This window comes from Poecilia formosa, unplaced genomic scaffold (genome assembly GCF_000485575.1).
Source record: "Poecilia formosa unplaced genomic scaffold, Poecilia_formosa-5.1.2 Scaffold703, whole genome shotgun sequence".
NCBI classification, from domain to species: Eukaryota; Metazoa; Chordata; class Actinopteri; order Cyprinodontiformes; family Poeciliidae; genus Poecilia; species Poecilia formosa.
The window spans coordinates 51,214-121,632 of NW_006800642.1; the positions used below are offsets into that span (position 1 = coordinate 51,214).

The 70,419-nt window shown below is 37.1% G+C and overlaps 3 protein-coding genes and 1 long non-coding RNA gene across 4 annotated transcripts in view; 2 read left to right on the plus strand and 2 right to left on the minus strand.

The window, feature by feature from the left end:
• The window catches only part of jph2 (junctophilin 2), a 23,205-nt gene extending 7,870 nt beyond the window's left edge, over window positions 1-15,335 (plus strand). Inside the window, exons 3-6 of the mRNA XM_007542510.2 lie at window positions 8,761-8,879; window positions 11,277-12,304; window positions 13,363-13,463; window positions 14,089-15,335. Of these exons, the coding sequence (XP_007542572.1) occupies window positions 8,761-8,879; window positions 11,277-12,304; window positions 13,363-13,443 (1,228 nt within the window). The 3' untranslated portion in view covers window positions 13,444-13,463; window positions 14,089-15,335. The remainder of the gene's footprint in view (window positions 1-8,760; window positions 8,880-11,276; window positions 12,305-13,362; window positions 13,464-14,088) is intronic.
• A 5,312-nt stretch (window positions 15,336-20,647) lies between these two features.
• Window positions 20,648-59,612, plus strand: LOC103130974 (CDK5 and ABL1 enzyme substrate 2-like). The gene is made up of 10 exons (XM_007542511.2): window positions 20,648-21,295; window positions 36,526-36,621; window positions 43,354-43,431; window positions 45,323-45,431; window positions 45,504-45,672; window positions 49,104-49,201; window positions 52,994-53,100; window positions 53,184-53,303; window positions 54,700-54,784; window positions 57,980-59,612. The coding sequence occupies exons 1-10, from the start codon at window positions 20,724-20,726 to the stop codon at window positions 58,118-58,120; spliced, it is 1,575 nt and encodes a 524-aa protein (XP_007542573.1). The 5' UTR covers window positions 20,648-20,723; the 3' UTR covers window positions 58,121-59,612.
• On the minus strand, window positions 47,575-57,538 carry LOC107834640 (uncharacterized). The gene is made up of 3 exons (XR_001660450.1): window positions 56,617-57,538; window positions 51,207-51,213; window positions 47,575-47,586 (listed from the first exon to the last, which is right to left on the minus strand). It is a non-coding gene; the product is annotated as an uncharacterized LOC107834640 (long non-coding RNA).
• A 4,696-nt stretch (window positions 59,613-64,308) lies between the features above and the next one.
• The window catches only part of LOC103130976 (uncharacterized), a 26,718-nt gene continuing 20,607 nt past the window's right edge, over window positions 64,309-70,419 (minus strand). The window contains exons 10-13 of the mRNA XM_016666309.1: window positions 67,866-67,967; window positions 66,216-66,253; window positions 65,974-66,129; window positions 64,309-64,491 (exon numbers count right to left, since the gene is read on the minus strand). Coding sequence (XP_016521795.1) covers window positions 64,309-64,491; window positions 65,974-66,129; window positions 66,216-66,253; window positions 67,866-67,967 — 479 coding nt within the window. The remainder of the gene's footprint in view (window positions 64,492-65,973; window positions 66,130-66,215; window positions 66,254-67,865; window positions 67,968-70,419) is intronic.

Consider the following 70,419-nt stretch of genomic DNA (forward strand, 5'->3'; position numbering starts at 1 on the left):
AAGCTCTTGTGGTTGAAGAAATGCCAGAGTGTTTTCTCTTGATCAGTTTACAGTTCACATAGGTCAGATCAGGGCATCGACTCCTTATCGAGCGCGCATCAGCACTGCGCCTCTAATTAAAAATTGATAAGTACATAAATACATAAGGTAGTAAACTTTTCATTATTTACATCCAGGCGTTGCTTTTGGTTTCATTATTTTATACCTGATGTTGTTTTAATGGAACAGAATAAACTTTAAATATCGACTGCAATGGTCGTTACATTTAGTTGCACCTCTTCCCAAATATGAATCCCAGGTCACAAATCAGGGTGATGTTTTGTTCAACATGCAGTTTGTCTTTGACCGTACAAGGTGCTGGTATTTCTGTCCACGGTCATCTTCAGAACCCAAAGTAAGCTCAGTGTTTACAGCAGGCGGACACTTCGCTGATGCTCTGCAGACTTTCTGCAGACACAAATCTAAATATCACACTGCACAGATAACCACTAAAGTTATCTGTGCAGTGTGAGTTATTGTTTTTGTCCGTGCATTAGGCGCACCTACAGCATGCACATGAGGATTTATGCAGACCTAAGTTCGGAATATCTCGGTGGGCTTCGGAAACAACCAGCAATATTCAAACTGCTGGAAAACAATGAACAGATTTAATCAAATGCATGCATTACTAATAGATTCACTGATTTGGCTTTCTACCTTTGGTCATATCTTAAAGGAACTGAATAATCTCCAGGTTGCACTGGTTAGGAATAAAAAAGGTTTGTTCCTTTTCATTCAATACTTGTAGATATTAACCTCCTAACCTTAAAGGAAGATTATTTCATGGAAAACACAAAATATAACCAAGTATTTTTGTCTAGTTTATTGTGCAAATATCTCGGTACACTTTAATTAAGACAAAACTAACTTACAAGTAACTTTTCAGCAACATATAGAAATTTACTTTAGAAAAAAATATCTTTCTTTAAGTACAAAACATGTTGTAGTATTTTTTATACTTTTAATTCAGCTTAAAGTTGGGTTTTTTATGTACTTTTAATCTGAAAATGGAAAGCTCATTCTGTATTTGGAACATTCAGTGTTGCTATGGTTACGGTTGCCAGGGGGATGATGGGTTGGTAAGAAAATGACAGTTTTCACGACAAGATTAAATGGCCTCCATATATTCAATGTTTTAAGACGTGACAACAACATAACACTGATTTAGTGAATAGTTTGAATATTAAATAAAACCCGATTTTGACTCGACTTTAGAAGTTAACATTGACCAGGCTAATTACTATTAGCAATACAAGCATCAGGTTCATTAAAAGACTATGTGAAAATTTTAAAGAGATAAGAAATAATCAATAAAGAAAGAGTTGCTGAGGAGAGTTTTAGATGTAAGGCAGCCATATTGGATTTTGGTGAGAAAGCTCCCAGTTTCCTATTTCGAATTCCAACTTTAGGGAAACTCTGTTATTGCTTCAATGTGAAACTGAGGAATTTTAACTAATAAGTAAAAATTTAATACATAACTAAATTGTATCCTTGATAGGATTTTTTGTTTATTTGAATTTCTTGCATTTACTTTTAGAACAACACAACAAACTTTAACTTAAAACTAACTCTTTACTGTGGCGGTGTAAACGTTTTGGGAAGCAGCGGTATATCAGAGTACTTCTGTTACCACAGTTACTAAGTGGTGAGCAGCACTGAGCATTAAGCTTTATTATATAAGCAGTGGAGAGATGACACATCTGTTCCTGGCAGCGGTTTTCTCATGCTATGATCCTTTGGCAGAGAAGTGGAGGGTTTAAAAATACAAGCAGCAGCGCGGCTCATGGGATGCCACACCGGGCCTCTTCAGATCCAGTTGGTTAAAGTGTTTGCTGGTATTCAGACACTCTTTGGACATTGTTCTCTCTCTTTTTTTTGTTGTTGTGTGGGGCTGGCAGCTGGGCCTGTGTGGCAGGACAGGGTGTAAATGACGCACACCGAGGCCGCGCGGTCACAGACGGGCCTCTGACTAAATATGGACAGGCACACTCTTGCTGTATCACAATCACAAGGGAATGCAACAGCTGATTATCTCCCTTCCCCCTCTGCTGTCTGACCCCATCTTCCCTGCCTGCACACACACACACACGTTTGTTTTTTCTTTGTAGAAGCGCAGAGACTCTTCTTTTTGTTCTCTTGGAGTTCCTCTCTATTGATTGGGACCTGCTGTCGACGGTCTGATCTGTGTGTCCGCCTCTGGGAGCCTCGGCTGCTCTGCTAGGCGGCGACAGTTAAAGACCCGGCTCGCCTTGCGTCAGCAGTGGTGTCAAATGTTTTCTGCAGATAAAAATATGGCACAGCTCATAAGCAAGTGCTTCAGTATAAAGGGGGTGGCGTATAGATGTACCGCACCTTGCTTTAGTAGTCGGGCTTGGATTACACGCTCTTCTGCTGATACAAGCTGTTTGCGCAGTCGTCTTTTGTAAATAATGTTCAACATGGAAATTATAGCTATTGTTGAGGAGGAAAAAGTAACTAGACAGTATTAAATAAAGATGAAAGCTAATTTTAGTAAATGGATTTAACTTCACACACACTGCAAAAACACCAAATCTCACCAAGTATTTTGGTCTAGTTTCAATTGCAAATAACTTGAAATAATACAAAAGTAACTTAGAAGTAACTTTTTCGTCAATATTAGGGATTATTGACTTAAAACAAACTTATATATGTTGCTGAAAAGTTACTTATGAGTTAGTTTTGTCTCATTTCAAGTGTACTAAGATAGAAACTTGGTAAGACTATATGTTTTTGCAGTGCAGCTGAACGGTAGCATCCAGAAAGCTCTTGCAGCACATTCCAGATTGAGAAAATATCTGTCGCCACCAGCTGGTTTTAGGACAGGATGGCTGCTGCTGAAAGGAAGAACAGAAAAAAAGACAAAGCAAAAATAACTTTTGTTCTTTCCTGACAGAAAATCTTTATTTTCACACACTGTACACTGCAAAAAATCAAAGATTTACCAAGCATTTAGGTCTAGTTTCATTGCAAATATCTTGCAATAAGACAAAACTAACTTATAAGTAACGTTTCCATCAATATTAGGGACTATTGACTCAAAAACAGCTTCTACATCTTACTGCAAAGTTACTTGCAAGTAAGTGTTGTCTCATTTCAAGTGTACTAAGATATTTGCATTAGACTCTAGACCAAAATACTTGGTAAGAATTTGTGTTTTTGCAGTGCAGCTGAACGGTAGCATCCAGAAAAATCTAACAGCACATGCCAGAGATTGAGAAAACATCTGACGCCATCAGCTGGGTTTAGGACAGGATAACTGCTGTGGAAAGTAAAAAGAGAAAAAAAGACAAAGCAAAGTTAACTTTTGTTGTTTCCTGACCGAAAATCTTAGTTATTTTCACTAATGTTTGGTGCAAAAACACCAAACAATACTAAGTGTTTTTGGTCTAATTTCTACTGCAAATATATTAGCACACTTGAAATAAAACTAAACTAACTTATAAGTCAGTTTTCAGCAAGTTGTAGGAGCTTATTTAAATTAATAATTCCTTAATACAGACTTGCAGATTATTTCACTTGCAAGGCATTTTTTGTGAAAAGTGAAAACACCTGGCAAAGGAACTAACATTTTTGATCAATATTCAAGAATTGTTGACCTAAAACAAGGTCTTGTATTTTGCTAAAAAAGTTACTCATATGTTTGTGCTTTTGCAATAAGACAAAATTGAAACATTAGAGCTAGAAACGAGACAAAAATACTTGCTAAGATTCGTTTTTTTGCTGTGTGCATTATGCTTCTGAGATCTCTTACCATCTCAGCATCAAAAAGCATGATATCTGCTAGATCACATCGTCAAATGTTGAAAAGAAAGCCTTCAAAGTGTCAATGTGCCTTCAGGCAAGTCACTTCAAATATAAAGTACTGTATGATTATTGTAAATAAGATCCACAGGGGCGAATTCACAAAACTATTTGCGCACGCTAAATGTGTGCGAACCAGAGTTTGTACATCTGTCAAATACTAAGCCCTCAAGCAACTGAAGATTTTAAATAGTTCAGCTGACCAAGTAACGCCCCTCTGTGCCAACTCTGTTTGCTCATATTTAAATAAGACTTTATGGAGCGTTTAAATGGTGAATGGATTGAATTTATCTCATGCTTTTCTCCTCATATTGACCTCTAAAATTCAGTCAGCTGCTCTCACAAACATGCTCACGTTTTTGGAAACTTGGAGTTAAGTTCCCTCCCATCAGGAACATTGATGTGTGTTCATGTATTTTTGCATGTACAAAAGAAGCACATGTGCATTCAAAGAACTTACTAACATGTAGTACACTGCATTACTGCAGAAATGCCTCCTTACTTTATAAAGACATTCTATAAAACTTCATGTCATGATGTGATTTTATAGCCTGTAATTTAAATGTCAGCCATTTGTTACCATCAGGAAACCCAAAACAGGGCTGTTGCTTTGTGGCCACAAAGAATCAAACTAAAAGGCTGATGTTGAGATGAAAACTTTTTTATTAACCAACTGCTGCTAGAAACGTATTCAGTCAGATTTAATCCATTGCGTTTTTCTTCATAATTTAAATGTATGAGTCTATTTTAATTACTTTAATAAAACTGTCAGCGCGCTGAATTAAGAGTCACATTAACACTTGATCCAGTTGATCTATAATTCCAGTTGGCATTCTTCGCAGACACTTCAGTATATTCTTATTAAAGTGTTTTCATAAACGGTTCATGAAAGCAATAATTGTGAATATATTTGGCAGAGCAGCTGCACAATCTGGAAAATAAATTTAAAAAAATCTATTCGGCCATGAAATTAACTGATATCAAAGTTTATATAAACTCTAAGCTGGGAAAAGTTCACAGCGATGGTTTTGTGGTGGAACCGGTTCATTTTATAGTTAGACAATATTTTGTCTGTTCTGGTCCACTGGACTCAGGTAATCTCCAATTCAATCATTGTGACACTCCTAGCACCAATTGGCTGGACCTCTGTTGAATTAGGTCAGTCAAGTTAAAGGGATGGAGTAATTATTTCTATTGTATTTGTCATTATTTTGTGGAAATCAGTTTTACTATTTTTTTTGTAATTATTTTGTCAACAAAGCCCCTTTTTTAAAATCACAATTGAGTTGAAAAAGCAATAGGAAGGGTGAAACATTCTGTTATATAGCCACTGCACAATCAACCTAACTGGATATGTAAATTATCTGCAATGTTTGGTAACTAAAGTCTTTTTGTTGCCATCAACAGGGTTTTGCTGTAATTCAGGCTCTTTATTTGATCACTGATTGATTTTGACAGAAAATGTAGTGTTCATTTACATTGGTTGGTTTTATGGAAGCATTGTCACCTTCCAGCAAGACAGTCCTGAGTCTGAATCCCAGCCTGGAGTCTTTCTGCATGGAGTCTGCATGTTCTCCAAATGCATTCATTGGTTCTCTCTGCTTAGTTTCTCTCTCTAAATTGTGAGTGTGTGTGTTCACTTGGTTGTTTGTCCTGTGTGTCTGGTGATTGGTCCAGAGTGTATCCTGCCTCTCACCTAATGACTGCTGGATACAGACGTAGGTTTAGTTGATTGGATTAGTGGTTTCCTGGCACTGTTGCAGCTTTAAACCTGCAACAACAAGGTCATGGTTACTGTGAAAGATTAATGTTAGTCTGATTTATTAATTTCAAAGCTATTTAGCTGAAAAACAATGTTTGAAGGAGTAAAGGTGAGGGTTTATGTACACTGTACCACCGATAAATAATGATGGTGTTAGCATTATGTTGGACTGTTTAGCTTCCAGTGGTGCTGGTGAATCCCACAAAATTGAATGAAGAAGATAGAAAATCCTCAAATTCTTCAACTTCACCTCAAAAAAGCACCCAGTTGGTTGACACTTGAACACAGTGGACTTTTCTGACCTTGACCCAAAACATGCATCGAAATTGGTTTCGAAATGTTTACAGCAGGTTAGCAAACTTATGGAATTAAACAACCTCAACTCTGCTGAAAATTACTGGACCATATTCAAAACAAGAACAAAACAACCTCTACCAATTCTCCAGAGAAAAATGTTTTAATCATGCTAGAATCCTGATTACTCGGCCTAAAAGTAAGCTGTTGAGTTAGATCTTGTCAGGCAAAAACAAGTAATTTATGGCCATTTATAAGTTTTGCTTTAACTAAAATCCAAATATGTCATATTACATTATAAAAATATCCTGGTTAAGAACAGCAGGAAAAGCTGTTGGCATCTAAAGTGACTGACAACACACAAAACCTAAAACATGTTCAGATTTAATTTGCACTTTGCCGGTGTAAATGTGTTTAAACAATGAGTTTTCAGACAGGTGGAGATCACCTAAGTCAATCAGGGGACTTTCTAATTATTCCACCGGGAAGCACCTTCTCCACTCGGTCTAAAACTGGACCAGGGAGCTAAATTCAGACCGGTGTTAAGTTACAGTATGCCAAGTGTCTTCAGACTAATCACATTCAGTCATTCTCCCAGTTACTATGAGACAAACAGCAGCAGCAGCTGCATTGATTATCAGAGACGTCTGTCAGTTGGTAAAGACAGAAATATCTCTCCAGATTGTTGATGGAAAACTTTGAACCTTTATGCACACAAACTGCAGCTGCATGAAAGTTTTCCTCTTTATTTCTAAGACATTTACAAATGTCGGGCAATTCAGAAATTTTAGTTCAAGATCGAATATCCTGCGTTATTGTTTGTTTTTGGATGATTCAGTTTAACACAATGTACAGTTGTAGTCAAAATTGTTAGCCTCCCCCTATGAAATGTTATTATTTTATTTATTTATTTTTTTTTAAATTTGCTAAGTGCTGTTTAACAGATCAATGATTTTTTTAAATACACTTTTTCAAACATGTATTTTGGGTGCTTAGATTAATTTGTTTTGCTCAAACCAAATTATTTCACACACACAAAAAAAAAACTACCAGGGTCAAAATTTGCTTGATAACAGCATGCAACTTTGACAGAAATGCCAGCACCTTGTCAGTTTTCGACTGTCTGACTCTGAGGATTTGAGTATCAGTGCATCTTCCGTCTTCATCTTAAAAGATCACTGATAGTACTGATGATGAGTCAGAGCTTTCCAGCAATGATTCTCTCTTTAAGGGTTCCAACTCCAACTCCTCATCTGTCTCCAACGTTCTGTGGAACAACGCATCATGAATCTTGGAGTGCCTAAATTATGACTCTCCAAGTGCCAATGCCTCAAGGATCCAAGCAACAATAGTCAATGACTCTGAGTGTCATGCATCGATCTTAAGCATCCAAATGTCCCTGCCTCATCAGTCTCTAAGGCTGTGGGCATCGACACCTCATCCGTCTCTGTGGGTCAGAACAATGAGTGTCTGAGCAGTGGCACCTTACTTATATCCAAAGGTCCAAGCGACGATGCCTCACATCAATTTTTGAATTTTACAACAAAGAGTCATTAAGTTTAAGGCATGAGTGTCAATTCCAACCCTCGAGTTCAAGTTTAACATGCAGCTTTTGCATGTGTCCGAATTACAATACATCTAAACCAAATTACAGAATTACTTCCTCGTGCATTTAGGTTCTACAGAGTCTTGCTAACATCCTTATTATTTAATTCAGATGGGTTGACGAATGCCAGGTCAACCTCTGCTGGGCCTTACTGTATGTTTCAGATCTTTCTGGTTTTCTAACTTGTAACCAGACACTGGTTAAGGGTGTGCTGTCATTTTAAGATCTGAAGTTTCAGCGTCTGAAGCAAATTGAATGCAACATGTTTGTTGATAGTTTTAACTAAACACAACATAGTTCTCTGTATTTTCTGTATTCACCATTACAACATATTCCCTAACAGAAGTTGTGCTGTGCTATTTGTGTGACTGATTGACTGAGACACACACCATCAGAAGTGAATAAACACTTTATTTTTGTAACTTTCATTAAGCTCTTTATAAACAGCGGGCATGTCAGATTTTGATGTCAAGGCTGGAGAAGGATCAATTGGAAAGCCCCTCGTTTACAGGACATTTACTGTAAGCAAAACAGGGAACCAGAGGGGGATTTCCAATTGATTATCCAAGTTGCTGTTATGAACAAGTTGCTGTTTTGCACAAACTCGAGGGTTTTGATGGCCTCCAATAACCAATGGTCTTCCTGAGCCTAAAACTAATAACAAGACATCATTGGTTTTTAATGCTTTAGTTGTTCCATTTTTAGTGATTTTCGTTTATCTAAAACATCATATTGACGTTACCAAATGTTTGTAAAAACATAAAGTTACTGAGTTCTCATTTAATCCCAGAACTATGGACAATGTTAATGTCTCTTTTGAAGCAGACTGTCATTGCAAGTTTTAAACATAGTTTTACATTTTCTTCATTGCTGCTTAATTTAAATGTCTGTATTTGGGTGTAGTTAATCAAAATTGCTTTTTTCTTATTGTCGAGAGTTAGCTAAACATTTTCTACAATAATCTGGACTTTATCTTTTATACTCCACTGCCTTTTCTCTGAGGGTAAACTGATCTAGGTCGACTGGCTGTAGCCATACGGATCCTTACATATGGATATTATTAACTTCTTGGTTCATGACCTCAAGCGACAGTGTACATTGATGTTCATTATAACAAATAGTACTGTTACACATGACAATTTGCCAACATTGCATTCTGTTGACGCAGTCTAAAAAAGGAAGGTGCGATGGACTGTTGTCAGTGATTCACGACTTGTGTTGCGTCTCTTGACTGCAGGACATCCCATGCAAAGGGCAAGTCAGACGGCGCTGAACAGGCCGCCCAGGCCTCCAATAATGAGTCCAGCATTGCCAGACTGGTTGCCAAAGAGCTGTCGCCGTCTTTCTATCAACCAGGTCAGTGGACAGCAACTCCTCAGTAACAGGGTGTAAGATTAAGATTTCATGCTTTGTCTTAATACGAGCATCAAACTGTGGTTTGCAAAAAGGCATTTTGTCATGTAACAACTAAAGAATTCAAAGTTATTTTATGCGGTACAAGCATGAAAAATGTGCTGAGCATTAATTTTGCCCAGCCCCCTTTACTCTGATGTCTCTAAATAAAGTTTAGTGTAACTTATTTGTCATCAGAATTACCTGTAATGGCCAAATATTTGCACACAAACAATGTACAGATTGTTTTTAATGTACAGATTTTCTTTGTACAGATATTTGTGAAGGACAAGGAGAAGAAAAAATGATTTTCTGAAATTTCACATCTGACCTCAAATGTGTGCATTTAGGTTAATACTTTGAACCATTTTTTGCAGCAGATACAGCTGGACGTATTTTGGGTTTCTACTAATGCTGCACACATACAAGCTGATAAGTTTTGTTTTTTTTTGCTTCCTAATTAAGTGATTTCTGAATGCAGTGGGTTCCACTTAACTTTATTAGGTTTATCATAGTAAAGTAAAATATCACAGTAAATGTTTAATCCATTCATGTCTAACAAAAAATGCCAATTAATAGATGAATACTAAGCTGTTTAGCTTTTAAATTATGACCATAGCATAACATTAGAGCAACAATTCAATGTATTGTTCTGGACTAATATTGTGCAGCTTTAATTGTGACAATAGTACAACATTAGTTCTGCACAATGTATTGAATTGCAACTGTCATTCTAAAATCAGTGAGCAATACTGCAGTCACTAAACATTGCTGGTATTCGATATTTGACAAGATATTATGTTGCAGGTGTCAGACACGCAAACTGCATCTCACTATTATTTTTACCGTCCTTATTGCTCATAACTGATGTATATATCTGGTGGTTGAGATCGTAAAGCTAACTGAAGGTGGTGAAAACATTTTATGATAATTGAAGGAAAAATTGGTGCAAACGTAATTTTTAGCAATAAAATGGTTAGTAAATACTTTCTTAGCCCTATACAAAATCAACATTTTGGTAACCAAAGATGGTGCTGTGTTGAGAGATGCATATATATTACTCTGTCTATGATTTGCAAAAATTGGCTTCATACTTTGCCCCCTGATCTCAGAGCGTATGCTGTTGAATCTCTCTGCTGAGGCTCAAGGCGAGCAGAACTGAATGTCTAAAAAAAGGATCGTCTTATTCAGTCCTAGGGATTGTATCAGTTTCAGCACAGGCTTTTCGACACACACATTGACACAAAAGTAAAGAGCCACTTTGGAGGCCCCTGCTTTTCTCTTTCAGCAGTAAGCTTAATAAGACGCAAATAGACAAAGAGAAAAAGGTATCCAGTCTTCTGATGTTACTTCCAAGTTCTGAAAATAGAAGGATGCATATTTTAATGCAAACAAACTACTACAAAGGTCAGGGGAAACCTTTTTGGCTTTAAGACTTGTTCTTTTCAGTGATTTTGAACTCAAATGTGTAAATAAAGAAAGTTGATGTCAGTAAAGTATGCAACATTGCTTTAATAACATTTTGTTAACAGTCTAAATTACTTTCAGGAACTTACATTGTTGCCCATAAAGTTTAAACAATTTTGATTTTAGACCAGTTTTACTGATTTGTTTGGAGAAGATTTAGGGCTACACATTTTACAACCTGACAGGACAAGTTAGTAGTATTTTAAGAAAGCAACGCCTCTAAGAAAACTAACACTTGATATGTCTGATTATTTGTCAGTAGTGTTACACTGCCTGGATGTTTGGAACTGCATATGGTTCAACCACCCAGGATAACCAAAAAACAAACATCAGAGGTGGCCACTGAACAGACAAGTCACACAGGAAAGCTCAGAGGAGAATGCTTTTTAGAGTTTAGGTTTGTCACATCAATTAATGCCTAAATTAATACCTACAATACTTTAACATGGTAGCATACAAAGTCAATTTTACACATTATAATACTCAAACCTAGATACCCTCAACAAACCCTCCAGCCCTAACCTGCAGAGCTCCTGGATTCAAATCCCGGACGAGCCCCCAATTGTTATGACATGGCTCTAAGGTCACAACAAAAAGGGAGGAACACCCTATGTTGGAGTTCTAAAATATAAATTTATTCAACAAAACCAAAAGTTAATGTCCGTATTATTTTTATGGAGTGTGAAAATTAGTAAACTTAGGGGTGTATGGTGTGCATGAGTATAGGATGGATGGGAAAGTGTTGTAATGTGCAAGCAAAACAATCTACAATGCAAAAGGTGGTTGCATACCTGCAATAGATATCAGCTGGTGTTGTCCTGCATTTTAAGAATATTATCAAATTTTTTTTGTGGATAAATTGAACTGAAACTTTTGACTGTTTTTAACTTCTAGGCCCTGAGTATCTGAAGAAGAGGGTTTTGCTGGAGGCTGTGGAAGACCAGGAGAACCCTGACACTGAAATGCATGAGCCCCTGCTAGCAGAAGAGGAGCCTCTGCTGGCTGATGAAGAGCCCCTGCCCACACCACCAGAGAGCCCGATTCTGAATGAACTGGCCAGCCTCATGCCTGGCTCGTCCCCGGCCCAAACCCCCTCCCCGAGTCCGGCCATAATCAACAAGGAAGATCCCAAACTCCTTGGTCCAAGAGGCTGGAATGAAGACAAATCCGCTAAAGGAGGTTCCACTAAGGGTGGCCTTAAACCCAGCAGTGCACCAGGTAGTCGTGCCACCACTCCTTCAGTGTCAGCTGCTGCACCTGCCTCGGCTGCACCTGAGGAGGGAGCGGCTTCCAGCAGTCGTCAACCGTCACGCTCCCTGAGTCGTCTGAGTAACAAGATCGAGCAGGGCTCCGACTTGGAAATCAAACCACTTCAGAAATTTGACTCTGAGGTAAAACCTGCAGATGTCCCTCTAGTCACTGACGCTCCAGAAATGAATAGCCTCATCTCTCCAGATGAAGAAGAAGAAGCTCCTCTTCCAGCTGCCAGCGTGCCTCCCAAAGCTGTGACCCCTGAACCCAAAGCCCCTGAGGTAAAAACCGAAAGAGCTCCGTCTGTCCAGGAGCGGCCACCGTCCACCTCTGAGAAGAAAAGGCCATCCAGGGAGGGAAGCAGACCAGGCAGCAGAGCAGAGACAAGACCATTACCAAAACGGCAACCGAGTCCGGCTCCGCCCCCAAAGCGACAACCGAGTCCTGCTCCATCTCCAAAACGACAACTGAGTCCATCTCCGTCTCCAAAACGACAACCGAGTCCGTCTCTGTCTCCAAAACGACAACAGAGTCCTGCTCCACCTCCAAAAACTGCTGCTAACCATGAACCTAAAACAGTTTCAAAGCCAGCGGAACCCAAAGCCATAATTGCCAAGCCAGCCGTAAGGAGCCTGTTGTCGAGAAAAATGGCAGAGTCTTCAGATCTGGAGGTGAGATGGTGGAGATACACGACTTAAAAGGGACAGGGTCTGCACATTTGTAATGTTTTGTACTTCCATTTGGGTCTCCACTGCTTCTAAAAACAGCTCAAGCGATTTAAAAAAAACATCCAGCTGTTTTTTGGCAGTAAGTTAAAGTTTTGAAACTGATCATTTTGAAAAATGATCAGTTTCAAGAACTTTCCGAATGTAATGTCACAAATCAGCAGGCATTACACCATTACCTAGCAACCCAAACAAAGTCCAGCCTGTTACCTAGCAAACCAAACTGAGTTCCAGTACATTTGGTCAGCTGGTTTTACTGCTGTATGCACTGCACAATGGCTGCTGGAGAAGAAAAGTGTTTTGCTGTTTACTTACCATCCAGAAACCACTTGCTGCATTCTTGTTGGTTGTGCAGAAGGCTCCACTTTTGCTTTTCAAAGATGTATGGTTGTATAATTTCACATCTGTTTGCAGTCATTTTCCTGTGCAAATGTAAACATTGAGTTTGGAGGGTGGTTGGGGTAATTTAAAATACATTTCGATTTCATCATATATCTGTGTGCAACTTTTTCGTGTCTTGTTTTGTGTTATTAACTTTATTAACTTAACTTAATATGCAAAAAAAAAAAAAAAAAGATGAACAAAGTGCACAGTTAGGCCTGATGATGCAGCCATTTTCATAAGGGGGAGGAATCATTTTGAACAAATGTATTTTTTCTGCAATCTGTAAGCACCTAGAAACTGCCTCCTATTCCACGCCGGATTAATTGTAGGGATTCTTTATTTTAGAATATATCTCTGAGTCATTTGACTCTGTTCAAAGCTTTATAAGATCTCAAAAAACCAAACCAGCAAGTATAAATGCAGAATTTTATGGATAACTCTTGACGTTAATTATTAAGGGATTTGTTTACCAACTGTTTCTACCATACTCTGGTAATTCCTAATCAGCCTGTCAGTAATTAGATATGATGTGAAAACTGTGGAGTAAATATGGAGTTGTTGTTCCCTTATAGTTTCTATTCAGTGAATTCACTGTGATCATTGCTCTTCTTCCATTCCAGGGCCCAAACACCGTCATGGTGTGTATGGTGATCCTGCTAAACATCGGCCTGGCCATACTCTTCGTTCACATTTTGTCATGAGACTTTTTCCACCACATCAGGTAATAAATATAACCTGTTTTCCATGGAGACATTTGGGTAAAAAATAGGATTTTGCTAATCACTGTACAAATATATTATGAAGGTCAGATTAAACTGTGAGTCTTAAAGGGAGGGTTTGTGTTTTTATTGACAAAATTATATTGTGCTGCTAAAGCTGAGTTGGAACACATTTAATAACACAATTTAATATTTACAATTTGTGCTCTTTTTTATTTATTTGTATGTTTTTATTGTAATTTCCTTGGAATACTGCCCACTATTTTCAGAATTATAATTTTCAGCCATTGTTTACATTCAGACTGACCACATCTGGCTTCTTCTGGCGCAGAATTACGACGCATGTGTCGGGTTAAGGATGGAAAAGTTGGATAATACATGACCGTTCAGACTGTAGACACTTTGAAAACTTCAGGGGGTCTTGACAACTCAATCCATCTTGCACCATATTGTATGAAAGAACTCCTGTTGGACAATTACGTAAACAAGCTTATTCACATGTGATTTGAATTTAATTTCTAATTTAATGGAAAGATTTGCACCAGTTGTATTGGGAACAGCTTTTGATCTGCTTAGTGACTAGCGGACAATTCCTCCCTTGAGTTTATTTACGTTCTTCTGCTGCAGGTGGCAGGTGGTGTTGGACTGTGATGTCGTTGCTCCTCCACCTCATGGACCAGAGATCAGAGACACCACTGACGGCTGGCAGGAGCCTCCTGAAGTCTTCTTCGTTGGTTCTGTGAAGCTCTTCTTCTGCAGAGCTTTGTGGGAAACTGAAGGACAATGAAGAGCTGAAACGTCTGAATATGACTGTTCTGTTAAAGTTGGTGGTTAGATGGTAGAGCAAGTCTCGGAGCTGGGTGGGCCTCCAGAATTCAACTTTGTCACAGTGTGTGTCACAAGGTTTGCCGTCATTTTGCAATATGGGTTGTCCTACTGCTAATCTGCCTTACACCGAGTGGTCCTCACGACACTGAATCAGTAGATCACACGCTGCCTCGACATGTGTTTGTGTTTTGTAACTGCAGATGAAGTAATGTTGAAAACTCATCCAGACTGAACTTTCACTCCATTTTGCCTTGAATTTGCTCGGACACAGCAGCGTCCTTGTGAAGAAAAACTGCGTTTTTCGACGCCTGCAGCGGGTTAAGCGCTGTTTGTTTGTCAGTCATCTAACACATATGTTCTCTTTTTACAGGGATTTACTGTATGTGTGAGTTTTTATTCTGCTGCTTTTTTGTGTAGAAAGAAGATCAAAAGAGATTAAGAAAGGAAAAATAGAAGAAATAAGGATATTTGAGAGTCCCTGCTGAGGTTTTTGTCCTGTTTGTTCCTGTGGAGCCATGCACTGCTAATTAGCTAAGGGGGATAATATCTTCATTCAGATTTATCCAAAGCAATCACTGTATATTTTAAGAAAGGTGCTGAATCTGTAGATTGTTATTCCTGCAGCAGGAGGAGTTTTAAAGGGATCGATATGTCTCTTGAGATCCTGACTCTGTGTTGCATTCAGCTTCAGAGCCAAATATTTGTATGCAGGAGGTGATTTTCTGTACTTTTGTACGTTTTTTGGGAATGCGCCTTTTCATCTTACACAGAATTCTGCTGTTACCTTTTATTTATAGCTAAAACAATTAAGCGACCCCAAATCCTAAATTAATTTACCTCACTGTAGTTAGATTAAAAAACCAGAATGATTCTTAACTCCATGTCTTACAGTGAAAAGACTTATTTTCTCTTTCTTTGTGTGGGGGGTCGGGGCCTTACAAAGAAGAAGCATCTGAAGCTGATCTGCCTTTAAGTTTGATGGTGTTGTTGATGAAGGAAAAGCCTAAAAGTATTTGCATTAAAATAAAGAAAAAAATCTCCCATGATTCTTCCTCTGGTGGTTTTTGTAAGTGAGTTTGCAGGAAAATGTAATGCTATTTGAAGAACTGAGTGTGTCACCAGAGCCCATTTTTTCCAGGACAATGTTAAGCTTTGTTTTTGCTTCAGTAAAGCAGGAAGGTCTGTTTTTACCATGTTACTCAGACATGATGAATCCAGTCTGGTAAAAACAGTTTGAAGTATTTTTAAACAGCAACTGGCTGCCACCATGCGACACCCTCTGTTCATCCCTGGGGCCACTTTGAATATCACCTTATTTTAGGCTGCAGGTCTTCTATGGAAGACCATTCCTGACACAAAAACTTATTTTTTAGAGTCATAAAATATGCCTTTGAAACTTAGAGTTATGACTTTTTAGCTCATTGTTAGAACTTTGTAATGCAACACTTTCTCCAACACCGTTTTAATTGCATTGTAATAACTTTAAAAGCTATTACTTATAAACTGAATATCCATAATTATGACTATCATTTCATTGCAATAACTTGAAACTTGTAATATTAACCTCATAATTATGAAACTGTATCTCATAATTATTATATTTGATCTCCTAAATATGGAGATCTGAATTTTAAAAATGACATTTTCTCATAGTTTTGAAACTTGTAGTTTGAATCTCAAAAATGAATTGTAACTTAAAACTTGTATTTCACAATTAGAAATTATTCTTATAATCATGAGTTTATTTTGACTTTCAAGCTCCAATCTTTTAAAATGTAATTATTAGGTTTTTTTTTATCTCAAAGCTGATTTAAGTTTTCAGATAAAACCTTATTTTAAATGTTTTTATCCTTTTAAGATAAAAATGTATTATTTCATGATGAGTGTGATGAGTTTGATTTCATAAGCATCACATAAAAACTCATTATTTTGGCTATTTATCTTAGAAATATAGATTTTAATTTCATTATAATAACTTTAAAAGTTATGACTTTGAAAGTGAAAAGCTTTTATTCCAGAACCATGACTGCAACTAATTATTATGGCAATTATTTACATTTAAAAACTGCAATTGTAGCTTCTTATAACTTTTTATATATTAAATATGAGTTATAACCTTAAAAATTATACATTATTTTTCATTCATTTGTAATTTGAAATTCAAGAATGTATTGTATCTTATAACTTTTATTTCACAATATAAATTATTCTTATGATTATGAATTTACTTTTACCTACAGACTCATAATGGGACTTTTTCCATTTCATTTTTACTTAATTATCTCAAAACTGAGTTGAATACAAAGCAGATAAGTTCAGTCTTATACGAATTACAGCAAAACTCATACTTATGACTACTTAATGCAGAATTTTTAAAAAATCACATTTTATCTTTACAATGACTGAACACTTTTTTATCTCAGATTTGTGACAAACTCGTAAGTATGACTATTATTTTATAACATAAAACTTGACATTTGTAACTATTACTATTTAATCTTGTAATTATGAAACTATATATCATAATTCGGACTTTGCATCTCACAATATAATTAAGGGTTTGAAAATTATTTGACCTCTTCTCATACTTTTGAAACTTAAATACGAATTGTATGTCATTGTGACTTTTATTTTATAATTTTTGAATAATTCAAACTCATAAATGAGACGTCTTTCATCGAATATCTATCCGTTTTCTCACGATAAACATCAAATAAATTAAATCGCTTTTTGAAACCAGGAGCGCAATTCAAATATTTACTCAACAACACTCCCCTCTAGTGGTCAAAATTAACTCATCAGCTCACAGGTCTAAAATAAAACATTTAGTTTTACATTTATAAAATCTATCTATTTTGCACCTCTAGACACATTTTATTTTGTAGCAGCGAAGCCGAAAGCTGACCTCTGGAACAGATTATTATTAAGTGTTTGTTTACTACTCTAAGATACGCTTCAAAATAATAAATGACTCTATAAGCTGCTTAAATTTAAAGTTTTGTCCGGAATCCGCCAGAGTTTGTGGTAGCAGAAAATAAACAACAATCTTGGAATTAAATGAGGAATATGATGCAGAAGACCATGTAGGTTCATGCATTTAAAAGTGTCTGCTTTCATGTATTTTTCTTGCAAATCTTATAACATAGTTTATTGTCAATTTCAAACATTTTAAAAATCATTTCAGAGCAATGACGACAAGAATCAAAAACACTCATAGCATCAGGAAAGATTTCTCAGTTTGCCACCAAAGGACACAAGGCTCATTTATTTGCTTTACTCTACTGCCCCCAGAGGCGACTATTGGTATCTTTAAAATTAGAAGTTGCGCTAAATCCTCTCCTTCCTATTGGTAATATTTACTCTCCAACATCAGAATCATCCAGCTTATCTTTAAAAACTGAATTAAAAAAAAAGAAAATACAGCAAAAGCAACTGTATCTGTAGCACTCAGATGGAAAAAATAATCCCTAAATAATCCCATTTAACACAATATTCCTCTCCTCCATCTTCCCCTGCTGCTCTTCATGGTGGTGGCTGAGGAGGCAGGATTATATTTATAATCTTTATTTATCAAAACTATTTGAATTGTTTTAATTTTCCCTTGAAGTTGCTGCTTTCTGCACTGAATTTACAAAAACCAAACAGGTTTTTTGTTAGGTAAATAAAATTCATTGACACTCTGTTAATGACAAATAAAGAACAAAAATGTATTTTATCATCTGTCAAAAGACATTACTGGTATAGCTGTTGTTGTTGTTGTTGTTGTTGTTATTGTCATTATAAATACATAACACAGCTTATTTTGAGTTTGCTTCACTGTAGTTTTGCTAATTTTTTTCCTTTCTTTTTACTTTACATACTTTACACGTCCAGAAAAAAAACTTTTACTACATTTTCTAAATATTATTAAATGTGCAATTGTATATAAAATCGGTATAAAATTGTGTGTTTTCATGGAAAACCTTAAATGATGGTTTTCCATCATTTAAGATGTAATATGCTGTCCTTTATCAGACAGCATATTACATGCTGTCTGATAAGGATGTAATATGTATTTATCACCACAAGGTGGCAGGCGAGGACAAAAGAAAAACTGTTTATATTTCTGCAGCTCAGATAAAGGCTATGAATAAAAAGCAGAGATTGATTTTGATTTGAATACACAGACAGTCTGATGCATTTTAGTCCCAATGCTGCATTGAACCATTGTCCTGCATCATGACCTACCCATGATGCACTGCTTCTCTTCTCCCCTCCTGGCTTTGCTCTGTGCCATCATCAGTGAACATCAGCAGGGACTGTCAGAGCACCCATGGGCTTCACCCGAGCTGCACCACTCGCTCTGCGTAATTACATAACAGAAGCAATTTATTTGTCATAACAAAGTAATTTCCCTTTCAATAACACAATGCAAAAAGGATGAATATTTTGTCATTAATGATTTAATGCAAAATCCTGCTTCCATAAAATCCATCTTTGTTAATAAAGGAAATAATGAAGGTGGTGTTTCAGACAGACACTTGAATTTTAAGGTTTACGTGTTTATTAATTCAGTCGTTATGATAAAAAAGCAAAAGCAGGGATAAATAAAAGTAAAATTAACACCTTGCATGTTCTCAGTTTGTTCGCATCATGTTTTAAAATCACAAAAATGTAAAGCAGATAAACCAGATTTGGTTTGTTTTGTATTTTTGTTTAACAATAATTAATTTTTCAAAAATTTGACTAGAAACATCCCTGTAATCTTCTATGTACTTTGAATTTATTTTTACAGAAATTAAAAGCCTCATGGTTCGTTTTAGAGAGGAGCGACTGTAAGCAGTTAATCACTCAAGAACCTCGTGAAAAATTTGGGGGCAATCGTAGCTTTAACATGAGGTTTGTGCAGTTCTACGGAGGGATTTGGTACAAAACCTTTTTAAATCCATCAGTTTTCTTGGCAATTCAAGCTTTAGCTCCCTCTAAAGATTTCAGGATTTAGGTCTGAAGAACGAATAAGCCGTCATGACCCTCATGCGATTTGTTCTTTAGTTAGGCTTTTGTTGCTTTGGTGACGTGTTTTTTTGGTTTTTTATGTTCATGTAAGAAGACAAACATTTGACCAAAATTTGAGGTTAGTGTTGAAGAGGTTAATGTTTTAAGAGGTTAATGTTTTAAGGTTGTGTCTTTTGGCATGTCTGCATGGTGATGTCATTCTGCGCCTTGAGCAGAAAAACAGTCCCAAATCATGATGCTTCCACCTCTGTGCCTGACACTGGGGATGGTGATCTTTGGGTCAGAATGAACATTTCTTTCATGGAGCGCCACTCCGAGGATGATTCAATTAAATGGTTTTGATTAGAAACAAACATTTCACATGTATCCACAACACTGCTGTGGCTTCAGACAGATGTGGTTGTAATTTGACAAAAATAAATAAATAAATCATGAACAACGTGAATTTAATGTAATATTAATCTGGTTTAGGTGGCTTTCTACTTTACAGTTGTTCCAGCTTAGCAGGCAGGTAAGTGGTTACTCGCCTGGTGCATTACAGATGTAGGGGATCAATGGGTGACTACACACACAATCCAAGCCAGCAGAGATTACAGTGTGTCCTGCAGGATATATTTAGCAGTCTACTAGTAAACTGTAGCTAGACATTGTGACTGTCCTGCTAGATTCACCCATGCCAGCACTGTGTCACTGCAGGGGATCAGCGCAGAGAAAATCCACTGAGGTTTCTTAACAAGAGGGCAACAGCCAATCAGAGCTGCTGTCATGCAGAACTGCAGCAACTGCTGTGAGGAAGCCACTGCAGTGCTGAAACTTCAAAGAGGAGCACTGGGAATGCACAAACACTCAAGAAAGTGTGACATTGCTGAAGTGTTTTGTAAACAGGATATTAATGTTAAATAGTTGAAACATAGCCGGTCCAAAGTACAAGTGAATTAGGCTGTTGCTGTTGACTTCTCATAAAGAATATGAATACGACTGTCTGAAATTGCAGTAATGTGTCAAAAAATTAGCCTACTTACACATAGTCTTTTACACCCTTGTATTGTGAAAAAAAAAGTTGTATTTGTTGCTGCTACTTGGTCAGGTATCCCTTGAAACAGAAGTGTTTAATCTCAGTGGGGTTTTATTCTAGTAAAATAAGGATAAACAAAAGTAAAAAAAAATAAATAAAAAAAGAGAGAGAGAATTAATTACTTAATTAAAAAGCATGACATTTTGTTTTTGTGTCAAAATAATTTTAAATTGTATTATGACGTTTGTCATCTTTGTAATGTTTACAGCGTGCTCTGGTTCTAAACGTCATTACGTATTCCCTGGTTGACCAATCAGCTCGCAGAAAGGCGTAAAACGGTCTAGCGCCGGGTAAAAGGGATTTGACAGTTGCAAGTCTTGAGCGGATCCCCGCACTTCGCTTCCTCAGTGGGGCCGGAGGAGCCATGGCGGCTGCTGCCTGCGGACAGCACGGGGCTCTGGTAGCAACCGCAGTCAGCGGCAAAAAGACGGTCACTTACCGGGAATACAACAGGAGGAACCGGGAGAACTCCCGCCGAAGACAAGCCGCTCTTTTGTTCCTGACCAACATCTCTCTCGACGGTCGGCCAGTCCGGAGTAATTCAGCGGAGGATGGAAGGAGCTACAACAAAGAACCCGAGTTTGATGGAGCAAACCCCGGCTCCGCAGCAGCGAGAGATCTCTCTGCGGATCCCCCTCACATGAACAGCCTGTCGGGGTCTGTCAGTTGTGGGGTCTTTTCTCCCGGGTCGAAGGCAGGTCTCACAGTACCGCCAATCCTGGTCCTTCCGTCCGATAACGGGTTTAACGATGTGGGGAGCACGGAGGTGCTGCTGGGATGCCGCCGAGGCTCGTTCCCCTCACCGGGGGACGGTAACCTGCTCTCCCCGTCTCCCTCCAACAACAGCCTGCTACCGTCTCCGCTGGGACCACGGAAGTCCTCCACGCTGCTGTCGGTCCAGAGCTGTAACTCTGTGTCCTCCGAACCTCGGCACAGGTGAGACAAACGGCGCTGCGGTGTTTTTTTTAAATATATATATTTAGCTGTAATTTCAGCGGCCAGTAACGGTTTAAACCAGTCCTTCATTCAGTCTAGTCAAACGGGATATATTCTGCGGGACCTTCACAGAAAGAAAAGATACTGTTGTGTTTGGGGATGTCATGTTGTAACCTGCCTTAAATCCCACTTTTCTGTTCCCCTGCATTCTATCAAAAAATGCTGGAAAATGTGCATGGAGTAGTTTTTTTTTCAGAATAAGGTTTTAAGATGATTTTGAATTGAATCAGAACAACAACAAAAATCAAGCAGCTTGATTTTTGGGTTTTGCTCCTTTCAAATTCATTCATATCCTTTCACCTTTTATTTGGACGTTACAAACTTCAATTCACTGGTTTTGATATGTAGGTCAAAGTACTTAATAGTAGTGATCTGGAAGAAAATATACACCTGAAGTGTTAAACTAGGGGTGGACGATATTGACTTAAAGGTTTATCACAATGTAAACTTTTGTGCTACTATTGTGATAACGATAAAAGTGAATTTATTTATTGGATCTTTTTTAAGACGACTGTATGGCTATTGTCTAATAGCCCCATAAACACAATTAATACTCTTGAAAAAATTTTCCATTTGTACCGTACTTCTTTAGGACAAGAGTCACATAAAGAAGTGTGATTTGCATCACAAAACTGTAAACAACTTTATTGTCAAATATATTGGTATTTATTGATGGTTTAATTGAAGAAACGGGAGAGAAAATGGTAAAACTGTCAATCCAAACAGTAAGGACAATTTTTTTTTCTAAACATCATCGGTTGGAATTTATTGCAACAACAATAAATATGTTTTTCTCATTAGCAATTGATGCTATTGTGATAAATGATAAACAATGTCATAAATTCACCTAAATTTAATACTTCCTATTACTACTTTCTTCTGTAATTACAGCTGGAATTTTTGGGGGGAGCTTTCTACATTAACGTCAGATTTGTGGGGTGTGTTCATCAACAGGGATATTGTTTGGGAACCTAGCCTTTCCTTAAGCGTCTCCACAACTTCCTCCCTGACTAGTCTACTGTGTTCCTTGGTCTTCGTGATGCTCTTGCGCCTCTAAAAATTCTCTGAGGTCCATGTAAGGATAACTGGGTATAGACAACCGAAAGATGGATGATTTTATTTTGACGTTGGCAAGGCACTGAAAACAGGGTCAGCTGTAGAAGTGCGCTAGCTTTTGGTTTGGCAGACAGGAAGCGCAACCCGGATCGGTTGAAAGCCACTAACAGATGGCATGAAGTCAAACCGTTTATTGTGGTGAAGTACCTCTCAGTCGGTGATGCTCAAGTGTTTTTAATGTGCGTCAATAGCTGCTTTTCTATTAACCATTAAATTGTGCAAACATGCCAATTTCGGAAAAATTCAAATTTTTTGATAAAAAGTTGGGTGGTTTTTCAGCCGTATCAAAATAACTGCACACTTCACTGGTTAATGTAATGATGTTTCTAACTAACATTCCTTCCAGTCATATAGAGTCAATACCGTCAGACGAAGAGGATAATTTTATTTCTGGTTGTTTCAGCTCTTTGATTCGATTTCCTCCATCAGTCCAGCTGGTTGCTTTAGAAGTGAATGAGTTGGAGAGATGCAGCCGCTCCCAAAGGGGGAATGAATGTTGTCAACTGCTCTGGCTTCCTGCTGGGTCCCAATTTAAACACACTTATCTCCCCACCTCCACGGTTTAATCTGCCTGCTTCCTGAACGAAGTCGCTGTCCATCAGATAGAAGTATCAGCCTTGCTCTGTTTTGCATCGGTCTGCACAGGGAGGCTGTGTGTGAAGTCCCGCCAGCGATTTTGCCAGCTGGCTCAACACTTTATTAGCCTGCTGACTGAACACACACTCTCTGACACGTGTGGCTGATGAACTTGCGCGCCTGCATGTGGCCGGCGGGGCTGCTGGTGTGGATGCTCCAGGCTCTGATGCTTAGATTCAGGGCTTGATCGTCTGCATCTGCTGGTTTATAGTCATGTTGTGGGTTAGCATGTGGCTAACTTTAAAGTTCAGGTTAGTGTTTTACCTATTTACATAAACGCTTCATTTTAATATATTTATGGTAGGGTTGAGAAATGATTAGGTGTACATATATGTACGTATTTGCTCTTTTATTTTTTAAGTGTGTATATGTCTAATATGAGAAACAAAGTCAAATTCCGTGTTTGTGTGCACAAACTCTGTCAATGAATCTGATTCAGTTTAAAATATTCCTTAGAAAAAAGTAGGGTATTCAAGCGTACATGTACTTTATGCTAAAAATGAGGCAGTGTATAGTCCTTGAACGGGTTTGGATAGGCCTATGGGCTATACAAAACATGTTCATTGCATTATGTGCCCAAAATCTTTCTTAGATAATGGGATGAATTTGGCCACACCCCCTGAATCAACATTTATACTGGCATGTGAAAATGTCTGCAAACAGATGTATAAATACATTTTTGAAAAGCATTAGTAGAGCCTTCTGCACAGCCAACAAGAGTGCAGGACGTAGTTCCTGAATAGTAAGTCAACAACAAAACACTTGTCTTTACCAGCAGCCATTGTACAGCGCATACCATGCTAAAACCAGCTGACCAAATGTGCTGGAGCTAACGGCTCATTTTCAGACACCATAAAACATTAACTTATTTCCAAAAAAGTGCTGGGGAAGTCACGATAAAAGTATAATTTTTGTTTCTGTCTAAATATTTATTTTTTGATTCAAAGTTATTTAATTTAATTAATTAATTTATTTATTTTCACAGTTTTTGGACAATGAAATACTTCAGTTCTCAGTTGGAGCCATTATTTGGTTACATTTTTAAAGGCAAATTCTCATTTTTTTCCTCTACCATTTTGACAAAGCTGGACTTCATTCTGGAAATAGCTTACTATTGTGTTTACCTTTTTATATGCAAATGTGCCTTCCATTTTTTCAGTGAAGAAGGCCTTGATTTCATAGAGCCTCTTTGCATTTTAAATGCACTTCTTTAATAATTTAAGTAGATATTTGTAGATAATACCATTTTGTGACAAAGTATCACACTTGTCATGGCAACATGAGTGTGTGCTATATTGCCTAAAAAGATTGCTGGAGTGCAGTATTTGTTAGGATATTATATTTCAAGAGCCATGCTGTAATGCTCTGCATGCATGTAATATATAAACAGTGACCAAACCTGATATGTATTTTAGTAACTGAGGTAAGCATTAAAGGATTTGCAGAGACATTACCATAATGGAAAAATACTAAAGATAAAAAGATAATGTGGATTTTAGCCATTTACAAACGTTAAGTTCTGTTTAAAACAGATTTTACAAATTATATCGGAGATGAGATATTTCTGCAAATGTCTTTGTAAACATCCTTCATCATGAATCCTGATTAGCTGAACTGTGCTTTAACATTCAGGTGCTGATTGGTGAAAAGTCTGTTTCACAACGATGAGATGTTGATTGAATATTTCTGTCAGTTTGTGGTTTCTCTTTTAAAACCTTCTGATGCTTTGCTGTAATTGGCCTCCAGAAGAATTTGCCCTCCGGCGTTGGTAAGATTTTTCTCCCGTCTGATTGAGACGCTTTGCAGATAAGACTCTGTTTAGGATGTCCGGTCATGTTCTCAGTAACAACTCTGTGCTAACTTTGCAGAATTATTCCAGCTCAGGGTCTGGAGCATTTAGCTGCAACGTGAAAAGTGAGTCTGTGTTCCCATGATGCATTTTGTTCTTTTACTTTAACCAGCTGAAAGATTATTCAGAAAACGGCATAAAAGCCTAACCCAACAGGACTTGTATATTTTTGCGTTGATGGAATATTTACATGAAATTTAATCCAATTTTTATTCTCTATAAACAGTTTGCATATTATCTAAAGTGACTTTAATTCAGTTATTATATAATTTTGCATCCGTATCGTGTCCTGCGGGAAAGGCCCTTTGCCTTCTGTCGCTGCATGTTTGCATATATCATGGATTACATTCAGACATAAAGCACAGAGTTTTAAAGGTTATATTGGGTTCTTTAGAACTGAAATACTTAATATCAAAGTAAGCAAATGCATCCTGTCAACCCAGTGGACAAAAATAAAAGGTCATTATTCAGAAATGTATGATTAGAAAAGAAGGACGTTTTTGCAAAGATGTCAACATTATTATGCGTTACAGTATAATAGCAACTACGCCCAACACAAGACGAACTGAATACCAGGGATCTATTCTGATTTTTATAATTTATAGAAGTTTTGATGAGTTTTATCAAATGTAAAGCTGCATCCTGAGCATAAGCATAAGCTTGTCAGTTACAAAGCAATGGAGAATGAATTTACAAGTCCAAATGGAAAAATTCTCTCTCTTTTCATAAAGTGAAACTCATATTTTAGAGATTCCTCACACTCATTTATTTTTGGTGCAATATTAGTTTATTTTTGCTTTGACGTGTGTGTCACACGAGTTTTCCTCGTTCTCTAAACAGTCAGTCTGGCTCAGTAAGAGACACAATCATAGGAAAGACCGCTGACTGGACGGATGTCCAGAAGACAGACATTGACAGGGGAAGCCAAAACAGGTCAGTCCTGAAGAATCTGGGAATAAAAAGACTACTATATCATCCATTTTCATAAAAAGTTGAGTGGAAGGATAAAGTGGGCACTAGCCTCAGCACCACCCTTGGGAGGATTCTCAAGTAAAATCCATTCTTTATTCATTCCATAATTTATCGGCTAGCTATGTGGTGGTTGGAAGCAGCCAAAAGTCTCACCTTGCTACCTATAAATCCATGTTTTACATCTGAGGATTAACCTACACCACAGAAATGTGACAGTCAAAATGTCTGCAGACATTTTGCAATAGCCCGCTAACTTTATAAGTTCCTCCACAGTTGGCGCTTTTTGAACATGAGGTTTGGCTCTAATAATGGTTAAAGAGGAGGAAGTTATAAATGATCATTCATTTAGCTCTGACACTAAGAAGAAAAAGATTACTCCCTCTCAGCTTCTTCTTGTGCCTAAAAATGCAACAGAAAAGTTTGCAAACAATGTTTAGTTATTTGAAAAACTTTATGCTCACAAACAACACCCCACAGTCACTTCAGTGGTGTAACCACTGACTATTGAGAGTTGATCTGTTGTCACCATCCTCATCCTCCAGCCTTTGGAGTTAGATTTCTACTTGTTTCTTAATCCTGAGATGAGAAGTGTTTAACAGATTGACGTTTTTGGTGAAGATTTCTTCACCTTTGTGCTTTCATCACTGTTGCCCAGTTTGGACAGAGCTCAGCCTATTTGTTTCTGTTGTGCCACACATGCTTCTCATTCCTGAGAGAAAGTAGATTTTGTTTGTCGAGGAAACAATATTTTCCTGTTTTCAGTCTGTTGTTCCAGACAGCATGTTATCAGAAACCTGAAGGCTCTTCTTGTGTCAGAAATGGTTTTAAATTTTCTGCTTTCAGATTCAAAGGATTAATTACCAGTTATTTTGCGTCTCACGCTTTCAAAATCTTTAGTTTCTCTAAAATATGATCATATTTCCCTTTAAATGAGCTGTGTTGTGGTTATTGGGGAAACGAATAAAGTATTGGACTGTTTTGAACTGTAAAGGTCTTGATCTAAATGAGTAACGACATCCAGTCAGGCCTGAACGGTTCAGTGTCCTCAGAGTCGGTGAAGTAAACCTGACTCTGCACGATGAAACAAGCTGGTTTCTCCATGAAACTGATGATTTGGTGTTTCCCCTGATGACCTCAGACAGTGAAGTCATAATTGGCTAATATGTAACATTGCGAGGAGGCGGTTAGTGTAGCAAATGTCTACCACCACAAAAGGGGAAATAAAAAGAGCAAGCACTGTGGATGGTGAGAATGACGCAGTGTAACGGCCTAAATAGAGGAATTGATTACATCATTTTTAATCAGATAATTACTAGTAATCAGATGGTTTATTTTAATAACTTTTACATCACATATATTCACCATAACCATATGTGGAAGAAGACTGGGATGCTATTTGATTAATAATAACTTGGAATCATTGTATAATGGAATGGAAGTGATAAATACGCAACTATTTATTTCTAGCATTAAGTCATCCTTACCCTTATTTTTATGTTTTAGTCAAATTAGTAACATTGAGTTTTAGTTTGCTCCACATTTTCTTCATTAAAATTAACATGTCTGACACCTGAGGATGTTTATATTATAATATCCTGATATAACCTTCTAGAGGAAGTCAGCCTCATGATGCAAGCATCCAGTTTTAGTCAGCATAACTAAATAAGAGGTGAAAGTGCCCAGACCATTTTAAACAACTTTTTGATTACTAAGGAAAAAACACTGACACAGCGACAAACAGGAGAAAAATGTTTTTTAAGCACTAAGAAAATATCGCCACAGTAATTGGGGATAGTTTGCATTCATTTTGTTTCATAACCATTTGTACTTCATGGTCAGGAATATTTGTCAGATATGAACTTATGTAAAAAAAAAGAAGATTTTCTTAAGGAATTTGGGCCACATTTGATCAGCTTTTGCTCAAAAACCAAAACTGATCCAATCAAAGCGGAAGGTATTTTATTATTAAAAAACAGAGATGAATTAAGAGTTTATAATCTTAATACCTTTTACTGTAATTGTAAGACTTGAAAAAGGTCATTTTTCACTAGAATTTGTGGCATTAGAACAAGATAAAAATCTAAAATTAAGTTATTCTATTGTCATTACAGATTCTTTAAATTTAGGTTGGTGAAACTTTTACATGGAGATTCTTAGATTTTTTATCTTTTAGATACGGTTAAGGTCCTGTAAATCTTACGAGTTGGATGTACAGCTACATCTCCCTCCCTGTCTTTTTAATCAGTCTTGGCAGAATCCAAATTGACTACTTTTATAAATTAATTACTTGTATGTTTCTAACAGAATACATTTTAAATAATTATATAATGTGTTCATTTTTAAAGTGCAAAGTGTTACACAATCCATACTCAATCAAAGGTGACTAATGGCCTGAGTTCTCATCCTGTCATTTAGATGCATTTGTTGCTGGTAGTGGTGAATTATTGGATTAAACACTGGACACGCCTTCACTGAAAACACACATGTTTACTGTGTTCATTAGATAAAGGTAGGGTAGCTAGAAACTGACTGACATCATCTGTATGCCTCAGTGTGTGTTCCTGTTTCAAAACAGCCAAGCCTCATTTCTCTGCTTTCACACACAAGCACAGGCATGCTTTCTTTCTGAAATTTTCACTCCTTTCTTATACAGCTTTCACTCACATAACATACAGCTAACACCAGTTACATTAGGGATGTTTAACCTATGCTAATGGCAATATATCATGCATCACTAAGTGAATTGCTAATATAGAGGACTTGCAGTATTGTCGAAGTTAGAGACCACCTCTGCTCACCAATTGCTAAAATCTGCCAAAGCTTGGGGCCCCTGTGAAAAGGTCACTAAGTGACTATTTGTTCAAACATCAAATATACCTAAATGTGCATTAATACACACAGTGGAAACAGCCTTAGCAGTACTGCAGAAGCTAACGTCCTTATTTCAGCCAATCAGCGGCGAGAAAAATACATTTTAGCTCCTGGATTTACAAACGCCAGGCAATAGTGTGTCAAATAGCATCATGCCTTAGGATTTCAGCTTCTTCAGCTTCCTTTCTATCTCCAACTCTATTTTGTAACCTGGCAACACGACCCCAAGTTAGTCACTCCACTGTGCTGTGAACTTCTTGACTGTCTAGTTTGAAGATGTCAACAAAATCACATCATCTGCAAATGGGATAACAGATAAGAGCCTGGGGCTATTTCAGCAGTTTCTGCATGCACTCTGATAGCTTCAACTCAAGTAACCACTTTCATGTTGGAGAGCTTGGCCCAGAAAAAAATCACAAGTGATTTTCTTTTTGCCCTTTTTGGTGTTGGAGCTTAACACCAAGTCAAACATAGTTACTGAAATGACATATAATGGAAGCATCACATTAAACAGCAGACTGTGTTGTTGGCTTGATTGTGCTTAAATATAAAATGGTCCAGGAATGTTAATTCTAGAGTGCAAATTGCTCCTCTGTAGGACGCGCAGCCAACTTCGGGGGAAAATGAGGCCATGGCTTTTGGAAATGGAAAGTTGGTCGTTTGTCCAGAATGAGAGGCTGTGAGGAGAAACGTTACTGGAGCTTTACTGTATAAAATCTGATTTCATACCCCATTTGAAACAAATACCAATATGTTAAGGGCAGAATGTTGCTCCCAGCCTTGGAAGGGCTTTAACACAATGGGTAATCTGTGCTTTTCAGGGACGGATTAAAATGTCTGTGTTGTTTTAACTGGTGTGCTGCTTTGGTTTGGTGGAGGGAGAAATGGCTGCCAGCTCATTAGACAGCAGCAGTGATCATCTTTGGACGATTTGGACAGCAGCTGCACGTGTTTGGCATCATCTTCGGGGCTCAGCTTTTATTTTGACTTTACTTTTTCAGCTCTACTCCAGACTGGCAGCATGATGATGCAGGCTTCAGTGAAGAACATCTGTTTTATGTCTCTCTGGTTGTAAAAACTGAAGTTCTAAAAATATGTTTGGGCTGTCACGAACGGGGCATCAAAGCTGATATATTTACAATGAAAACGGAAAAGGGAGACGGAGGCAACAGAAAGCAGTGAAGAACTGAAAATGATTGTAACCTTGATAAGACAATTACGGCTTTTCTTAGACTTCCTGGATGATTCAATGTGTCCTTTGTTGTGCAGTGACAGCCCAACAGTCGCAGCTCAAAGATCTGAATTCAAGTTCTTCAGTTGGAAATTAAGCTATAATTTAACGTTTTTATTATAAACATACACTGAGCAGAGTTTTACAAGGGTATAATGAGAAAACACAAGAATGTCATTCCTCCCACTTAAACAAAACATTATAAATCATTTATAAAAAGCTCTTTACTCTCATCGTGTCTTTTTGCTGCTTTATTTTAGGCTGTAAATCCATTAAAACAGCAGCTATTATTAGTGATAGTACACAGTACATGCCTCAAACCGGGTAAAATCAGTCTGCGGCTCAATTCATCATCTCAGACCCAAAAACATGACCCCACTGTATCAGTGGATTTATATTTAGCTGAACCCATAATTATTCACACCCCTGGCAGATTTAGATCTTCAAAAGTTTTTTTAAACTATTGACTTTTGGCATCTTGTTTTATTGGAGTTGTGAGCAAAATAGTTTCACGTAGTACTAAAAACTGTCCTTCCCTTTTCTGTTAAGCATTTCATTAAGATTTTAATTTAAAATTCCTGCATCACCTCATCAGTTTTACATGATTCACACAGACGGATGACAATAACGACATCGAAAGCAACTGATATTCATCTGAATTCATATGTTCTGCAGATTTCAGTATTATGGTGTGTTGAGTATTATTTCTGATGCTACAAGAAGCACATTTCCTAATTTTGCCTTCCTGTCTTCCCTTTGTCTTTTCAAAAATTTGCTTTAAAGTTCAGCTCAACCATGCAGAGTCTCATCATTCACTTTCTGACTTTTCTCATATGATATGACTTGTCAATTATTCAGCTCTTAACATGTTTTCTGTGAGTTTAAGTTAATTGACTCTGGATTTGTCATAATGAAAGATGTCTGAACCTCTTAGAAATGTCAGATTTTTCTTCAAAAGTCTAACATTTTAAGATTATAGTGTTTCAGGTCTGAGGAAGAACTTAGCTTAAAAACGTTCAAGTTTTCCCCCAACACATCAATCACTGTTAACCAGAATTTGTACACATTTTTTTGTTAATAGCCAATCTTTTGTCAGCAACATTATTTTTGTGATTGGAAATTAAGACACAAATTTGATGAAATTATTCCCTTAGAAATGTACTGTTTTGTGTTTGTGTTTCAGATTGTTTTTAATCTGTATTCAGGGATTATCATCATCTTTGTACAGTAAAGGTCACTTCCTGTCGGGATGTTGGTCAACACAGAGTCACAAAGCTCTTCATGTGAACCACAGCCACCATCACCATCATGTCGAGCATCAGGGGAGTTATCCCACCGGATTTTTCCATTCCCACAGAGGGGAAGTTTCCACAACATCCCAGAGACGTGAAGCGGGCTGGTTCTCATGGAAGTGGGACGCTGGTCAGACTGTTGTGATAATGAGTCTGGAGAGCTACGGCTCAGATACTGGGACGGATTTAGAATGACTGGGAGAGCACTGGTGTCTGTGATCTCACTGGGTGACAGAGCAACATTTGCTGTGATGATGAACCCACCACTCTGGGAGCTTGATGATAGGAATTGTGTTTGCAGATTGGTTTGTGCTTCATCCAATCTGATTCTTATTTGCGGCTGCCAGCAGTGAGTTAAATGCTGTCATTACTCTGAATATAACTGGCCACTATTCAGCAATTTTCTGAAAGTGATGGGTATTTATTTGAGCACAGGCTAAAATTAAATGACTGGATAAACACTGCAGTCATTTAAGGTGAAATTAACTCTGAGACTTGGACAGTTTGGGATGTTATGACTGCAATAAATAGCATTATTATGATGATGATCATCATAATTATTGATTAGCAGCAAAAGCTGCTGATCTCTGAACATTCCCACACATTCCCAGTAATGCTCCAGGATTTGCTGCCTGTTAGTTCCCATGAACATGTAATGCTGAGAATATTCCATCATGTGAATGAGGTTATGATGCTAAAGTTAGAAATTCTTAAAATGGATTATTTTGGTTAAATAGTGCTGAAAATATACAATCAGAGTGAATATTTTTACTGAAGATATTTTTATTTTTACCCTGTGGAGACCACTTGATCTACATTTCTGCAAACACTGGAGCTTAAAAATAATTCTGGTCATGTTCTGATCGGCCCACTTGAATCAAACTCAAGTTTATTTGCTTAGAAAGTCCGGTTCGTTTGGGGAGACGTGAACACGGAATTAAACTCTGATTCGGACCAAAGCGGCGAACGCTAGTCCTCTACAAACCTATAGGTCTCGGTTCAGTTGAAATGAACTCTGGTGCATTTCGAATGTATATGTGGACGCCAAGCGGACCAGAAACCGCTCCAGAAGCAGGAGGGATGTAGTGCTAGTGGGAAAAATGGTTTTAGAGATTTTATAACCTCTAAAATCTGACACGACTCCATTTTTGTTTACGTTTAGTGAAGAAGAAAGTTGCTCTCAGAGGTTTTTGTGTCGTTTCCTTCAGTGGTTCTTGGTGCAGCGCCGCCACAGGTGACGGGATGAACAGGTTTTTCAAAGGGTTTGGTTTGTTTGACACAGTACAACGTGGAAAAGAACCAGCTGAAAATGTAACAAATTTCACAATTTTGTTTCCCAATCTACTAGACTATCTTGTGTGAAAACGCCTTAAGACTGTGTAAAAAAAGGAAATTAAAACAAGGTAATTACACCCTTGACAAATAAGCCTTCTCTATAAAAGAGGGAACCAAACATGTTAAACTGGATGCTAATGGCGCTGCATGAGTCAGCTGGTGAAGCAGGATGTCTTCAGTTCCAGGTCTGCTTCCATTTGCTGCATCTCTTCTCTTATCATCTTGCAGCTGATGCACATTCTTTAAATGATAAAGTTTAACTTGCTGCTGCTTCATTGTGTGAGCGAGCTTAGTGATGAGGTCATGTCTGTTCTGCTGCTTCCAGCACTGCTCGATAAGGCTGCTTGAAAAAACTGTTTCTGTTCCCTCGTCGTCCTTGGTTCCTGTTTGCTTCCACCGAGGCTGTGTGCAATCAGAACCGTGACCCACTTCCTGTTCCCTTTTATATGTTGGACTCAAAATTAACAAAGCTTCTCCTGGTCCATTTACTGAGCATCTGGATCTAAACTGCCTGGTCTTTTGTTTCTGCTAAGAAACTGAAAACTACCAGTATAAAACCTATGAAAGAACCGAGGTTTGATGTCCATCTGTCCATCCGTCCGTCCGTCTGTCTGTCCATCCATCCATCCATCCATCCATCCATTCTTTCATTCATTCATCCAAAGCACCAATCCCAAATCACCCATCCATCTCTGGAAAATTATTAACTTTTGACATGAATATTGAGAACATTTTATATTTCACTGGGATGTAAATATTTATTTACCAATTTTTAAAACAGCCTGGTTCAAACCTGAGGTCAGTCATTTTGACTTTTGGTTCATATTATGTATGTGCCAAGTATGAACCTGTATAAGAACCATGAGCAGAAATGCAACCGTTCCACAGTGTCAACACACAAATGTAAAACCAAAAGTATACCATGATGGAATTGCTTTAAACCTAGTTTCCTGCCGGTCTCTCCAGCACGTCTCTTGTATCTCATTAAAAGTATTTAAACCATAGAAACAGTCAGCTGATTTTACTAGGGTAAAGTTGACAAAACTAACCACAAAAATGCTCTAAAAAGTGCAAAAAAAAGAGTCAGTTCATTATTAATCATCATTGGAATAGAAATATCTGGCTTCTGGCTGCTCTGACACAGGAATATCAGCACCATCCATAGAAAAAGCTGTAAAACTAAAACGTGATTTGACATCATTTTGTTATAAATTAATTTTATGAAGTGTGATGCTGCCATAAATTTAAAACTATTAAGTGGGTTTCCAGTGAGACAGAGTTTCCACATATTTCTCCCTGAGGAAGATGGATGTGCTGTAATAACATGTCTGGGAGGTGGAGTGACCAGCAGAGGGTAGAGCGTCACATTGAAGTCTGAAATCCAGCGTGTCTGATGAGAAACATCTTAGTGCCCAGATGTTCTGGCTGAATAACAGACACACTCTCAATAAACATGTATTAGTGAGTCAGGCAGTGAGCAGCAGTGATAACAGTGATTTAAAGCCCATGTGCTGTGGAATCAGCAGGTCAGTCCCAGAAAAACAGCAACAGATGCTCCCTCTGTGTGTGTGTGTGTGTGTGTGTGTGTGTGTGTTCGCATATTCACAGCCATGTAACCATTGTGCTTCACTCTGGGGGCTTGTGGTTTTAAATCTGCTATTGCTGTGTGTGTTTATATCTGCATGTGTGTTAAAATGTTTCATTTAAAATGACCTGAGTCTTTTTTTGGTCCTTCACAGAACCTGGAAGTGACATAATGATAAAAATGGAGTTGGTTTCAAAGGAGACTTACCAAAAGACCTGGCACGATAACACATGTTGCTGGATTATAAATTGTTCCAGTAATTATAGCGATAAATGATAATATTGTTGTTTTGAGACAGTTTTCAAGTAAAGTAGCGCTGGAAAAAATGAATTACTGCACTGAATCGCATGGAAAACCTCATGGTTATTCCACCAATATTTATTTCTGAACTCTTCCTGAGTTGAAACACAAGTATTGATGTTTCTAAATGAATATGACCTTTTTTTCTTTGCAGTATTTGAGGTCTGAAAGCACTGCATCTTTTTTTTACTTTGACCATTTCTTGTTTTCTGCAAATAAATAAAATTTTTGCTGGGAATTTTGGAGACATGTTGTCAATAGTTCGTAGGATAAAAGACCGATGTTCATTTTACTCAAACATGCAGCTATAAAAAGTAAAATCTGAGAAACTGACATTTTTAAATGGTCTTTTAATTCTTTCCTGAGGTATATATAGATAATTTTTACTCCCTCAGATCTGTAAGGTGTTGCTAAGCATGGAGACTGGGACATGTGGATAAAGCCTCAATCTCTTTACTTTCTTTACCTTTCATTAACAAGGCAGTTCAAAGTGGGTTAGATAATAAAAACACAACAATAAAGTAATTAAAATGTCATACAATAACCAACTGAGAAACTCACACGGTTAGTGATAAACACAAGGAGAAAACAGCAGACAACAAAGTTAAACGTTTTGCAGTTCCTCCATAATCTCAGAGTAATCCGCCATTGTTGTTGTTACATATGACGTGTTTGGGGTCGGAGGTCAGGTTAGCCGTTGGGCTAATGCATCAGCATTTCACATAAAATAATTTTTTCGCTATCCACATGAATGCATGAAAGGGAAATATTAACTGGAACATTTATTTAAAAAAAACAACTAACTTTTGCCCTAAAATGCTGTTTCCATGAAGAAGCTTTGCAAAAATTGTTAAAAACTTTCCTGTTTTAGAAGAAAATGTTTCCGTAAGAACGAGGCCTTAACCTCAGTTTAGCTGACGCAAACGGCACCTGATGCCTCTTATATTTAAAAACCTTCAGTTTTACTCTTTTAATATGTTCGGTCTTGTTTATTTTCATCTGTATTTTTACTTCTACTGATCTTTTACTTTTTGTTTTTGCTCATTTTGTTTGTAGTCTGTTAGTAGAGAGATGGCTGATATATCAACATTAACATCAGTATCAGCTGATGTTAGTTATTTTCTTTTGGCACATTGGTTCTGGTACCAGAAATAACACTGGGCTGATATGTATAATTAATGTTTATGTCCGTCTTGTTACTGTTTGTGTTCATGTTGAAGGAGCGGAGGAGGCTGGTCACGTTAAACTGAAGGAGAGATGCAATGTTAGTTGTGTTATCAGTTTCATGGTGTTGAAAGGGTAGGGAAATATAAATACTGATAAATGTCTGCTATCAATTATAATATTAATATCATGTACCAATATTTACCCAAATTTTTATATCTATTGAAGATGACTGCTGTTTAAAGTGGAGACTCTTCTATGATTTAACATGCATTACATTTACCTGGGCAGGTAATTAACTTACTGCTTTCAAATATTATCCATTATCGTCATTAAATGACCATCAGATGAGAAAATCTATGCAGATATGAAAACATGTTCATTTTAAAATGATAAAAGAATCTTTTGCGATGACTGTTGTTGTCATAAGTGTGTTAAAGAGCCGTGGAATAGAAACGTTTTGTATATTTTCTGCATGCTTGCTGCACCCAAGTGCAGGTGTCATGTAGGCGAGACAAACTAATGCTGATGTCAGTGTTATGTAAGAGCTGTGATGTCATCGCGCTGAGCTCCTTGGCCTGCTTTCATGGTGAGGTCTGTCGTTTTTAAATCCATAAGGTCAACACAGCAACGCAACCTGACCTTCAGCACACACCAGCTCCGTTTCCACAGGTCAATATTTACTGCACTGTAATTGCTTCAAACATTGTTGTCAAATAAGATGGAGTCTTATAGTGCCTTCTGGTTGGATGTACAGATGATTTTTCTGAAGTACAAATAAGCTCCCCTCATTAATATTTATGTTTCTTCTGTCTGCAGAACTCGGAACCTCTCTGGTGGTTCTCCGAGACCTCGACAAGCAAAGAAGATCCACTTCATTAAAAACATGAAGCAGTACGACACCAGAGGCAGCAGGTGGGACACAGACAGAAACATATTATTGTTCTGCACCTTTAACCTATAGATTATAGAAATGCTGTGCAAAAACAAAGTCTGGTCCAGTTTTTCTGTATGTCACAGTTCACTTTTCTGTTCTTTGTTTGTCAGCATGTTTCTGTGACGGCGTATTAGGGCGAGTGTACATAGAAAAAAAGAGAAAATATCTGCCAAAACACAGAAATTATTATATTAATCTCAGAAATTTTCTAGTAAAAATGTTTTTATTTATGAGTTTCAAAGTCAGAAATTTGCTAGAAGAAACTCAGAAATTTTGAGATTAATCTCAGAAATCTTCTACAAAAAACACAGAAATTTCTGAATTTCAGAGGCCTAAATTTACCAGAATAAAACTGACATTTTCAGATAATCACAAACATTTTCTAGAAAAAACAAGGCAATTTATGAGTTTTAAAAGTAAAAGAAAAAAATTGCTAAAAGAAACTCCAAAATTCTGAGATTAATTTCAGAATTTTTTTATTAAAAACTTAGAAATTTCTGAGTTTCAAATCTAAAGTTTACGAGAATAGACTCAGCCGTTTTGAAATTAATCACATAAATCTTCTAGAAAATGTCTTGTTTCTAAAGTAAAAAACTTCGGGTTTTGAAACTCAGAAATTTCTACATTTTTTGGCAGAAATTTACTCTTTTTTTTCTTTTAATAATGGCCCTGAAAGGCTTTCATATGTTTCTCCTCGTCCTTGATCAAGTTTGAAAGTATAAGTTTAATTTTAGCCAACATTGTTCCACTGCTGCAGCCAAGTGTACATCCAGGTGTTGCAGCATGTTGAGCCTTCCTGTTCACACCGTTTGAAGTTACTGAAGAACAACAACAATAGAAAGGAAGGTCAGGCCAGCTGGCTGGCACTCCAGCTCTCTAAATATCTGTGCAGCTTAAACAGAAGTGACACGAAGGCTGCAACAAACACCAGTAGGAAGCATTTTGGCGTGCATGCACAAGTGTTATTGTCAGGACTAATCACTCACTGCTACTCCAAAGAAAATTATGTTGAAACGGCAGAAATCCAGATCTGCTCTGGGACATCTGGCGTTTGTTTTTAACCCGCTGAGCTCCACATTCCCAGCAGTGAGTCACTGTTGTCCATTGACAGTGGACTGGCACTTGGAAAACCTGTGAAGCATTTATGGAAATATACAGATGCAAGATTTAGCAGTTAACCTGTTAGAAAATCTTAGTTATTATGTCTCAAATCTAAAAATGAATCTTGATGTTCAGAGTGCAGAGTACATGCCTTAAGGCTTTTATTGTGAAGGTGTGAAGGTGTAAATTAGACGCTTGTCAAACAGCTTCAGGCTCATGTTCTTGTTTTCCTGTCATGCTGAGTATAAGCAAGCTGTGGGATAATCTACGCTGCTACTAGACATACAGACCAGACCATCCTGAACATCAAAACACTCTGAGAAAAACTACCTGATAGGCTACCAGACGCTACAGGAGGCAGAACAGTCGAGTCATTTCCTGTCTCTGCATGGAGAGAGGACAAAAATATCTTAAAAAGCTTTTAGCTTTGCAGCTCAGGTTGAAATATTTTTGTGTCTGAGATGGTGTGTTTAAGAAACATTAACAAAATTATTTGAAAGGGTTGTAATGAAACGCATAATGCCCCTAATTGACAAACTAAGAGCACTGGTCCATGCTTTAAAAGCACTTTAGAGTTCGCCCTGCTAACGTTTGAGTTAGCAGGGCGAACCTTAGAACCTGAACTGTTCTGCATATGGTTCAGGTCTAATTATTTGGTAGTGATGCCAAGAAAAAGCCTTTTCTGTGTCATTTTTTAAAATTTCCATTGACTTTAAATGGAATTTGATAAGACAAATGTTGAGTTTTCATCAACAAACATTAAAAGTGTGTTTGGAAATAAATATTTCCACTGTTAACCTCCTCTTGTAAGAACAAGGAAACCTCTAGAGCAGATTATGATGTAAATAAAAATGTGGCAAAAAATGAAAACAAGTTGTCTATGGGTCAGGAGATAATTTCCTGGTGTGTATTTGCATTATAAAATATCTATGCTCAAATAAAGGTTGCATTTTCTTAAATTTTCACTGACATAGACAATAGAAGGAAGCGTGGCACTGCTGGGGAAGCCTGGACTTTGTCAATCTGAAGTGTTGACTTCTATTCTCGTCCTTCCTGCAGAGAGCATGAATTAAATCTGGGCATCAAGAGAGCTGAGGACAATTTATCACAGTGAGAAATGATTGTTGTAAAAACAGGTCCAGCTGGGAGCGTTGAGACGTGTTTGTAGTTCAGCCAAGATTATTATCATTAACTGGAATTAAACATCATAACGATAAATCAGAATTCTTATAGGAAATTTATCACGATAAATGATAAACATTACGATAAATTCCCAGCCCTTCATAAAACTTTTGCCTTAACTGAGGTTCAAAACTTCCTTACATAAATGAATATTTATCTCAAATGTTTTGAACAGAAGGAAAAGCGTTAATAAACCTACACCAGTCAACAAAAACATTTCATTTGTAACAAAAGTTTGTTTCCCTCTGGTGTTTTCAGAGTCTGGTTGCTCTTTGATTGCTCCCTCCTTCGGCTCGTTCTCAGACATGATGCAGAAATTCAGTCTGACAAACGGAAAACCCCCGCTAGTCTTTATTGTGCTTCTCTTTAACCTTTAGTGAGTTACAGAATGTTTAGCTGGAGCCAGAATAAAGACAAGCTCAGCAGAATGCTGTGTTGAATTGAGAGATCAGTTCCTTCTGTTTCTTCTTGATCTGATTTTATGTTATGAGCTAAAAAATAAATTCCTTCATTAAATCTCAGTTTTTGCTGCAATTCAATTTTTCGGTTTCCTCCAACTTGATTTATTGCCACCGTGGTTCCTGTTGCTGCACATCAGCTTGTTTTTTAAACAATTCAAAAAAAATAAAACAATATTTTCTGATAGATCTGTGTAATTTACTCTTTAGCTTTTTTTATTTCTGTTTTAATGTTCATTCAGACTGGTTCATAAAAACACACAACTATTTTTAATGGAGTTTAAAATTAAACGTCTGCGAATAAATAAATAACATGTACTTCAGGGGTGTCCAAAGTGCGGTCCGGGGGCCATTTTCGGCCTTCTGAAGGATTTTGTGTGGCCCCAGGCCCCAACGCAAGTTTAGATGGTTCATGCAGATGTACGCTTTTTTATCTAGAGAAACATTTTTTCTTTTTACAGATAAATAACATCTTCTTAAAAACAATAAGGTAAAAATTTCTGCAATCTTCTTAGTTTTTGAGGAACTAGAACTTCAAGCATCGACCTTCTTTTACTCAACGCAAATCATTCAGCCCACAAAAGAAAATAATCAACCTTAAAAAAATTAGAAACTGTGTGCCTGTCTTATGATAACGCAACTGTGCAAATCCTTTTTTAATTTTTTTTTCTCTACAATTATTTAATAAAAAAAAGAAAGAAAAAGGCCCAAAGACTTTGGTTTTTGCAGATTGAAAGTTTCAATTTACCGATTTTGGCCCAAAAAGTTTAGATAACACTGGTGTACTTGTTAGTTACAAACAAATAAATGCAACTGAACAGGTTTAGAAGTATAAAACAGCTTCCATGTTCCAGCATCTTTGCTGAACCCAAAACGTTGTCTGATGATTGATAAATGTTTTGGGGAATGATCTGCTCCTCGTCCTTTTCGACCAGCTCTGCATTTGAAATTTCCTCCATTTTCTCAACCTCACCATCTTTTTCACTTCTTTTTACAAACTGGATGAGGGTTTTAAAACACCCAGAATACCGACATGAGCAAAATGACGTCGATCTTTGCCATACATTTTGGTGTTAAGTTTTGGTTTATCGCCCATTCCTGCGTGTTCATTTTGAGCCTCCAGATCTCCAGTTCAGATCTGGAGGTCTGTTGTGAAGTTAGTTATGTAATAATGCCACTGAATGTCATGAAATGTGTCCTAACAGCTCGGTGAACTTGGGGTCTCCCCAGCTGGGTTCTGACTGCAGCAGCCATGTTGTGATTGGTCCGCTGTTTCCTCTCCTCTGCCTGGTCACTTCCTGTTCTTGACTTTCCCACTGATCATCAGAGACAAGCTGGGCGACCGTGTCGAAGGTCCGCTTTGAGATAAAAAAAGCCTATCTGAAAACAAAGCATCTTTTATTTTTTCATTAATCCCTCATCCATAGAGCCAATGTCAGCGCTAATCTCATAAAGCCATGCATGTCATATTAGCCAAGGTTTCCTTTAAATCTCTGTTTAATTTGTGAATATTGTTAAATCCAGTTTATGTAACCACTTCAGCAGATTTGCTGCTCTCTCTGCCAGCGTTCTGATTAACTTCAGAGCTGATCTGGCTGCGTTTTAGCGTAGCATCTGCTTCGTTTTAGCAGTTTTAAAACAGGCTGCTTGTAATTTCGTGGACATCCTCATCGTTTTGCGTCACTCCGACACTGGCCTCTGTTTCAGAGAAACACAAGGTCAGTAAATATGAAGTTGCCCGAAGGCTTCATATTGAAAACAGATTAGCATGTGTTTTGTGTTTTCACACACTTGTCTTAATTGTGAGCCTGAGTGTTGGAGTGTAAACATGTTTCTCCAGAGCGGCGCTCCTCGGGGGTTTGACCTCTGGAGGAGATGCTTTAAAAACACACACACACACTCTCACGCTCCAGACGGAGCACTGATGAGATGTCACAGTTAACATATCGAAGGCAAAGATGCAAGAAAAGCAAAAACCACACAAAATGAATTGATTTTTAAGTAAGGGTGAGCATTTATCATATCATTGATCATTTATTGTGATCAATTTCTTATAATTAGAATTTTAATTTCTCGTTCTCATGATAAAGCTCAATGAATAATATTTGAAGCCTCCCAAAACTGCCTGGATTGTTCGTTTTACTATTTTCTCCATTGCCTTTTCAAAAAATGTATCACTAAATATCGGTACATTTGAAAATATTTGTGCAGTTAAGTGATAAAAATCACATTTCTTTATGTGACTGGTGTCTTAAAGAAAAATCAGAATGTTTTTCAAGAGTGTTGTGGGGTTGTGAGGTTGTGGTTGCTGCGTCATGCAGTCAACCATACAATTACCTAAAAAATAAATAATAAAAAGTTCTTATCAATGCTTTTATTATTATCACAGTGGTGCCACAAAATATTTTGATAAAACGTTATGTTCATATCGCCCACCCCTATTTTTAAGACTTTCACCTGATACCAAACACCTAACTTTATCGCACAGCTCAGTTCTCCAAGTAAATTATAGTCAATCTTTGACGTTGTGGATGAAAATGCATGATGTCCTGGCACTGCAAGAAAAATAAACTCATTAGGTAGCTGAAATTAACAATTCAAAACAAAAACCAGGCCATGCTCAGGATTTTTGCTCATTAATTTACATGGTTGACAGTCCTGCTGAATAAAGGAGAAGCACACACCTCCAGGCTGCGTGGATAGGCTGGTTGCTGGGAGACCGAACCATGTTGGGTCTTTCAGCTCCTGTTTTAATGCAGAATGTGATTTTTTTTTTTCTACATCATTATGAAGCCCTGATGTCGTGTTCAGCAATGGGGTCAAATTGAAGGAGAAAGAATGAGGCACCAGGGTTTCTAATTTTATTTCATTTTATATAATTTGGAACTCAATTTATAAAGAAACAGCTTCAACCTTCAGGATATCAATCTAATCAGCTGAAAGTGCTTTATGAAAGGCAGATTTTCAGATGAATATATCTGAAAGCAATCTCTAGTTTATATAGAAATATCTTCGCCTCCCTGTCCTGACAGTTTATCCTCTTCAACATTAAGGCTAAAACTGATGGTGGAGGTGCAGAAACTTCCCTTGTTTCCCCAAAAAACACATATTTATTCGGAAAGTTAGACTGTGAGGAGACTCTTTAGCACAGGTATTAAACAACTTTAAAATGATATTATGATGCTAACAAAGTACAGCTGCAATGTGCCAGACAATATGATGAACCTGTGAAACGTTCTAGTGTTGGAGAAAGGTTGACGCTTTGTGAAGGAGAAGTGAGTATAAACTGGGATAATATTAAAAAATATTAAAATATCCAGAAGAGTTATATATTTGTGTGGAACAAAAAATAAACACAATTTGACCCAAAGGATTCCCCCTTTCTTTGGTTCAGAAAATATTAAAATGACCAGATTCAAGGTATCAAACATATTTACCATCCTCCTAATAAACAAATAATGGGTTTTAATTAATAATTTGATGTAACAGCCAATAACGACAATTTGAATGTTTACATTTTTAGGATACATTAATTTTTGTTCTTAAATTGCCCCATATTAAACAATGTTTTGTTTATTGCTTGCTCTGCTGTAATTTTTCAGACTAGTTGCCACATTTCTCTTCATAATATTAAAATATTACATTACCCAAGTGTTGCATGGTTGCAGAATTACTAGCATGGATAGATAAATGAATTTACCATGTAAATATGTCCAGGAATTGAGTGAAATAATAAATAAACTTTCAGTTTTCAGATGCTTCATGGTGTTTGCCGAGAGCTTCTTATCTCAGCTGTTTGAGTCACAGCTGTGCTTCAGAGTTGATTGTCTGCGTGTGTTTTTGTGAGATAACGACGGCCGCTGCTCCCCTGAGATCCTGCAGCCCAGCCAAGCCTCGGTTCTGCTCTTATAAATGGAACCAAGCGGACAGATGTTAACCGGTTTGGGTTTGGACTGTTTTGCATTTCAGGATTGTGCTCATCTGTGCGAAGAGGTCTCTGTGTGCTGCCTTCTCCATCCTGCCGTACGGAGAGAGCTTCTACCTCAGGTAATCAACACACTTCATTCAGAATCAATCTCAGCAGATTGAAGGACTTGGGACGGGGACAAAGGGTTCAAGAAGAGAAAGAAAGCCGGCCACAGGACGAGATAAACTGGAAGATGTCATTTCCTACTTTAAGACAAAGGAAAATGAGAGAGGCAGCAGTTTGGAAAGCTGACATGAAGCCATCAGGGTTAACCTTGGATGTCCCTGATGACTGACGCAAACACGGCGACATAATCACAAATAAACATCCTCAAAGATACCACTTAGTTCTCATACAGACGCTGAGATACAAACGCAGAGGAGGTGTTAAGTAAACTTCATTCTGATCTTTATACACTTGGTTTCTGGTTGATATCTTTTTGCACGCCATCACGTCTCGTTGGTGTGATGCTGCAGAACAACAGGAAAACAACCTGATAATTATCATAGCCTTACTACTGCCCACACACACACAGATGCATACGTGGAAATGGTTTGAACACACACACGGTGGTTGAGGCAGATGCGACGCCTTCTGGGGTTTTTTTCTGTTTCACCCGCAGAGGAAATGAGCTCAGACCTCACATTTTATCAAGTAGATGCGGCTGTGATCTGGAACTGGAAGGATTCAGCGCCGTGGTTTCTGTGACCTTTCAGGCACAGACACGTCCCACTTTTGTTTTTAGATGCTCTAATGTGTATTTACATTTCCTAGCTCGTTGACTTGATTTTTACAAACTCTAACTTTATGTTTCTCAGTTGCTTGCAGAATGAGTCATGTGCCTTGAAGTTTTTCACTTTTACTAATGACAAACTGAAATTGGATGTGGTAGACCTACAAAGATGCATCAAACATTGGTCATGGTTTTCAAAATGGCTTTGAGATATATATATATATATATATATATATATATATATAAACCTTCTGAGTGCTGCAAGTCATTTGGGGTTTGTTTCCACCAGCTAGATGCTATAAAATTGTCACGTATTTGTGACAATTTTATAGCATCTAGTTTGAGTGGTGCAGAATAGCTTCAGCTATTCAAACTGAATCAGTCACAATGGGTGGTAAGTGAATGCGAATATACATGTTTACGTCTTGGAACCCGATCTCCTAAAGGTCTCTGCATATATAAACAAAATCTACAGGCAAAACGAAGCAAACTGAGGAGAATCAATAAATTTAGTGTGTAAATCCTGTTGTCTGTCTTCATGAATATGCAAAACAAAACATTTGCACACAGAGGTATCTGCAGTCAGCAGGAGGAATAGATACAATGACAGAGTTGGCGTGAGAGACGCACATTTTTGCTTTGAGTGGATCTTCCGTACAAATCAGAAGTGTTTATCTCAGGGTTTCCACCAGTGTTTTATAAGCCTGGCGGGCCACCAGGCTTTACTTGCCCCCAACCACAAGACTAAGCGTTGTTTGTTTGTCTTAATTACTTTTTACAGTCAGAATCAGAATGCTTTTTACTGTTCATTTCATTTCAGAAGACAATAAACAGACAAAATATAACCATTTAAGACACCAGTAACAGTGATAGCAAAGAGTTAAGGTAGATTTATATACATCAGTTATCTTTAGCAGACAATATTCAAAAATATTATGGCATTTGATCGACCTACAGGAAGACTAGTTTTATTTTACTGTATTTTCTTCCAGATTTCCTTAACTTAATATTTTTAATACAAAAAGACGTTGGGGGAAATGGTGAACTGCCAACCTGCCCCTACCACCAGGCTTATCTAGATTTCTGGCGGAAATCATGGATCTTATACACAAAGTATTTACAGAAAAAAAGAAAATCAAAAGTAAATTTTTCATTAGAAATTTGAGTCTGTATATACAGGAACTCTGTTATGCTGTCGGCTGCATTTGTTTCAGTTCCCTGCCTCTTTTTGTGCTTAGTGACCCCACGTTAAACCACCCCAGGAGGAGACACTCCTCTGGGAACATTTCCACCACCCTGGAGATGCTGCCGGGACTCGAGGGTTTCCAGCTGGACTCTTATGGGAGGGTAAGTCTCTCCTCTCTTCTTTTCCAAGTCCTCTGTCTTCAGATCCATTCATCTACTTTCTTGCCCCGTCAGTCGGTGTCCTACGCCCAGTTCCTGTATCCCACCAATGCTCTGGTGAGGTGCAAGCCGTCGTCAGCCAGCGACCTGACGCTGCAGATCCCCATGTCCAGGAGCACACACAGCATCCCGGGCAGGAGCCACCCGCCCAGCCGCCTGAGCAGCACCGTGGGACTGGATCTGGGTAACGAACGCACACAACAATGCAAATGTAATGCAAAAATAAGTTATTAGGAACAAATCCTGAAACATCATCAGTGATTTTTGTGATCCAAACATTTTATTTGGATGAAACTAAGTTAATGATTAAAATTCTTAAGAGCAAATTAACACATAAAAACTATTATTTTATATTAACTTTGACTTTCAAGTGATGCGATGTTATTGATTAATTTTTACAAATTCACTTTCAATACTTTTACTATTTTAAATATTCCTTAAATATTTTTCTTTTGTTTTTGACTCAGCTTGAGGTGTTGGCTTTAATCTTAATAACAACATTTATTTAGTTTTTGTCTGTTTTATTTATTTCATTGCACAGCACTTTGGCCAACGGTGTTGTTTTAAAGTATAAATCAAACTGTGGCTTTTGGTATTAATGAAACAAAAGGATGAAGTTTTCCAGATGTTATTTTGTCCCATTATTTCAGCAGAGCAGGTCTTAAGGTAATTGTCTTTATTCATTTTTTTACCTTCAGTCCAGCAGAAAAAAAAATCTGCACACATTTTACACAACCTTTTTAAAAAAGTCTACTTAGCTTAGGTGGTGGTTTTTTATTGTCTTTCTGCAAAATGCATGGAAGGATTTGGTGCAGCGTATGCTTCTCCATTTTATCTGCATTAATGCTGGAACCACAGAAGTTGAGTTTTCCCAAAGGAAACGATGAAACTCCAGAACAGAGACCGACTGCAGGGACCTGTTGCTGAAATGAGTCTAACTGCGTCTTTTTTATCTTCTGCCTTTCGGGAAAAAGAAAATCAGTATTTCTGCCCCGTCTGACCACAGTCCATGTTTTTAACCCAGATATTTCTGAATATCTTTGGAAATCAAAGCTGATTATTGATGAGATTAGTGCAGAACAGTTGAAGTGACTTTGGTGAATATCTATTTTCTCCCCTAATGAATGTATTCTGCACTCTAGTATTGACAGAAACACGTTTACTTTTTCTATCATATTCTCAGCAGTTCTTTAAAGTGTGTGTACTAAATCATGTTTTCAATCACTTGCTGACCTTACCTGACTTTTATTATATCATCAATGCACCTCAGCGCCCCCTAGTGTCTGTTTATTGTGTTAAAAGGCTGAAAAAGCTCAGTGCCAGTCAGAGGTTTGCAGTCAGTTTGCCACATTTAAATTTTTCAGATTATCAAACAGATTTTGTTATCAGACAAAGACAAACTTTTTCAAATGATGATTTTGTTTATTAAGAGAAAATCAAATCAATCTGGCTCTTAGTGAAAAAGTTGTGACAAACCTAAAACATTTTCAGCAGCTGGAGACGTTTGTTTTACATTGATGTGGAGGAATTAGAGGTGGATTGTCCTGCTTAATAATCCAAGTTGGTTTTAGTTTGAGTTTTATCTGTTGGTTGTACAGAAGGATTTTCAGCTTGAGCAGGATCTGTTTGACTGTCAGCCAGTGGTACTTTTTCCTGAAATGCTGTTTGTTTTACCGCCAATGTAATGGAAACTTCTGTGTTTATCGTCGGTCCGCTGAAGATTTTCCCAAAAGTCCTGGGATCATGAAGATGTTTTTTTGGCAAATGTGAGATGCATCTTTGTTTCTTTTGGTCAGCAGTCGATTTTTTTCCTCAGATCTTGTGGATGCAGTTTTTGCCTTTCTTACTGTTAAATCATGAATAATGACCTCATCAGAGACAAATGAGGCCTGCAGAGCTTTAGATGTTGTTCTGGGTCGTTTCGTGACCTCCAGGATGAGTCAGAACTTCGGGAGTCCGATCTCTCCTGGGAAAGTTCACCACTGTTTCATGTTTCCTCCATTTGAGCGGAGTGGCTCTGACTGTGGTTCACTGAGGTCTGAGACATGACTTTTTAACCATTTCAACTCTGATAGATGTCACTGACTTTATTTCTCATCTGGGCTTTAATTAACCAAGATTTTTTGCACTTAATGTGTCAGATTTTAAGATTTCTCACCCTTCTTCATGATGTCAGACTGGTTCTATCTAAAGGATATAATGGTGTGTTCTTAATTATTCATTTTGAAACTACCTTTTTTGTTGGCTCAAGTACACTTTGGTATTATAATTAGTTTTATTTGAGACACTTTAGACCCCATAATGGACTGGCTGCCTGTCCAGAGTGCAGACCTGTTGCAATAAACAAGAAAACAATGAATCGCGTAATAAATTAAAACAAGCTCAATAATTTTAATTTTCATGATTTGTCATTTTTCCTTCCAACAAAAAACGGGGGGGAAAAAGTTTAAAGAAGGTGTTTGGATCTCAACAGGCCCTTTTTCTGAAGAACAGAGACTTTATAATTACTTTTCTATGTTGTTTCTGTTGTTATGTCTATTTTGGATAAAATGTTTTCCACTTCCAGTGTCTGAGGTTATTGATCTTTGAGAATGTCTTCTTGCATTATTATACTATTACATTACATTGCTTGAAAATGGTCCCTAAGCAACAATATTATAATTTATTGCAATAACTTTATAGTCACATAAATCAATATTTGTCTCATCAGACGGTAAAACATTTCTCCAGAAAACATTTGTCTTGCTCCATGCGGACCACTGATTTTGACATTTTAGTTTTAAATTTGAAAATCTCTACATTGACATCCATTAGGACATTAAATGACTCTAATTTCAGATGCAAATTATATGGTTTTAGATATAAAAAGTGAATCCAGGAAGTAAAGCCAGAGGGGCAGGAAGGCAAAAACACAAAGACAGATGAAGGACGCCACTGGAGGAAGTGAAAACAAATACAGGATGGAGGGAGGGACACCAGACAGCTGTGCTGGAGTTTGGGTCAGAGTATATCTCAAACATATGTCACATCCTTTATCTGTAAACACACACGCACACAGACAGAGGATTGTTTTAATATAACACAGCTGTGTGTGTGCGGGTTGAAGAAACTAATTTGTGTCAGCATGCACACTGATGTAAGGCTGGCATTTTTAGTTTTCCTGTGATGTAATATTTCATCCTCTTTCATCTCAGTTTACATGTAAAGTTAAAGATGCCAGAAAATTACAGAACCTCCCTCTGTCTTCAGTTTCTGTCCGTTTATAGGCGCAGCTGCAATAACCGAGCTCATCAGAAGGTCGGCTAACATCTGCATCATGTGACCTCTCTGCAGGTTGAGCAGCATATAGTTAAAAACAAGATGGCCGTTTATTGATCTTATTGTTCTTCATGGTGTAACAACAGTTTGTGTACAGAGTCCTCCATCTGGAAAGATGTTTAAAAAATAAGTTCTTCTGTTGTTCCACCTGCAAACTTATTAAAAATAGTCTTTAATGTAAGTATGTTTAATATGTAGAAAACAAAATGGCCTCCTTCTCGGCCCAAGGATCCAGGAAGTGATTAATTACTAACAGTATGTTTGTTTTTGTACGCGTCTGATTCTGTTTTGGTTCAGGTGTGGAAGACGTGTCGGAATACGACCCCAACCTCCTCAGTGACCCCCAGTGGCCTTGTGGGAAACATAAACGGGTGCTGATCTTCGCCTCCTACATGGTAGGAATTCACACTGCTGCCGCATTCAACCGCCGTCCGTGTTATTTATAAGGCGTATTCGTATTTTTGGTTTTTTGTTTTGGACACATCCATTGGTCTCATCGTTCCACGTCCCAATGCCCGACACCTTTAGATGATTGATGCTTTCCGTACACTGATACTTTATGAAAAATCTATTTTACTCGATCTAATGCTGTGTGAATGTGTATAAGAGGAATAGTCCAGATAATCCGAGCTCTGATGGTGGGGCAGCTGTGGTTGCATCCTCTGAGCCGACCTCAGGCTAACATGCTCTGAGCTCTCGGTGTGACGCCAGCGTCGCTCTGACCTGCCGGGCAGCTCCAAGACTTCAGCAGCAGATCCTTTAAGCCCTTTAAGTTGAGGTTTGAAGCCTCTGCGTATCAGATTTGCTCCAGCTCATCACTAAACACCTCGTTGGCGGGTCACGGTTTATCCTCACCACCATCAGGGAGACCAGCAGTCAGTTTTTTGATATTCAAGTTGAGATAGTTGAGTTATCTGTGCTTATTTATTGAATTCAGTTTATTTATGTTGCATCATTTCTAACAACTATTATCTGAAGGTACTTTACTGGACTTAAAGCTTCTTATATATACCAATTACTGTAAATTCTGGACTGTTGAGCAGAAGCAATAAACCAATTAATCAGATGATTAATTAGTTTATTAATCATGTGATTAATAAATAAATCTCTTTCTACCAGAAACTGGATGATAAAAGTCTTCAGTCTGGTGCTTTGGTCTGAACCAGCCCTTTTTTGAACAACAATTTTGTTTACACAGATTCACAATTGATTTTATTTGTTGTCTCTGTTGCTTTGTTGATGTATTTTGGATTTTTATAATGTCTTCCATAAAATCTTATGTAAATATTAGTTAGAAATTAAAGTGTAGTGAGAGGGTATACTTGCATTATTATATCATTATCATCACATTATTTAAAGGTGGTGTCAAAACAACAATGGTAATATTATTTTAAACGTGAACTGATTTCTAATGAACTTTTAAAAGCCTTCAAACAGAATAAAAACACTGCATTTCCAAAAACATGACACAATATTGGACTTGTACCAATCCAGTCCATCCGTCTACTGACGACGTTCACTGCTGCGTTTCTGTTTTCCTTTCTCCATCGACTTACTGCAGTTCCTAATTAGGAATATCAAATAGCTCTTTATACCAATAATGCATCATAAATTGATTTCTAAAAGGGGAATAAATACTGGGGTTAATTATGACACAGCTGGATTCTTGGTTTTTCTAATCCTGAAAAGTGGGGTAAATTAGCAGTTGAATAAAAAAAAAAAAACCTGGAGAAAAGATGAAAATGTGGAGCCATCATGAGAAACTCGCCTCCTTTACATCGGTAGAATTATCCTGGAGGCTGCGGCTCAGTTTGATCCCTCTCTAGAGATGAATTAAATGTATGGAAACACACACGCAAACACACACACACAGGCTGAATGTCGTGCTACTTAACTCCTCTGAGAAGATTAATGTGAGGTGGGTTGGTCTGACTCCCACCTCAGTGCAACCCAAGATGTGTGGGATTATTTTTCCACCTTTAAATTATGCCTAATCTGTGGATGCGTCATGACATACTCTCACACTTCTACTGACATTTGAATAAACACAGTTTTAAGGACTAATTAAGGAAGCTTACCTTCATTCATTGCTGTCTATAACAGGTGAGGGAACGTAGGATGAAGCTGACATGGAAGCTTTAGGGATGGATTAGGAGAAAACTGAAGCTGACTTTTTTTTTTGTTGAATGTGTGGATTTATTCACATCCTTAAAAAGTCTTAAGAAAAAAGGTAAGTTGGCCTTTTAATGTGTTAATCGCAGATCTTAAATTTTGTCTTGACATGACTGTTTTTATTTATTTGTTTTTATGGCAAAAGTTTGAGTCACAGTCAGACATCTTCATTTCTTAGACTCACTCACTGCTAACATACCTTACAAGCTAACCAGCTAGGGAAATAACTAGCCACCTAGACAGGCAGGCTACTGCTAACTCACTGCTAACACACCCTCGCTAACTTACTATTTATCTTATCATGTGTAAGTACAAATTTATCGCTGGTTGGCTGGATGAAATTTGTACATTTCTGTGGAGATTTAGGTCTTAAATTACATTCTGAAGGGTCTTCAGAAGTCTTAACTTTGAGTTGGTGAATTCTTCAAAAACCCTGGGAATATAAGATGATCCGAAGCACAAAAATGTGCTATGAAGAGCAAAGAAAACATTTATAAGTAGCTCTGGACTACAAGTCGCATTACCAGATAAACTATATTTTCCAACTTATAGTCTGGAAAATATGTTTACTTCTTTATCAGTTCCTGCACTTTGCACCAGTAGTGATTAGACACAAGAGGATGTACAAATATATGGATTATAATGGGGTCAACCAGATCCCTCAATGTTTTTCAGTGCAGCAGCTGCCCCATAACCAGCTTGAGAGAAAAAACATATTTTATTGCCATTTCTGTTCCCATGTGAGGGAAATCTTTAGCGATATGCAGCAAGGCCAACAACCTCTCATGTTTTTCTTTGTGTCGTGTCACACAAACTGATAGGAGGAAAACATAGTGAAAACAACTGATTTGTAGAAGTTAGAGTGCATAAAAGCAGCCAACAGCATGTTTATTTTGGGCCGGAAATCAAGTCCTGATTGTATTAAAGCTTTGTTTTCCCCCAGTGGCTGCATAGGAGGAGAAAAATGATAAATATTGAACTAAAATCAGAGCAGCAGGAAGAGTTGTGATCATTTCACTACAGGCCTCACATCTGCATCAAATGATTCCCATTGATTTCTGCACAGCAGAAAACTTAGTTAAGCTAATTAATTAAACCAATGGACATTTCTTAAATGTGCCAAATGTGTTCATGTTCATCTTTTGTATAAATCCCCCACAAAGGAGCTTTATGTGAATAGATTACATCTCTCTGCTTTAGTAGACTTTATCCTTAAATCAGGTATTCCTTATTTATTTAGAGAAAAAGACGTATATATGCAGGTATATTTATGTAAATGTAAAAGGCGCAAAGACATCCTGTTCTCAAAGATTAGTGCCATTTGTGACATGCATCACATTAAGAGGATAAAGTTGCCACTTTGTTTCATTAACATATTGCATCTTTATTTTATTGCTGAGCACTTAAGTTGTTTTAAGTAGGAAAAACAATATGGCCCCTGAATACTTTCAACTGTAGGACTGTGGTCCATGTTGCAAAACTAGATGCTAGTTGTAAAATGGTATTTTATATTTTCTCTTTTGTAATGTCAATTTTTCATAAAATAAAGTTAATCCCTCAGTTTCTTTGTTTATTAACCAGCTACAAACTTTTTAAAAGACTACGTAAATCTGAGTTGAGCTTTATGAACTTATTTTGTCATTAAATTAACAAAAATTCAAATTACATGATTCATATTTCACATTTCAGGCATGCAAAAGATGGAGCACAATGACCTTCTCTAAAGTGAAATAAAATCATGAACAAACGGTGTGATGAAGGGGATTTCTGTGAAGTTTGAGTTTTCCCCGTTGTCCTGAATGTTTCTGTGAACAGTCATTTCCAATTTTCCTGTAAAATAATCTGTGTAATCCTGGCATAATGAGAGAAATATTTGCTCCTCTCATTGTTTACATTCTCTTGCAGCCGGCTGACCGTTGTTTGACTGTTCTATACCTCTGCTTACTCTCCATCCAGGGATCATCTTTCCTCTGTTTATGCATTTTTTCCCTCATTATGTTCTTTTTCTTCCTCAGACGACTGTTATCGAGTACGTCAAACCGTCCGATCTGAAGAAAGACATGAACGAGACTTTTAAGGAGAAGTTTCCCCACATCAAGCTGACCCTCAGTAAAATCCGCAGGTAAAGCTGAAATCTAAACACTTAAACGTGTTTTAGATTTTATCCTGTAAGTCGTCTCTGACCATCCTGGATGTTCTGCCCAGCCTGAAGAGAGAGATGAGGCTCGTCGGGGAGGACTGCGGCCTGCAGCCCGTCACCATTGCCATGGCGTTCGTGTATTTTGAGAAGCTGGTGCTGCAGGGTCGACTCAACAAACAGAACAGGTAAATTCAAACCTTTTCTTTCATATTCTTCCTTTTGTTTGTTAATTTTTTGGACTCCACTGTTTCTGCTGTGAGGTCGACTTTCCACATAACTTTATTGTTAAACCCATCTGAGGTCATAATTGATGATAATTTGATCAGTTATTCAGAACTTAAGTATCCATTTTTACCAAATACTTTTTTACTCTTGAGTAATTTCTTGGATGGATACTTTTTACTTTTACTTTAGTAAAAACATGTTGAACTAGTGATACTTTTATGTGAGTAAAATCTGTTTGTCTTTTTTTGGGCGCTCTCGCCACCTCTGCTCTGCTGGAACACTAGCGCCCTCTTGTGGTTTATTTGTTATTAGGATAAAAAAACAAGCTGCTGCATTTATTATATCTCTGATAACCAGCTGTGCCTCGCTGATTATCTCTGCAATTCCATCATTATTTGCTGTGTTAATTGTTGCCCAATAAAATCAGAGCAAAATTTTTGCCTCTGTTCGTCTCATAAAACATTAAAAATATAATTATGTATATTCTTTTAATAATTCAGAGCAAATTAATCAGTTTTCCAGGGCCGGTATCCTGCATGTTTTAGTAATTTCTTGGTTCATTAGAGGGTTTCTGCAGAATTTTGACATGTTGAGGAGTAAAGCTGGAATGATATGACTTAAAAATAAAATCTCAGATTTTTTCATATCAGATCTAATTTTGAATTTTAATCGATTGTGTTCTTTTTTTTTTACTCTCTTTTCTAGGGTCAGACTGCAAGAATATTTATTTAATTCTGAAATAGTCATTATAGTGACAGAAAAAGGATGCATTTGTACCAGAAAAACCTTAAAATTATGTAAAAGAAAAAATAAAGTTTTATTTGGTAGGAAAAAGCTTCCAGTTATCTGCCCTTACCACCTCAGTTTGTTTGGTTTGCTCTTCAAAATAGACTCACTCGAATGTTTACTCAATCATTTCAAAATCCTGCTGCTATTCTGAAACTGACCGGTTAAAAGATTAAGAATGTCCACTAAATATTTATCTGTAAAACTGTTATCAAAGGATAACTTCACACAACATTCCTCATTTAATTTTTTTTTATTTTTCCTGTTGGATGAAGTTACTACTTTATTCTCCTAATATTACAACTTTTTTCTTGTAATTTTTTAAAAGATATTGTAGCCTGACCCCAATATTCCATCAAAGAGTTTATCTGAATTCAAAATGCAAATAAATAGAAGCTGTAAAACTCACTTGTCAAACAAGATGGCCGCCCTGGGTGTGCTGACATAATTTTTCCCAAAATTAAATTATCCAATTTGATTAATCGATAAAATCATCCATGATTTAAAGTGACAGAAAACAACATGGCTGCCCCTGCAGACGCCTGATCCGCCTGACATGTTGTTTTACAGGAAGTTGGTGTCGGCTGCCTGCATCCTTTTAGCTGCTAAGATCAGCAGCGACCTGAAGAAGCAGGAGGTCAAACACCTCATAGATGTGAGTCTCACACACACACACACACACACACACACACACACACACACACACACAGAGGTTGTCATGGTGGTGACTCCTGCCTATGAGTCAGATCAGGTTGCTCATCTGTTTATGTGGTTGTTCCACCTGAACAAGCGGAAAAAGTGGGACTGGATCGCTGAGCTGCAGAATCTGAACTCTGAACCCGGTTCGCTCTGATGGCACCAATCAGCTGGCGGTGACCAATTTAAAAAGTTTAGCTTGAGCAGCTTCTTTTCCTCAGTGCCCCGCAAAATACACATGTTTGTGTGCAAATATCTTAGTGCACTTGAAATAAGACAAAACTAACTGGAAACTAACATTTCAACAAAATTCAGGAGCTTGTTTTAAGTTAATATTTTTTATGTACTGATGATGAAGTACTATACTGGCAGATTATTTCACTTAAAACATGGGAAACATGTTTCATTGTAAATGGAACTTGTCTCTTTTTATTAATATTAAGGAATTATTTACTGAAAACAAACTCCTATAACTTAGTTAGTTTTGTTTTTATCTAGTTTTATTAACTGGAAACTAGATGAGAGGTACTCTAAAATTGTACTTCTCCCTCCACAGTTTTTAGAAAAAATAAACTTTGTGATTCTCTAGTGCTAGAGAAATTCATGGTTATTTTTGTTTCACCGCTTGCCGCTGTGAGAAGCGACTCTGAGGAGCCGAGTGATGCAAATTTACCCAAAACTTCTCTTATCTTCTCGCCCCACTGGATGATTTTGTCATATTTAAAACTCTGTGTTGTGAACTTCTCCTTACTCAACAAGCCACAAGACTTTTCTGCAAAAACACAACACAAAGTTCACACAAAATTAGTCTGTCTGCCACAGTTCCACTCTGACGGTGTAAGCACCGAAATTTTAAACGGAAAGCTAAAAAAAATCTTAATCTTGCTCCTGCTGCTAAAATGTTACCTGCCAATGTTTCTATAACTTTAATTTTGTTTTTATTAAATCTCTGGATGAAAACAGAGAATCAAACATCAAGTTATAAGTTTTCAAGTGATTTTGTGCACAGAATATTGGTTCTTTCTGCTCCTTATGCAGAACTGGACATGTACAGAAATCGAGTTTACCTCTTTATACGTTTAGACATGAAAGGAAAAGAAAAATATTAAAGAAAAATGACTGAATTTCTTGCAAAAAATATTTAAAATTCCCAAAGATGGTTGGTCCTAACAGACAAACTTCTAATGTTTTAAATGTTTTATTTAAAATAGGAATTGAATTATTCGCTTATTGGGGCATGCCATTAGCAATGCATAATAGGTGCATGCATTGCATGGCAGGCACCTATTGTTCTACACCCAATAGAATGTCTCTTTATATCTTTATTTTTCTTCCATTACCGTTGATGCGGCTCGTACCGCTGCGTGCCCACCCACAAAAGTGGTATCAAATCGTGCGGCTCGATGCCGAGAAGGGAGCTATTATTTTTATTGGGGATCGGAGTTACGATGGCGACGTAAAAAGCGAAAAACGAGCAAAATTTCCAACTGCCAAACCTTAGAGTGTAACTGAAAGCAACTGACGCTTTTTTAGAGTGAGAAAAAGAGTGGAATTTTGACCCCAAAAATAATTTTGAAATCGCTCTCATGCGTGCAAAAATTGCTCGATTGGTATGAAAGTCGGTCATGACATTGATACGAATGCCTGCTCCGGTAAAATGTTTTCAAAATTTCCCTAGGGCTTACGGTTTTCGGTCCAGGTGCTTTGGAGCAAAGTTTTGGGACAGGACTAACTGACGCTCCTCCCCAGTGTTTTACATACATTTCTGAAAAATCTCTGAGCTCAGCGCACAACATTTTTCTCTCATCACTGCAATTACTGTGAATGAGCTACAGATATGAATCGCGGTACTAAATGAGACGACAAATAGCCCTCTCATTTGCTTCAAACGGTTTTTGGATCGGCCTTACGGATCCTGAACGGGAAGCAGTCGTTCGGACTGCTTTTTTCATTAAAACTGACAGGGTGTCTCATAAAGTTAGATAAAGTCTCTGACACACACACAGCAGTTACATAGGTTTAATCGCTATAGCAACAGAATACAGAGGAAGGCTGGCAGCTGGTTTGGACAACAAAGACTCTGTAGTTCTAAATATGGCGGAACACTTTAATACAGAGGGCTGAGCAGAAGGTCAGAACTACAACATGGCGGAACACTCAATTATTACAGAGGAGGGCTGAGCTGGCAGTCAGAACTACTTCCTGTTCTGGGCTTTATACAGGTGGATTAACCAAACCACTGTTACACATTGGATTAGTGTGGTTATGAAAATTAAGTTTACTGAAAGTTTCAAAATAAAACTCTGCAAATTCCACTCACAAAAATGCACCGCCATAGGCGGTGCAAAAATAAAAATCTTTTTTTATGTTTGTTTTCTTGACAATTTTTACATCATGTAATTGCTCTTTTTTGTGTTAGATAACTGGTTTAAAGTGAACTGCCTTGTGCATCAGCACAAACATTAGCATTTCACTGCCACCCACTAGTGCACTTCCTTCCACGCATTAGCATTTTACCTAAAAAAAAGATTTTAGCCAATTTATTTACTTATTAGCCATGTTTAGAATAATGATTGGACTGAGTCAATGGGTGACAACATGGTAGTGATACCCCACATTCTACTGATGCCATTTATGCTATTATTAGCATTTTGGCTAATTTTACCGTATGCAACATACTGAATGGTACAAGTACAGCTTAGTCCACATGCTTCTGACTCTCCACAGGTTATTGACTACATTGAAGCTTTCTTTAGCATTAAGGCTAATTTTTAGCATCGAAACGCTGGGTCCAAACCGACGGGCACACTTTGGCAGGCCCCTTAAAATTTCTGCAGGAATTTTCTAGTTTTATCTTTTATTGTATTTTTAATGTTGTGTAAAAAGGTTTAAGTACTTAAATTAAAAATCTACAGAATGTGTCAGTTTTTTTTATCCAACTAGAATAATCAATTACTAAAATAATAATTTGTTGCAGCTGTAAAATAAATAAAGAAAAAATATTGCAATAACACTTTAATGCAAAGATAAACACTGCTTGTTGTCAGGAGTTATTAAGTCTAATGGCTGATTAGATGAAGATTTACCAAAAACTTTCTAAACTTTAACTGATTCTTTAAAGTCGAACCACTGAATTGAGATTTGTTGTCTGCAGAAGCTGGAGGAGCGCTTCAGGATCAGCAGGAAGGAACTGATTTCATTTGAGTTCATCATCCTGGTTGCCCTGGAGATGGCGCTGTACCTCCCTGAAAGTAAAGTGTTGCCTCACTACAGGCGGCTGATGCAGCAGGTGTAGCGGCGCTTGGCCCGGCGGCGCAGCGGCAGTCTGCTGCTCCGTCTTCCACATACACTGTGATCCCATGATGCCTTCTCAGTGGCGCCTTCCACACAGTCCTGAGTGGTGCACAATAAAAGCCTGAGAGGGGAACACCAAAGTTACGGCACACTGTGACATCATCAAACGATTCATCAGAGGTCGGTTTATCAGAGGGATACTGAGACCTAAGACGTTACTGTTCCCAGTATAAACCAGTCATTTAAGATCCAGTTCCCACCAGGAAACTCCCAGTTTGATCCTTAATTTTTTACACACTGTTGTAAAATTTTAAAAAAGTGTTTGTTTGACACGTTAGCAATTCTTCTGAGCGATAAGAAAGACATATTTCTCCCTAAACTAATTTAAATAACTTAAAATGAACATAATTTTTCGAGTACCTGAATTCACTGAAACATCTTAACAATAATAAATAAACAAAAAATATAAAATAGCAATAAACACCTTAAGGTAAATATAGTAAAACACTAGACCAATGTCAATTAATTTAGTGGTTTTAGTGAGCATCTTTTCAGTTTAATTATGCTTGAATATGTGTCACTGTATTAAGGATGGGTGATACTGACTTAAAATTTCATCATGATCATTTTTTAAAAAATGTTGTAATTTATTAAATTCTTCAACATGCATGTAACAGACAGTGAGACAGATGTTGACCAAATGAAGTTGTAAGTTCCTAAGAAGGATCTGAGTTTTTATCACGATAATTTCTGTCATTTAGTGGGGATGCACCGATCCACATTTTTCACTTCCGATACCGATATTTGAAGTTTAGTATCGTCCGACAGTGATCTGATACAGAAAAACATCGCTGAATTGACTTAAAATTTTTATTTTTTTTAAACACAGACATAAATCTACTGAATTATAACATTTATCAAACATGTAAAAAATAAACTGCATCAAACTGCTAAGAGGAGAATTAAGGAGCCAAGCTTTTAAAACGGTTTAAACGTGTCGCCATGATTACTGAGCATTTGACAATCATTTTATTGCACTCCAAGTAATCAGACCAGCTGCTGCCAGATGTTTCTGAAGCGAGATCAACGGAGGATAATTAGGAAGCCTTCCTAGAAAGTTTCAGGACCATCGTCTCCTCCTCCTCCATGTGCTGTGATCGTGTTTATTCATGGACTGAAGGTGTTTCTGGTAGCGCCTGAAAGCATCATCCACCTTTCTGTTCACACTGAGCTGTAGTCAGAAGCTCCAGCTGTGGAGTTTGGATGTTTAAGTGCCTTTGTGTGGTGATTTCATGCAAAGCAGAGCTGATTCAGTCGTCTTCCCGTCCTGTAATCTGTCCTCCTGCTGCACCGACAGACGCTGTGATCAGAAAACATTTCTTCCGCTCTGAACATCTTCCAGCATGAGAAACGCTGCCACCTTTGTCAGCTGTCTGGAAACATCTGTAGTGTTTGTATTGTTGCTAATGGTTATCTCTGATAAGTGAGTTAAAGACATTTTTAGACCATGAAACAGGAACAAACGTTATGCTAAACGTCCCGTTTAAGGGAAGGAACTCATTGTGGCTGCAAACATCCTCATTCTGTGAAGCATCACTAACAAACTACAGCCTTTGTGTTCCTGAGCTGCAGCAGAAAAGCAATAATGAACTCACTCTTGAACTTTATTTATTGTACCATAAAGGGATGAATCTGTAACCAAGCCGAGGTTTCTGTCAGGATGTGTGCAGCTGTTCTTTTCTTCCTTCAAGCTTCAACGTTAAATCGGTTCCTTGAGCTTCTGAATTGGGCATTTTTCCTTTGGCGGCCATGTTGGGGGAAGTCCGGCTGCACGGCACTTCCTGCTGAGCCTCGGTTATTTTTGCACTTTGCCTTTTTAGTCTCACCTCAGTCTTTATTTTGTCACCAAGTAATAATATTTTTCTACATGTGAACAATCTTTATTGTAACCTTGGATGTTCTGAATGAACTGTGTCTCAGAAACGTATTTATTGCTAATAATCCGTCAGATTAAGGAGAATCATGTGCGAGCTGATATACGTAGCTGAAAATTACTCCAAACAACCTGATTCTGATTCTTTGTTGTTAGACTGACATCCATGTTCTTCCACTCATGTTTTTTCTGTTTTGTGTTAAAAAAAAGTGTGTTTGGGTTCGTCTGGAACCGTTTGTTGGAGCAGGAGAGACACTTCCTGCACTGCAAAAAAACACAAAAAGTATTTTTGTGTAGTTTCTAGTACAAATGTCTTGGCACACTTGGAATAAGATAAAACTAATAAGGTATAGAAGCTTGTTTTACATCAATAATTTCTAGTTCTTGTCATATTATTTCTCTTGTAACAAGGGAAATATGTCTTGTTATAAGTTAAATAATCTGCCAATGTAACAAGTACTTTTTTAATGAATTTTAAGAAATTGACTTCAAAAAAGATCCTACAACTTGCTGAAAAGTTACTGTAAGTTAGTTTTGTTACTTTAAGTTTCCTTAGATATTTGCATTAGAAACTAGACCATTAAACTACGAACCAAATGTTTGTTTTCTTGTCTAAGCTGGAGGTTTCTGCAGCTTAGATCTGCTGATTTCTTTTTTTTTTTTAGCCTGACCCTGTTACGTTTTCCTAACATCCATCTTTATGCTTTCATGAGTTGCAAATAAAAAATTAAAAACATGGTCAGGTTTCCTCTCCTGCTCCAACTAACAGTGCTGAATAATTTGCAGTCTGCTCACATTCTGGACAGCAGAGACATTTTTAATGAATTAAGGAAAATAAATGAGCTTCAGACAGAAGGCATTTGATTTAAAAAACAAAAAAAAACTTCAGCTGCCATTTTAAAGGGTTATTTTGCAGAATCAGGTCAGCAAACACTATTTTTAACCTTTTTTTCCCCTTCAGGTAACAAAAATGACCATTTTCTGTTATAAAATAGCCAAAATATTCCTTTAAACATGACTATAAAGGCAGCAGTCGTTTTCTCTACATTAGAGAAGTTTTATTTTTGCAGCTTTTATTCTCTCGGCTGATCTTAAGTCTTTCCTATGTCATGCCACAGCCTCATTTGTTGTATTTAGTTTATTTTTTATTCTTCCAGCACTGAAACACTGTAAAGGGAAATATTTATCAATTGTTTGTCTTCCGTTTCTCTGTGTTATTCATTTTGACTTATTTCTACTTTAAGCTGACATTCTTTTTGTTTTTATGTAGTTATCAGCTTATTTTGACAACGACGTCACATAAGTGGAAGTGTTTTATTTTCAGCTGCCAGTTTCAGTGAAACACATTTATTCAGACAGTGAGAACAGCTGCTGCAGTGGAAATAAGTGTGGTTTTCTCTGCAGAATTTGGTTTTCTAATTTGTTTTGGAGACCATATACTGTCAAAAAAAAGCAAATGTTTATTGTCAAATTTATTTTCATTAAAATATTTAAATTTACTGCTTTTTATTGTCACTTTTGTTCCAGATTTTATATTACTGTTTTTCAGTGTTGGGTTTTATTTTTTGCCCAACAATTACAAAATGGTGTCATCGACAAAAAAAAAAAAAAAAAATGTTAATGTAGATGTGATATGCAATTAATCTGAGTGTGATCCATGTTTCTTACTGTTTACATTCACAATTAAAGAACACTGAGACTGTGTTGGTCGCTGCAGGACCTCGTCTGACCAGAAGGCCTGAATGATCTGGAACAACAGCAGCAGATCTTTAATGCATATAATCCGGTCAGCGATTTATAAACTAACAAAAGTATTTTAAATTTTATTCTCTGAGGAGCCATAGTAAGGATTTTAGTAAGGATTTTAAAACTGGGGTGATGTGCTCTAGCTTCCTGGTTTTAGTCAGAACACCAGCAGCAGCGTGTTTTTTTTTGTGTGTTTTTTTTATTCAGACCTGTAAAGACACTGCTGCAGTAATAAATCTGGATGAGTTTCTCTAGAACCTGCTGAGACATCAGTCCTCTTTTCCTGGGAATGTTCTCCAGGTGACAGAAGGCCGACTTTGTAACCGTCTTTATGCGTTTTAAGGTTCAGGTCTGAGCCCACATTTTGAGCCTGATCAATAGTTTAATAAAAGGAATAAATGAAGATGGGAAATGGTCCCAGTGATGCCATCCCATTAAAACAATGATTAACAAAACTCTTTTTGATGGAGGGTAGATTTAATGGAGCTTCATTTTTCAGTTGAAGTGAAACTATAAATCAAAATTGTTAAAGCATTTTATATTCTGGTGGATTATTCTTTTAAAAAATGAAGTGGTTAAGTTCAAATAATCAAATCCCTCTCCAAATATAATGAATACTATTTTATTTATTTCCTTATCGACCAAAATAAATAATGCGTCCTCAGTGAAAATAGATTTAATTTTATACATGTTCAACATAAAACAGCCAAATACAGCAAAACAAACTGCACAAAGGAGAACAATACAACAAATAACAATAATACCCCATATTTATTAAATGTTACTGTCATCAATTTCAGTTCATATTCTATCTGAAAACTTTTATGTTTCGTTTTACACATAAAAAGATGGATGTAATGACAGAAATATTTGCATCCACGTCGATAAACCTTTGCATGTGTGACGTAAACAACTGCAACATTATGTAGGTAAAAGGTCACAGCAATGCATCACTAGTGTTTGGTTTTTAGGAAGTTAGGTCACTTTTACAGAGTCAGTGCTCTAACAGATCTCCATGAACAAATCATGGGAATCTTATTTGCAGCCACATAATTTTACTAATATTATTTTTCAGTCATATGATTATATTTCATCTTGTGTTTAATTTGTTGGCTTGTTGATTTGATCAAAAAAGATTATAATAGGTTGTACTTTTGAAGCAGAAGTAAAACTATTGTTCACTGAGATAAATGTTTTAAATGCTGGTTGATTAAAAGCAGAACCATGCAAGTGTTACTTGGACAAGTTGAACAGAAGAACAGTCTGCTATAAACCACATCCTGTCTAGTATCCGGACTCACATCTGATAAAACACAAAACCTTGAGCTGACCTCAAAGGGAAGACTTTTCTAATAAACCAAACATTAATCAGGTTTAATATTGAGCTACATTAGTAATATTATTCCAACCACCACACATGCATGTACAATTATACCCAATAAAAACTCTTCTTCCTTCCTTTATTTTTCTAAAATGGTATTTCTGCACCACTTTTTGAGCTGTTGGTGCTGCAGCATTGTTTCAGTTCCTCTTTCGTGCATTTCCACCACAAACTGAAGGACAGTTTTTAAATTCTGCCTCATTCATTTAAACAATAACTTCAAAATGTTTGTCTGGAAGTTGCTTCATGGTTTTATGCATGCATTTTACAGAGTGCAACTAAGTTACAGTTATTAACCAGCATCACAGATAATATTTAATTGCCTATTTTACAAATGTACAATAATGATAATACATCCATCCATCCATCCATCCATCCATCCATTTTCTGAACACCCTTGTCCCTCAGTGGGGTCGGGAGGGGTGCTGGTGCCTATCTCCAGCTAACGTTCCGGGCGAGAGGCGGGGTACATCCTGGACAGGTCGCCAGTCTGTCGCAGGGCATGATAATACATATTACCTAAATCTATGCATAGCAATTAGAAAATGTTTAAAATAATGAAAATATTTGCTAACTATTCTAACAGAACAGTGCAAGGCAGCATCTGTGTCACAAATAGAAGAAAATCAAATTAGCATCCAGCATTTGCTTTGCAGGTAGCAAATTCAAATCAAAAATTGATTCCATAGAGAAATTAAAAAGCATTAACAATTATGTTTTATTTGATGAATTGAGTCACACTGACCTGAGTTTTCAGTATTTTTACTGCAGTTTGTTGCAATAATAGGATAAAATCCTTCTCAGCTCCATCTGTTGACTTTTCTGTCGTCTCGGTTAACAGAGAGTGAAAAACAAAAACTGCCATATTAAACTCAGATATTGAATTGATTATCCAGCTTGTTATGCATTTTTTTTAAAACGCTCAAAGAATCACCATGTGGACTGATTTTGATATCGTCTGTTTCTGAGTCCATATTATATGGATTTTATGGTCCATTACAACAGGTTAGCATGTGTCCTACAAAAGCATATTAATTAAATTTACAGTTTTAGTGACTCAAAGCTAATTATAGAGCTAATGGGTTTGAGTTTTCCCTGAGGACAAGCAAACGGCAGATCCACAGCAAAGCTACTCTTGTGAAGTAATGGTGGAATAAAGAGGAGGTGACCCGTTGCCATGGCTACCTGAGCTCGTGGCTAACCGAGGTTCTGAGTAGGTGACGTTATCTGAAGCAGCAAGATGGCCGCCGTTTGATCTGATGGCACCGTTCGGCAGCTGCACTTCAGAGTACTCTATGTCTTCCTCTTCAGCCTGGAAGAAAACAGAGAAACGTTTATACATTTATGAATAGGAATGTTTCTTCAAGCAGAATATAAAATAATAAATACATAATTATTAACTAAAAAGTCAGTATGATTTTAAATACATACAGTTTAGTATTTGCAGATTCAACTCTGTACTTTTGTGGATTGTTTAGTGGAGTATGACTCAAGGTTTCTTTGCATTAAATTGTGTATCTGCAGATTTTTTTGTAGATTATGTCAAAAATATTCAATAGAAAATGCAGACAGAAGTTGAAATGCCTACATACAATGCTACTATTAATTAGCGTTAGCTTATGTTTTGTACTGTGCATAATAAAGCATTTTAAGGTATATTTAGTATTTGAAATATTAAAGTAGGAATTTGTGTGTGTCTCAAGTACTTGCGGATTTGTGATCCACTATGAATTATTTCTAAGTGTAGTTTACTAACATAGAAGAGACAAAGAATAGTTTGTGTCGAGACATGAAAATTACACTGTATATCCTGCTGATTTTATGCAAAGATTAGTGAAATGTTGTGTACAGTTTCTACCTGCTTCCTGGATTTTATTTGAAGCATTCCTGACAAAAACTTTCTAAATGGCTACAAAGATGTAAAAAATTAACGATCTCACCAGCAGGTATTTACAAAATGGGGAAACAAATCAATGAAAATTAATTTACTTAAGTCTTCACTTGATCCTGTAACCATCACATAAATAGAATATAATGTACTTTTAATAACTGCACAGAGCACACAGGTTTCAGATGTAATAACCAAAGCAGAGTAAAAATATCTTTACTGTTCTCTGAGGATTTGAATAACCATGTAGGAGCAGCAGGAATTAAAATCTTACATCCTGGGTAAACTGGTCTTTTCTTAAGCAAGTTTGCATGGATATCAAAAGGAGTTAAAGTGCAACCCAGATTAAAAAAAGATTCACTACACACACAACAGATGGTTTAAAAAGCTTAGAGGAAATAAAATCTTTTCTGAATAAAATTCTGACAAAGATGATATTGTGCTTCTGCCACAAGAAATTAAAACCGACTTGTTATGACATGCTAGAAACTAATTTGCAAATATTTTCATTTCACTTGCAAATCCATTCAATGCATCATAGTACACTGGAATTGCTTCCCATAGATAATGCAACTGGGACAAAAAACTGATATTAAATAAAGTTCCTCATCTTAATTAAATCTCCCTGAGAAATTGACCTTTTTTGCAGAATTTTGAGCAAAAATATTAAATGTTTTACAAAGATCTGCAGAAATGGAACATAAAACATTTAGAGCTCAGAGTTCCCCCACATTAAAACTAGATGTGTGCATTTGAATTTTTAGCTCAAACTGAATGAAAATATAGTAATAATAATAATAATAATAACAACAACAACAATAATAATAACGCCCCCAATCTGCCGAATCAGAGTGTAAATAATTATTATTAATATTTCTATTGCTGTCATTCTACAGTCCCACTTACTTGCCCCTGCGGTTTGCTGGCCAGGCTGTATATTTCGTTGCTTTCAGCTGCGTTTGGTTTGTTGGACTGGACGTAAGCGTAAACTGAAGTTATTTCCCCAGCAGGAGGTTTGTTCTCTCTGTCCTTCTCTCTGATCTCCTCATAAACGGTGTTGATCTGCAGAACCAAGAGTTTAAATTGGTTTTACAAACTGACTGCCGCAGGATTAGAAATACGATGCAGATGTTTTTACTCTGACTTACCGTTGTGAAGTCAGTAGGATCTTTTTTCACTGGAGGACCTGAAAAACAAAACGAGGAATTATCTGATTTAAAGCAACATTGTAAAACTGTAAGTAGTAATAAAGTCAATATCATGGGATCCAGATTTGCACACCTGCAGACTGAAATATTTGCTTATTTTTATGAGCCTAATTGGTATGAGAGTATGGGAACAATAATAATTAAGTTTTGCCATAGATTCAGTTTGACTTTGTTTTTTTTATGACTTATTGGTGATTGAAAACTTTCATAAAACAGCAAAACAGCTGAAACACTGAGTTCCTTTATATCAAAATAAAAACCCAGCTGTATTGAGTTGCTTTTGAGCCACATTAAGTGAAAATTTGACCAACAGTATTGATTTTGGTGAAGGCGATCACCAAAATGTAACGTTAGTTCAATTGTTGACTATAGGATGTTTTCTCTATAACTTCATGATTTTGTGTTTTTATTATCAAAAGCACTCTGATCTGCCTTGCTGCTGAAATGTGATATACAAATAAACTTGACTGGTTGATTGACATAGATCTGGACTTTAACTGGGCCATTCTAACATGAATATTTCTTTAAACCAAACCAGATGTTTGCAATTTCAGTCCTCAGGTGCTTCTGGGAGTTGAGTAGCTTTAGTTTCTGCTTAATAAACAGCCAGGAAATTCATACTAATCACACAATATGTTCACATGAAGTGGAGAGAACAGTTTGTGACAAGAAGAGGTGGAGCAAACGTTGACCAACTTCCTTTTTGAAACCTATGAATTTCTAATGGCATGTTGCTCAAATTCATATAAAAGGCAGAGCCAAAGGATTAGTTGATATTGTTCAGACAAAACCACTTTGAGCAACAACTGAGGTCATAAAAACATTTATATTTTAGAGATTCCTACACACTGCATAGTCTAAGAGGTATTTGGGTATACTGGTGTACTTTTTGGATTATCAATCATTTAGTTCTTTTTCTTAAGCTTATTTATCCATTTTAAAGTAATTCAGCTTTACAAACTCTGTGTTAACAGAGTTCAGCTATATAGACAGAAACTATATAATACAGATTAGCAGAACAAAGAAACAAACAAACAACACTGTTAGCTGTTGATTGCTGAAATCATGATAATAACAAAAACATTAAAACCAGTTCATCCCTCCAACAATTACAAGTCCAAGAATATTTCAAATTGGCCGATCTTAAAGAAAGTTCTCAGCTTGTGAAAATTTTAGGCAGGCTGTTTCCACACTAACTTTCCACATCAGGGTAAAAATAATGAGGTTACAGAAAATGCTGAACATTGATCTGCTTCAAGTTTTCATAATTTCCCCTCTGTATGCAGGACAAGTGTGAGCAGCTCAATTCAAACAACAATGCTTTTATTAAATGTTTGCTTTTATGACAACAAAGCAGGTATTCTCAAGTCCACTGTTTAAATTTCTTGACATTTTATAGTTTGTGAATATGCAGAAATTAATTAAAATTAACTATATGTGGAGACTCACAACCCCACTAAGGGACAAGGGTGTACAGAAAATGGATGGATGGATATGTGAAGACAGGCATAGTTAGTTTCAGTTCATGACAGCTAAGATTTTTTTTTTTTTTTCTGGTTGATAAACATCAGTGTGTTTGTTATAACTCACCTTTCTGTTGATGGAGGTTTTTCCTCTGGCAGAAAATCAGCAGAGCCGTCACTAACACGATGATCAGGACGGCCAGACTCAGACCCACATAAAGCAACGGATCTGCAAGAATTTAAGATTATTTAGTTTATTACACAAACATGTTACAGTTAAACATGTTCCAGTTAAACATGCCATGTGCATTAATGTTCTTCCTTCATAAGCTGCTCATAAGAAACCAGATTTTTGTGTATTTAATTCACAGGACACATATTGTGTGTTTAATGATCTGCACTGATCAGATTCTCCAGCTTTTATTGTTTTCTATCCATTCGGTGTTTTGTTGTTGTGTCAGTCCAGTAAACTACAGGTTCTTAGAGCTCTGTAAAGATTTTACACTTTGTGTCCAACATCTTGGTTCTGTCTGCTTCCCCTTTTCCTCCCTTTGCTTCATGATTTCTGCTCTGTTTGCCTCCCAGCCTTTGATTCAAACATAATTCAACACTAAACTCACAGACATTTTTCACTGTTTTACTGAAATTGAATATCTATTATAAATAATCAAGAGTTGTTTTTTTTGTATTATCTGCAAATTTCTAACTGTTTTTTAAACAATAGTCTGAGTCTCTGATCCGAATCATCGAATAAACATGTAATAAACATAAAGATGATGAACCTGAAGCTGCAGCTGGTTTATCAGAGGATTTGATGGTTTCAGATGGAGAAGGAGAAAAACTCTGAGTTGTTGTTGTTGAAGCTGCTGCTGCTGTTGTTGTTGTTGTTGTTGTTGTTGTTGTTGTTGTTGTTGGTGGTGGTGGTGGTGGTGAAGCTGCTGGGACAAAAGTTGATCTTATTAAAGGTCTTGGAGTCCATTTTGGTTTAGAAAAATCTGAAGATGAGAGAAGAAAACAGAATCACAACAACTTTATATTCTGATGATGGATGTTTGTCTTTATGAGTCACAGTCTAAACATGTTGGTATTTTAAAGTTGATCTGTTGAAAATCTGTGTGATGGTTACATGGTGCCCTGTTTGTTTTGAGACCATCCTTGTCATGTCCCTCATCTCCCTTATTACCTGCAGCATCGTCGCTCCCTGATTGGTTCCCTTCTTAAGCCTCTCTCTGTCACCCCCACGCTGCCAGATTATCAAACGCTTTCAGCAAGTAGTTTCTAGCTCTCCCATCTCGTCCTCTGTGTTACTGCCTCGCCCTTGTTCTCTGGATTTGCCTACTCGGATCTCAACCCTAGCCTGTTTCTTTGACACCGCTCACCCCCACTCCTTCGGACTCTGCTCTCTTCCTCATTGTGTATGACCTCGGCCCGGCTGACCAAGAACTCGGATCTGGACTTTATACCTCTGATTCCACAGTGTGAGTACGCTGCCCTGCTTCAGCGCTTCTCCCCCAGCCTCCTTGCACTATCTCCTAGCCAGTGCTGCAGTTGACCTTCCTGTGTGCCGCTCTAAGCTGTCTTTAATAAAGATCTGTGGTTTCTGCTCACTTTTGTCTTGTGGCTGATTTTGGGTCCTCCTAGTTTGCTCTTACAATCTGAGCTAAATATGTAAACCAGAAAACTCACCTTCAGTCACAACAAGATCAAAATCAGCATGTTGATTTCCAAACAAATTTAAAAGCACAGTTCCATCTGAGCGACACCGATATCGTCCTGAGTCTGACGGTTTCAGATCTGTGATGCTCACATGTAGAAAATCAAATTCAGTATGACTTCTTTCTTCATATCTGATGCTGAATCTTCCTTTCTCATCTCTGTCTTCAGTTGTTTGAATGAGAATATTTTTTCCTTTACAAGTTTCCTTACAGAAGAACCTTGTCTTTCCTGTGTAACCAAATTCACATGTAACTGTGATGATTCTCCTTCGTTTCTGTAGATGGGTCCCACAGTTTTTTTATGCTGCAGAACTACAGAGAAGTAAAACAGTTATTATCATTGTAGAATATAAAATAGTTTAAATACAGTCATAAATTAAACTTGATGCTTCAGAATAAATATTAATTTAACCCAGTTTCTCACCTAAATTCTCTAAATGTCTTTTTCCTCTTACTTCCTGGTTCATTTCTGAAAAAAAACAAAACAGAAGTTTGTGAATAAAGCTTTGGAGAACAAAATCAAACATTTTTCTCTGTTTATGTCTTTAAGGACAGTTTCAGTGTTGCTGCACTTGATGGATGACTTCTGCTCTGATATTTCTCTTCATTTACATTAAAACATTATGAAACAAGGAACTGTTTTCTCCTTCTGTTTAACTAGGCGACTTTTAGAAAATCTGCAGTTTTCCAAAACAACAAGCTGTGACCTATATAGGATGTAAGTTTTATTAGTTTTTTCTACATGTTTAAATAAATTACTACACTCATGTGTAAGTGTGAATGTACATTTAAAGTCTGAGCTTATTTGATCAACTTGTCAAGGGAAAGAAACAGATGAAACTTGAGGAAAAGTTAGAGTTCAGTTTAAAACTTTTCAACAAGTTAAAAAAAACCTCTTAATAAACCGAGGAACTGAAAGGATGAAGGACTGAGAGCAGATAAACTGATATAAATAAAATAATCTAC

Bases quoted from the DNA above. Each gene is read 5' to 3' on its own strand.
- LOC103130974 (XM_007542511.2), top strand. From the start codon at position 20,724: ATGGCGGCTGCTGCCTGCGGACAGCACGGGGCTCTGGTAGCAACCGCA. The intron at 53,304-54,699 runs GTAAATTCAAAC...GTTGTTTTACAG, and splicing joins CGACTCAACAAACAGAACAG to GAAGTTGGTGTCGGCTGCCT. The intron at 54,785-57,979 runs GTGAGTCTCACA...TGTTGTCTGCAG, and splicing joins AGGTCAAACACCTCATAGAT to AAGCTGGAGGAGCGCTTCAG.